General features: G+C 40.1%; 9 protein-coding genes across 9 annotated transcripts; 6 read left to right on the top strand and 3 right to left on the bottom strand.

The window, feature by feature from the left end:
* Positions 1–3,221: 3,221 nt before the first annotated feature.
* On the top strand, positions 3,222–6,614 carry K441DRAFT_699486 (uncharacterized protein; the record flags this gene model as incomplete). The annotated part of the gene is made up of 6 exons (XM_067653163.1): positions 3,222–3,378; positions 3,430–4,527; positions 4,576–5,359; positions 5,752–5,894; positions 5,956–6,510; positions 6,572–6,614. The coding sequence occupies exons 1-6, from the start codon at positions 3,269–3,271 to the stop codon at positions 6,612–6,614; spliced, it is 2,733 nt and encodes a 910-aa protein (XP_067499537.1). The 5' UTR covers positions 3,222–3,268.
* A 34,690-nt stretch (positions 6,615–41,304) lies between these two features.
* K441DRAFT_666947 (uncharacterized protein) lies at positions 41,305–42,806 on the top strand. Its single transcript, XM_067649738.1, has one exon. The coding sequence runs from the start codon at positions 41,368–41,370 to the stop codon at positions 42,685–42,687; it is 1,320 nt and encodes a 439-aa protein (XP_067499536.1). The 5' UTR covers positions 41,305–41,367; the 3' UTR covers positions 42,688–42,806.
* A 2,567-nt stretch (positions 42,807–45,373) lies between these two features.
* On the top strand, positions 45,374–46,958 carry K441DRAFT_680727 (uncharacterized protein; the record flags this gene model as incomplete). The annotated part of the gene is made up of 4 exons (XM_067651396.1): positions 45,374–45,553; positions 45,685–46,123; positions 46,174–46,577; positions 46,629–46,958. 4 exons carry the CDS (start codon positions 45,374–45,376, stop codon positions 46,956–46,958), a joined length of 1,353 nt encoding a protein of 450 aa, XP_067499535.1.
* A 3,616-nt stretch (positions 46,959–50,574) lies between these two features.
* K441DRAFT_666945 (nascent polypeptide-associated complex subunit beta) lies at positions 50,575–51,621 on the top strand. Its single transcript, XM_067649737.1, has 3 exons — positions 50,575–50,656; positions 50,915–51,088; positions 51,286–51,621. The coding sequence occupies exons 1-3, from the start codon at positions 50,611–50,613 to the stop codon at positions 51,537–51,539; spliced, it is 474 nt and encodes a 157-aa protein (XP_067499534.1). The 5' UTR covers positions 50,575–50,610; the 3' UTR covers positions 51,540–51,621.
* Positions 51,622–52,463: 842 nt separating this feature from the next.
* Positions 52,464–53,672, bottom strand: K441DRAFT_689729 (FAD/NAD(P)-binding domain-containing protein; the record flags this gene model as incomplete). The annotated part of the gene is made up of 1 exon (XM_067652327.1): positions 52,464–53,672. The coding sequence occupies one exon, from the start codon at positions 53,670–53,672 to the stop codon at positions 52,464–52,466; it is 1,209 nt and encodes a 402-aa protein (XP_067499533.1).
* Positions 53,673–54,632: 960 nt separating this feature from the next.
* On the bottom strand, positions 54,633–56,825 carry K441DRAFT_680724 (ferric-chelate reductase; the record flags this gene model as incomplete). Its single annotated transcript, XM_067651395.1, has 2 exons — positions 54,633–56,610; positions 56,671–56,825. The coding sequence occupies 2 exons, from the start codon at positions 56,823–56,825 to the stop codon at positions 54,633–54,635; spliced, it is 2,133 nt and encodes a 710-aa protein (XP_067499532.1).
* Positions 56,826–57,604: 779 nt separating this feature from the next.
* Positions 57,605–58,849, top strand: K441DRAFT_666939 (low affinity copper transporter). Its single transcript, XM_067649736.1, has 2 exons — positions 57,605–58,216; positions 58,266–58,849. Exons 1-2 carry the CDS (start codon positions 57,798–57,800, stop codon positions 58,372–58,374), a joined length of 528 nt encoding a protein of 175 aa, XP_067499531.1. The 5' UTR covers positions 57,605–57,797; the 3' UTR covers positions 58,375–58,849.
* A 393-nt stretch (positions 58,850–59,242) lies between these two features.
* On the top strand, positions 59,243–60,038 carry K441DRAFT_466908 (uncharacterized protein; the record flags this gene model as incomplete). Its single annotated transcript, XM_067641822.1, has 2 exons — positions 59,243–59,629; positions 59,778–60,038. Coding segments are annotated over 2 exons (648 nt in total), but the record flags the coding sequence as incomplete, so codon positions are not given.
* Positions 60,039–60,561: 523 nt separating this feature from the next.
* On the bottom strand, positions 60,562–61,195 carry K441DRAFT_581605 (uncharacterized protein; the record flags this gene model as incomplete). Its single annotated transcript, XM_067644422.1, has 3 exons — positions 60,562–60,642; positions 60,757–60,881; positions 61,159–61,195. The coding sequence occupies 3 exons, from the start codon at positions 61,193–61,195 to the stop codon at positions 60,562–60,564; spliced, it is 243 nt and encodes an 80-aa protein (XP_067499529.1).
* Between the last annotated feature and the right edge of the window lie 10,111 nt (positions 61,196–71,306).

The following is a 71,306-nucleotide window of genomic DNA, read 5'->3' as shown; positions in this document are numbered from 1 at the left end:
TATGTAGCTATAAAGAAAGGCTAGGGATATCGGATAATATACTAAACTAATAAACTAGAAGGATAACTTATGGAAAATGGAATATAAGCTAAAGAAGACTATAAACCCTATACCGCAAAATATAGCCTAATAAATATTTATAAAGAAGCCCACGGACCTTCTACTAGTTAATATCTACTATATTAGCGCTATAGGATTCTACTAGAACCTAGTTTAGCCTAATACTGTTACCTTTATAACTAGCTTATACAAAATTAATTAAATAATTAAAGAGAAAGAAGCTCTAGCCTAAGAGAAAGACGAGCTAATAGATAAGGAGCTAGTAGAATAGAAACTGCCCTATTAATACTAGAAATTTAAAGATATTTTCTCTAAAGCAGTATCTAATATACTCCTGCCTTACTAACTATATAACTATAAGATTAAAATTAAGCCGGATAAGGTGGTTACCCTTAGCTATAGCCCCCTTCGATAGTAATTTACTGCTAAATTATAGGCTATAAAGTAGTATCTTATTAATAACCTAAATAAGGGCTTTATTAAGCCTAGTTAAGCCCCTTTTAACTTACCTATTCTCTTTACTAAAAAGCTAAATAGAGGACTTTGTTTCTATATCGACTACTATAAGCTTAATAATTTAACCCTTAAAGACCGCTATCTACTGCCTTTACTTAATAAGACTTTAACCTAAATAAGTAGAGCTAAGATCTTTATAAAGCTTAATATCCGCTAGGCTTTTTACCAAATTAAGATGGACCCTAAATTAAAAAACCTTACTATATTTCGGACCTATTACGGAACGTATAAATATAAAGTACTACCTTTTAGACTAACTAACGGACTAGCTATATACCAACGATATATAAATAATGTACTATTTAACTACCTTAACGACTTCTATATAGTATACTTAAATAATATTATAATCTACTTTAAAAATAAACTAGAATATAAAGAGTATATTTATAAAGTCCTATAACGGCTTTAAAAAGCTAGCCTCTAAGCTAATATTAAGAAGTTAGAATTTAGCGCTAAGCGTATAAAGTACCTAGGGTTTATTATTAGTATAAATGGAATTAAGGCAGACCTAAAAAAACGGCTGTAATTAACTAATAGGTACCCCTAAGGACTGTAAAGGGGGTGTAGTTATTCTTAGAGTTCTGTAACTTCTACTAACGCTTTATTAAGAACTATAGTAGGATTACCCAGCTACTAAGCCTACTTACCTATAAGGACTAGCCCTTTTACTTTAATACCGCATATAGGCAGGCCTTTAACGAGCTTAAGAAACGACTGGTCTCTGCTTCCTTACTTACCTACTTTAACCTAAAATGGCCCTTAATGCTAGAAACTAATGCCTTAGATAGTGTTATAGCTAGCGTTTACTCCTAAAAGCAGATAGATAGAGAATAGTACCCTATTGCTTACTATTTAAAGACTATAGTAGATGCTAAGCTAAACTACCCGATTTACGATAAAGAAATACTAGCTATTATCTCTAGCTTTTAGCACTGGTAAGCCTAACTAGAAGGCACCCCTAAGTCTATCTAGGTAGTTTTTAATTATAAGGTTTTAGAATATTTTATAATAATAAAGGCCCTTACGGCCCGATAGGCGCGCTAGGCGGATACCCTATCTTAATTTAACTTCCTAATTATATATAGGCTAGGCGCTACTAACCATACGGACGCTCTTATAAGGTGTAAACAGGATATAAATAACTAGATAGCCGTAAAGATCTTATTATAGACCTAAGCGCTACTATAACTAGAGTACTTTAACTCCTAAATACGGGTAGAACTAAATATGGACTCTTTAGATGCCGAGATATGCCCTATTAACTCTATAGAACTGGACCTTATTAATAAACTACTATAGGTAAATTGTACGGCCCCTTCTCTATAGGAGTACCGCGAAAAGGCAAAGAACGTTTCTAGCCTATATAACGAGGCTGCTAATAGCAACCTAAAATTAGAACTAACAACGCATCCTAGGTAGGAGCGGCCGTATAATCTAGTAAGATATCTAGCTAAAAACAAGTATAAAAGCACTAGCCAATTAACACCGGCACGCTAGACGAGCCGAGGCGGCTTAAGGACCCTTTATATCATCCCTTTACGAAATTATTTATATAGCACCAATTAAAATATCTAATGGTTTATGCTAATGCGGAGCGGTCCCCGTGTAAACTAAAGGACGGTATAGGTCTAAGTTAAGTTTAGGTTGCTTAAAAAGAGTGCTTATAAATAGAAGAAGTCGTTTAGGTAGTCCAGAGACCAAATTTAAGAGTAAATAGCTACCAATGCGCGGAAGTATTGTCTTTAGGCGAAAAGCCTAGAGGCAGAGGCAGTATAAAAGCGCCTATTGGATATCGGAGGATTAAGCCATAAGTATAACATTCGGAGAGGCCGAAGCACGCTTGCTCTGCACTATTATTAGTATAAGGCGCGGGATATTAGGAATACGAGGGCAGTATAGCACTTGTATTAACGCCAAGTTGGTAAAAAATGCCTTGCGGTTGGGATTATAATCCAATAGAGAGGTAGCACGGCGTTAAGAGGTTTAAGAGAAGAAGGAGGGTTAAAAGATAAAATACAGAGAGCGGGCCCTTTTATGGTTAAGGTCGGCACATAGGTTTGGCTTAGCGAAAGCTAATAAGCGAGGCGCTTTGCCCTCAAAGGGGAACCTCCATTTCCTAATGGGGTTTTGCCACCAGGCGGTTTATATTATAAAATTTCAGCGTATTCTTAGATAAAAACTATAACCCTTATAAAATAAGGTTAAAAGTTACTTCTTATTATGTATACTTTAATTTAGGCCTTTTAATTTTTATATTTACTCTTCTAATATAACTTATTAAATTCTACTTTTTAATTTTCTTAATTTTCTCGCTTATTTATAATATTTCACAAATGTGCTCTAGAATATCGAGTTTTATACCTATAAGAAGTATAAAAAGTAAAACTCCAAGTAAGTAGAGAGGAATATTTAGTAAATCTTACTTAAATCCTAAAATCTAAAGTAAATCTAAGAACGTTGTTCGGTCAAAACTGTCTAGGGATATAAGGGCATTTTGGTGTAAAACAGCCCAATCGCGCAGACTTGTGGCCACCCACTGTAAGTCTGCCTGCGAACGCAAGATTCAGCCTCGTGAGGCTAAGTGCAGACGACGTGTCTACGAAGCCAGCAAGGCATTCTTCTTTCATTCTCTACTTTCCCTCAACCTACTCTCTAGTGTGCTAATGGCAGAGCTGTGCTTGATATCACGATGAGCTTCGGTTTCAGTGTAGTCGATTTTATCACGGCAATCGAGCTTGCCAACAAGATCCGAAAGAAATTCGTCGGTGCTCCGAAGCAGTTCAAGGACATCTCTGATGAGTATGCTCCCCAAGCATATGACTCACCGCCGCTAACTTCTTGATTTGACAGAGTCCGAAGCCTCTCCATTATCCTCCAAGATGTCGATGTCGTCTTATCCGAACGCGAGCTCAACGACCAACAGAAGAAAGGCCTCAAGGATATTGTTGACGCCTGTCAAAATGTTCTTGACGAGCTAGAAAAGACTCTGGACAAGTATAGCGAGTTGGAGCCGAGGCAGAGAAACATCAGCAAAAGGGTAAAAAGGGCGTGGAAGCGACTAACGTGGGAGCCTGACGACATCCGCGAACTTCGGGGTCGTATTACGTTGAACGTCACACTTTTGAATTCGTTTAACGAGCGATTTACCAGAGACAATGTCGTTAAGTTAGTGCGACGTCAAGATGATCGAGAGCGTCGAGCCATACTCGACTGGCTCACCCCAATCGACTATGCCAACCAGCAGAACGACTTCATTAATCGGCGGCAGGAAGGCACAGGCCAATGGCTTCTGGACTTAGTAGAGTACCAAGCTTGGCTGAAGACTAACAAGCAGACGCTGTTTTGTCCAGGTATTCCCGGAGCTGGAAAGACGATTCTCACATCCATTGTGGTCCGTGATCTTCATGNACGATTCCGAGGCGATGGCACCATCGGTATTGCGTATATATACTGCAATTTCCGGCGTCAAGACGAGCAGAAGGCTGACAGGTTACTCGCAAGTCTATTGAGGCAACTCAGCCAGGAACGACCTCTCCTAGCGGACATTGTAAAGACTCTCTATGACTGCCATAAAGATAAACGGACGCGACCATCACTTGACGAAATCTTGGGAGTCCTCCAATCCGTGGCGGCGACATATTCGAGGGTCTTTATTATCGTTGATGCACTTGATGAATGCCAAATTTCCGATGGCTGTCGACAAAGATTCCTGTCAGGCCTCTTCAACCTCCAAGCAAAATGCGGGGCAAATCTCTTTGCAACTTCACGGCCTATATCAAGCATCGAAAAAGAGTTTGAGGGAAATACAATGCTAGAGATCCGTGCCAGTGAAGAAGACGTGCGAAGATATCTGGAAGGTGATATGTTCCGGCTTCCAGCATTTGTAGTTCGGAGTCTTGAACTGCAAGAGGAAATCAAGACTAGAATCATCAAGGCTGTGGATGGGATGTATGTGGTTTATTTCGAGCACTGACCGAATCATGCTAACTCTGCTAGGTTTCTGCTTGCACAGCTCCATCTCGAATCCTTAATCGGGAAGAGAGCGCCAAAGGCTGTCCGAACCGCTTTGAAGACTTTGGCCATAGGATCTGGAGCATATGATCACGCATATGAAGATGCCATGGAACAAATCAATGGCCAAGTCAAAGACCAGGAAGAGCTTGCCAAGCAGGTTTTGTGGTGGATCACCTGCGCCAAGAGGCCGCTCACTACTTCAGAACTTCAGCACGCGCTTGCCGTGGAGATTGGCGAGTCTCAACTTGACGAAGACAACCTTCCACAGGTCGAAGACATGATATCGGTGTGTGCTGGATTGGCCACAGTTGATGAAGAAAGTAATATTATCCGCTTAGTCCACTACACGACGCAAGAATACTTCGAGCGAACGCAGTCACGTTGGTTTCCTAATGCGAATGGGGATATTGCGAGGATTTGCTTAACCTATCCTTCATTTGACACTTTTAACTCCGGATTCTGTTCAACAGATGTGGAGTTTGAGGAACGACTGCGGTCTAACGCTCTTTATAACTATTCCGCACTATATTGGGGATACCATTTTCGTTCAGCTTCGTTAAAACCCGAAGAGCTAGCTTTAGGCTTCCTTCAGAGCCAAGAAAAGCTGTCCGCTGCCAGCCAGGCGATGAGAGTCATTAAACTATCCTCTAACGACGCTTGCTATAGTCAACAAGTGCCAAAACAAGTATCAGGGGTGCATCTGGCGGCATACTTCGGACTGAAGCAAGCGATTTTAACATTAGTCGAGTTGCTACATGACCCAAATGTCAGGGACACCGACGGACAGACACCACTGTGGTGGGCTGCTGTGAATGGGAATGAAGAGGAGGTCAAATTGCTGCTCGACATCGGTGTCGCTCACCTATCCTCTAAAGATTGCTGCGATAGAACACCCCTGACCTTAGCCGCAATGAATGGGCACGAAAAAGTTGTGAAGTTACTGCTCGCAACGGATCGCGTCGGCCTCGAAGCAAAGGACAGTTACGGAAGAACGCCATTGTGGTGGGCTGCAGCAAATGGACACGAAGGGGTTGTAAAGTTACTGCTCGCGACGGGCCGCGTTGAACCCCAACCAAAGGACGGTCATGGAAGGGCGCCATCTTGGTTAACCCTGAGCAGGAGAACTCAGTCCGGTTCTTTGTTAACCGCTGCGAACAGACGCGAAGAGACGGCAAAGGACATTTACAGAAAAAGGCCATCGTCGTACGCCGTAGAATCATGGGCTTTGTTGAGCACGGCTGCGAGATGGAGGGATGCGAGACAGAGTCAGGATGCATATATTTCTTGGGATGCGAGGCAGAGTCAGGATGCATATATTTCTTGGGTTCCGAGTTCGTGGAGAGCTAAAGTTATGTGGCGTAGCTCGGAACTGTACATGCCAGTGAAGAACCCCGTCGACTCGAACTTAGTATCGAGAACTTCTTCTCCTAAGACATGGATCCGGTCGGCCGTAAATCTGGAGCACGACGCCGTAATCAAGCTACTGCTGGCTCGGAGCGGTATCAGCATTAAATCGAAGGATAATTACGGCCGGGTCCCTTTGCTGTTGGCGACCGTGGGAAGCCAAAAAGTCGTCATGAGACTATTGCTGGTCCGTAGTAACGTTGACGTTAACTCAGACAGCGACGGACTGACACCGCTGTGGTTGGTGGCGGTGGGAAAGGATAAGACCGTTGCCAAACTGCTACGGATCTGGAATGATATCAACCTCAAGTCAAAGGACAACTTCGGTCGGACACCGATGTGGTTTGGAGCGGTGTTAAGCCAGAAAGTCGTGGGGAATCTGCTGCTCTCGGAGGGCCACCATGTCTCGAATGATGACGGCACCGTCGCAAATTGGGTTGACTCTCAACTTTCCTATGCCTTCCTGATGAACTTTCACCCTAGACGACTTCGACTCTCTCTCTCACATATATCGTAAGACATATGCTAAGTCTTTCATTATTATCTAGCTTGAACCTCTGAACCCTCGCTCTAGAACGTCGCGTTACAATATGATATTCGAAATTGAAACCAATTGACCTCCTGCTGTCGCCTACAGCCGTTTCAATATTATCGGTAAAAATCGCCATTGTAACGGAACCTTGTAGCAAGTACTACGATGGGCTCGTTATTGGGCTAGGTGTGTAGGTGATGCAAATTAAAGTCAACAACGTAATAACAACTGGTGGAGTGGTTGCCCAATAGATTAACTCCAATTATATTCTAAGAATTACTATAAGGAAGGAACTATCTAGGTAGGGACTAAGGGTCCTTAAATACACAACCGTGCTCCTATGAAATCCTCCTTATATGTGGTGTACGTGTGCTCTGTCTGCTCCGTTATAGATCACACAGATTACACAGATTACACAGATCACGTTATGTGACCTTTAGTTACCATTCCTCGTCACATAGCTCTATCGGCTCTATCTTGGACTGTGCTTAAATTAACTAACTAGCTTCTTCCGACTCCTCTCCTAGTAGTCGTAACATCGTACTTAAAGCGTCCGTAACACCATCTCCCTCCTTTTTATCTTTGCCCTTAAAGATCTAAAATATCTTTAAGTTGTTTACTAGAGGTATAATATCCGTCTAGTTAATTTAGTTAATATTATTACTTATTATGCCTAAAGTATTTTCTTCCTTAGCCGCTTATCGTTTTCGCACTATTGCTGCAATATTGTCTCTTAGTAAGATTATACCGTCCCTATATTCTCGCTGTTTAAAAGAGGGGTTAGTTTATATTGCGTTAGTGAACCCTTCTTCGCGATAACCGTTTTTTTACTTAGAGTGCACTAAAGCAAATATTTATTTGTCCTACGATATTTACTCTATCTCTAATACTAAATATACGCGGCCTATTACCCTTAATAGTTGTCTAGTTCCTTAATTAATTTGTTTTAGGGTTTTATATTTAATCTACTGCTACGCGGCTAAATAATAATATCCGTATCACTTCTGGTGATACGTATTGCTATTGCAATAGTTTTAGGTAGTAACTGATTTTGATTAATGCTTATTGATTCCCCTATTCTACAGGTGGAATTTAGTGGATTTCGTGAGCTCGCTTAGCTCACGTAACTAACCCAATTAGTTACAGACAACCTCGTTCAGACACTAGGAGTATTTAGTTTTTAATAGTGCTTAAGAACGCCTCCTGCCAAATTCTGCCAAGTTCTACCAGGTCCCATTAAGTTCTGCCAAATTCTGCCATATTCCACCAAATTCCATTAAGTTCTACCAAATTCTGCCATATTCCACTTAGATTCTGCCGAATTCTACCATATGGTTAAAGTGACCAATTACGATTTTCCATGCCCGGCATAGAAAATCGCCATTAGCTCGCTTACCACTAGCGCCTTAGCTGCTAGCTCGACATCTTTACGTTCTCTATTCCTACTTTAACGTCTTCTCTCTCTACCTACTTGGTAACCTATAGCTTAATTATATTCGTATTAATTAGGTCCTTTAACGCCTAGTAAGGCTTTAATTTTGTTATAGCGTCTATAGGGTTACTGCCTCTATCAATCTATTTAATTTCTGCTATTTCTCTTCTCTCGTACAATTGTTGTAAACATATTAGGTCAACTATAAGTCGTTTCTCTTATATTATCCCAAGTTTGACTAGGCAGTTATATAAAGATTTTAAGTCGGTATAGAGGATAAGCGGCAGTCGTTTAAGTTATAGAATCTTCTTAATAGTTGCTTTAATCGCAGCTCCGGTATCAAATCCGTAGGCTATTCTATATAGTTTAGATGCCAAGACACTTTATATAACTCGCTTGCATTTAATAGATAACTAATAGAGGATATTGGCCCTATTGTCCTTATCCGCGAGTATAATAACGAAGCCGATCTAAGAAGAGAGGTTATAGTTATTAGTAAAGGACGAGTCCGTAAATATCATTAGTTTAAAAGTGCTTATATTAAGTCATACGAAGCAAAGTCCTTAGGAGGGATTATTAATTTACCATTACAGCCGCTTATTAAGCTACTTCGCATATTCTTCCTTTAGGTTAACGACTTGTGCTATAAAGGAGAGGTTAAAGGCAGCTTTTGGTTGACAGACTATGGCGATATAGGCTTCTTTTGCTCTTTAGGCAACGTACTGGTCCTTTAGTATAACTGCCTTACGGACTTCCCCTCTAGAGCTGGTTAGGTCTATAGCCTTTATAGTAACTAACTTTAGGTTTTAGTATTAACGTTCCTAGATAAGGACTATTAAGTCCTTTTCTTACCTAATATAGCCTCCGTTAAACTTAATTAGGGTATTTAATATAAGCTTCTCTCTCTCCTTTGCTAGAAACTTTACTTCCTAAAGCCTAGCTTCTTTAGCCTTCGCGAAGGTTTTATTAGTAAGAAATAGTGTATTATTAGTCTATAGTCCTATAATTCTAAAGCCGTTGCTATTTGTATATAATAAGTAGGGGTCATATATTGACTAGTTTATCTATAGCTTATTAAGGTAGTGGCGGTAGTATATATTAAACTAATAGTTGCTAGCTTCTAGAATACTATAGAGTAGTTTAATAACTCTTAGAATTAATCTATTCTTTAGTTCGAGTTCTAGTAATAGGCGTACGAAGAAGTCTCTATTTAGGTAAGTACTGGACTATATATAAGCTTATAAGATGTCGCGTAGGTATAAAAAGGCTAGTCTTCTTTTGTTTCCTTATAGGGTTGCTATAAGTGCTAGGATAATTCTCTGGCTAACATATTAAATGGTTGGTAATTATATTAAGACCAGATCTTTGCTATAGTCGTTATAGGCTTATATAACTAGTCTAGACTTCTTAAAGGCCTTATCTATTCTAGCGTTTTTAATCTTATTAATAAACCGGGAGTTAAAGATTCTGACTTCTTTTAGGACGTCTACTATATTAATAAACTTAAAGACGCCTTTCTTAAGTAAACCGTTTATCTCCTTACGTTAAGACTCTATAAATAACGGTAAGGTATACTCGAGGGTTATAGTATTAGGTTTTATTAGGCTATTGTTAATAAATATTAATACGTCCGCGATGTTTTGCTAGGACTTTATTGGCAATCGTCATGTCCGTTTTAATCTTCGGAGGGGTATAGTAGTTATTAGTTCCTTAGTTAATTCCTTAGTTAGTTCCTTGGTTGGTTCCTTAGTCGGTTTTTTAAATAGCTCCTCCTCCGGTTCCTTATTAGGTTCTTCTAGTTTAGGTTATAGGTACGGCTTTACTATTATAGTCCTAAAGTTAGTAGGTCTACTAGGGAGTTATACCTTATATATTTCTCTATTAATTCCAAGTAACTTAAATAGGCCAGTCTATCTGCCGCTTTATCTAGTATTACCTTTACGCTATATAAGCACGTCTAAGTTAAGGGGGAGGTTATAGATTATAGTAACGGATAGACCATTTTGTTGGTTTAGTGTATTATTAACTTACTTCTTTACCTTAATCCTTACAATCTCCTCTATTGCCTTCTTTATAGCTACTGCTTGCTATATAATAGAGGGTGCTAATAGGTTAAGTTCGCTTATTTAAGGGTAGGCACTAAAAACGAGAAGTGTTAGGACTAAGCCATCTAGGCCAGCTATATTATTAGTGGCCTTTACCGCCATTTATAAGGCTAGTTCTTTAGTTATTCCTAAGTTCTATAGCTCCTCCGTAATTATCTAGTATACTTAGCGTAGTATTAGATAAGCTCTTTCTACCATTCTAATAGACTAGTAAGCTTTTACTAGGACGCTCTTAGTTAATATAGCTATTACTATAGCGTGCTATTAAAACTCCTTACTTACAAAGTTCTTTTTGGCGTTATAGGTAATATAGTTAGGTGGTCCGATATAGGTATCAATCTAATATAGTCGTAGGATGTCCCAGGTATGTTTTGCGGAGATATTGCGTAGCTATCTCACAGCTTAAAATCTGGTAGCTTTATTAATTACGTAGAGAATAGGACTCCCATCAATATACATAATGTTAATAAAAATAGAATAGTTAAAATCAGAATCTTGGTCTTTTTGTAGTATAAATTTAAACCATCTAGGAGACTTACCGTGTTTCTAGCAGTAGAAATAGTACTTAGTAAGGTAGTTAATGGCCTGCTTATTAATATTATTGTAGCCAGAGCGTTTTAGTACCTTATATAGCTTATCTACCGATAGGTATCTAAAGCGACGGTAAAGTTGGCGGAGTTTAGCGGTGGTTAGGTAGTAAGGGTTTTAATTAAATAAATAGGTTATAAATAACTGTAGTAACTCTTCCTATAATAGGAAGGGGTAACTAAATCGGCGAACCACTGGCACTAATTTTATTGGGGTGACTAGGACGTTCTTAAGGTTATTGTAATAGACCTTTAGTATATTTATATCTGCGAGGTATAGTAGGAAGGGTATGTCGGCCTTTATAATATAAAACTTAACGTTGCTAACTAGTGTATTAACTGTGACGGAGCTAATAGAAGAGGTAGAACTGATACCGAACTAGACGTTAATAGCGCCAGCCTTTAAGGTATCGATAACGGTATTATAGGTCTTTCTATATATAAGGTATTATCTATAACCTACTATTAATCTCTTTAAAGCTCTAGTATTAATTATTACTCTATAGAACTTATTAAATATATACTGGCTGGTAGTAACGTAGGCAAATAGGTCTAGGTTATTGTGGTAAGCAATTAAATTAGTGCCGGTAATTATATAGGTAAAGGATTGGTTTACTAAGTTAGTTATAGTATTAATAGCTCCTTTGTACTATATCGTTCTAAAAAAGGTAAGGAACAGTTTAGTCTATTCTTAGGTTAGAGATACTATTGGTAACTTAATATTAATTATAAGAGCTTCTATTGCCTCGTTAATAGATTTTAAGTTAAGTTTATTACTATTATTATCTATTCCCTTATACTTAGTAATGTACTATTAGGCATATCTATTAAAGCGGCGGTTAAATCTATCCTTAAACTTCTTCTTTAATTTATTATATTTTTCTCTGGAGTATTTAGATAACTAATAGCCTTCTTTATTATAGATAAAGCAGCGCTTCTTTAGTAATGCATATCGGCCGGATAAGGATAATTATGTTCTGTAAAGTAATTAAGGATATTATCTATAGTAGCGGCGGTTAGTAAAGAAGGCTTAGGGGTTCTTACTATTTAACTTTTTGAATATTGTAATAGAGGATTATAAGTTATTAATTAGGCCAGTTAAGCTATTAGAAGGTTTAAAGTAGGTATATTAATACGCTAGTAACTCCTGGTAGGCGTTAATAAGCTTATTATAAAGGAACTTGTCTATATATAAATCTAGGTTAAGACTATACTAGAGGTATCTTAGTTCTTTAATAAGTAGCTATAGGCAGTCTAAGGTTAATTTTCTAGTATTCTCGCTCTTGCCTATTATAGACTTTAGAGTTATTAAGTTCTATTGTCCTAATATGCCGCGTCTATATTTAGGTCCCTTAAAGTAATTGCGTATAACGTTACAGATTTGGTTAAACAAAAGGGTTAGGGTAACGTTTTTAAGGTTAGTGTAGTAGTAGTTAAGTACTAGACCGCGTAGCATTATAGGGTAGGCTTTAACCTTGGCTTTTTAGGGTATGTTGGCTCTGCTACAGAGGTTATAAAAGATGGTGAGTTTAAAGTCGAAGTTGTCATCTTCTCTACTATACTTGTTGTCTTCCGTGTATATCTTTATAAGGTTTATTAACTCCTTGCCAAAACCCTAGTTTTAACTCTATCCCCTAGGTAGTTCTAATTATAGGGTTAAGTTAATATAATTAGGTTCCTGTTATAGGGGTAGTATAGGGGTAGGTTGGGGTATAGTGGGTAGTATTGTAAGTAGGGTAGGGTTTGTGGCTGGTGAGATTAAGATTGGGGTTTCGATGGTACTAGTGCTGGCGAAGTTATTCTTAAGGAGGTAGTTAATTTATCCTAAGGTAAACTTTCCTCTAGTTGCTATATACTCCTTAATCTTAGGCTTAGTCTATTTTATAGGGTCTTCTTTTTATAAGGTGTTAAATAGTAATTTAGGGACTATAGCATTCCTATACTTCCTTATCTATACGCCATTGGTCCGTAGGAACGTTCGGAGCTTTTAGATACCAATTTAGTTATAATCCTTAAAGATTTATATTATAAAGTTTTAGAAATCTTCCTTATAGACCTCCTATAGTTTATTATCCTTAAAGTTATACGCTTCGTATTTTAGGATCTTAAACTTTATAAATTCATTAATATCCTTTATAGTGGTTTTGTCGGACTATAAGTTAATGCCTTTAGGCCATTTCTCCTATCCTGCGTTAACTTGTGCCCTAATGTCTAATATGTTAATTCTTATCTCGTGATTCTTATTAAGTTTAATTTTAGGTTCTAAACGCGTAATAGACGCGAGCTAATTAAAATGCATAATGGACGCGAACTAAGGGCCTATTAGATAGGGGTTAGTTCTTTAAGTACCTAAGGGCTGTATATAAAGAATCAAGAGCCTATTAGATAGGGGTTAACTTTTTAAGTATACGTTAACTAATACTCCTTAACGTGATCTGGGTAGTATAAAATACGTGATAGACGCGAACCGAGGGCCTATTAAAAGGGGTCGGTTCCTTGAACACCTAAGGGCCGTATATAAAAAATCAAGGGCCTATTAGATAGGGGTTAACTTTTTGAATACACGTTAACTAATGCTCCTTAGCAAACGAGATCGGTAGAGGCCTTTAGCAGGGACTGATCGAGCTCGTCTTTCTTCATAGGTGGTACGTCTCCTAATCTGTAATCACTAATTAGTGTCCGTATCACTTCCGGTGATACGTATTACTATTGCAATAGTTTTAGGTAGTAACTGATTTTAATTAATGCTTATTAATTCCCCTATTCTACAGGTGGAATTTAGTGGATTTCGTGAGCTCGCTTAGCTTACGTAACTAACCTAATTAGTTACAGATAACCTCGTTTAGACAAATAAACTATCTATTACTCTAGCGGAACTATACCATTCTTAGGACGCTAAATAGGAGGCTACTAATACTTAGCAACAGGCCCTTAAGTCTTATCTTACGGTGTCCGCTTAGTTAATCCGTCTTAAGAAGGTTTATAAGAAGGTCCGTTTTAAGGAGTAAAACTTATAAAATAAGGTCTATAGGAACTTAGTAATAAAAAAACGGATTCTCCTCTATTTAAGAAGGAAATAGGTCTAAGTAGCTTAACAACTGCTCTTTTTAGGTCCCCCTTAGGTGACTTATTCTTTAGCAATCCTTTTTTTATTAATACTGCCTAACCTAATCTCTTTTAATACTTCTATACCTTTTCTATAGCATTTCTTAAATTCTCTAATAGCTTCTAAGTAGTCTTAGTATAGCCTATCCACTTAACCTTATACTATATTTTATTGTTAACGTCCTTATAACTAATAATCCTCAAAACTTACTATTTGTCTTCCTCCTATCCTCTATATATATCTACTTTATAAACTAGTGGCTTAATATTCCTATATACTAGCTCTAGTATTATAATATACTATATAGGGTAGATCTTTATCTTAGCTAGTAGGTTTAATTTAAATATAACTAGTAAAATCCTTTATATAGTCTAACGTAGTCTATCTTCTTACTTAATCGTTAACTCTTAAAATTTTTATATAGTAGCCATACTGTCGGGAATGAGGCATGCAGTCGTTACGTAACGCTACAGCACTAGCGTGGCAAAGAGTCTTAAGCTCCTCGCCCTTCCTTATTCCAATTAATAAGCTTTATTAACCAACATCACTATAACCTACTCAAGTAGTTGTTATTGGTGAGTTACCCTATATAACTAACACTAATTAGTAGTTGAATATACAGTTAACTATAGAGCAGCTAGGTTTTTAAATAGAAGAGATAGTCTCGTATAGAGGTGCCATATACGCTTATATAGAATGGATCCCAGCGATACTATACTACCTTAAACTTGCGGAAAACTAGTAATAGAAGTATTACTAAGTACTAGGAGATACGAAGTTGCGTCTATTATATAGAATAACCGCGTTTATAAAGATTTGGTTAAGTACTTTAGGTTAGAAGTGTTACTAAACCTAAGATCCTAAGTTAACGTCTAAAACGCGTTAAACAATATCTTAAATTGCCTACCCCTTAATAGCAAACCTACGAGATCCTATAAAACCAAAAATCCTACCTACCTTTAACGTACGACACCCCGTCAATTTTATACCTACTATAGCGTTAACCTACCCGAAGAAGTATAAGGAAGATATTAACCTAAAGATATAGAATAAAGCTATAATTAACCTTGCAAACGCTAATAAACAAGACTTAAATAGATTTTTATTATACTGTATAGTATATTATAAGGACAGTAAATATAATAATACCGCGCTATAGGAATGTATAAAGGAGGACTTTATTAAATGGATAAAGGAAATATAGGCCCCTATAAATAAGGATATTGTATAGGACTTCCGTAACTTCCTTTAGGAGAATAGAGTATTTATCCNTAAGGANGGGGGTATTNTTAGAGATAATATTTAGGAGCAGGTTATTAACGTAAAAGAAGAGCACAAATAGACTCTATAAGAGATTAAGCACTAACTACGCACTATAAGGAAGCTTAACTTATAATAAAACCTAAGTAATATACCTCTAGAGACGAACCTACCTCTACCTTTAACTTCTCTATATCTAATTTAACCCGTAACCTTAACGTTAGATACTATACCCTAACGAGAGCAGGTACAGGATCCCATTACTTCGCGATTTAATAACCTTTAGACTCCACCGACTAGACCTACGTCCCTACTATAGCCTATAATACAACCCCTACCTCCTCTATTTTAATCTTAAATTAGAGGTAGTTTAAAATTGCTTATAAAGCTTGCGAAGCTCTATTTGGATTAGGAGAAGAAGTTTAGCAGGGAATTATATAATATTCTTAATTCAAAACTACGTATCTTCTATAATTATTACTAGAAGGTAGGAATAGAGTCTAATTAATACTATAACGCCTATTCCGTTATACTTAAGGGCCAAGCTAGTACCTTCTATTATAATTATTTAGTAGAAAAAGGATATAATTTTAACCGCATAATATATAAGTTAAGATACCACTTTAAAATAAAAGAGAATAAGTAGCAGTATATATTAGAATAGAGAGAGACTACCTTTTTAAGGATTATTGCTACAAACCTAGGTGTCTCTTAGCTTAATTATCTTTAAAAGCTCTTTAATTAACTTTAGATAATTTAGCGTGGTTTATCCGAATTATATTAAGAGGACTTTAGCCTATATAATTAAGTTATTAACGTATACTAAGGTATTAAAGAATGTAACCTTACTCTCTTTAATCCTGCAAATACTTATAAAGGAGTGTGTACTTAATTAAGATCTTTTATTAGCACCACTCTACGCTTTTAAAAAGTACAGCAATTTAACGCCTAACTCTAACCTACTTTAATTAACCTACCTAACTAATACGATTATAATTAAACTAATTAAATATATAGTGGCCGGGGTAAGCAATATAGTAGAGGGTATAATTAACAACTATAAGGTAAAGGTAGAGGTCCTTATAGAGGTTTATTTTAAAATAATTGCTAAAAGAAGTGCTATATTTATAAGAAACCGAATTACTAGTTAACTAGGCATTCTTTTAATAAGCGAAAGGAGGTATATAATAAGTTTCGCTAGAGTATAAGAAATGTTGGAAATTGCAAGGTTACTACGGCCTACTTTTAAAGCTTCCTAGTTTAATATAAAGGCGTAAAAGATCTTAAGGGTGAGGTTAATAAGGCTAAATAGCTCCTTATAGATATGGAAATTAAGAAGTACTTACCCGACTAATACTTTACTAAGTATAGTAAGGTAGATAGCATATAAACCGTTATTATTCTTAATAACTAATCTACGCTCCATTTTACTATAAAGTTAGATATCTTTAACGAGCTAAGGGAGAGTTCTGCGTTTTCCTTTAATAACAGATACTTAGCGAACGTCTTCTATAGTATTATGCTAGATACTAGAGCCGCAGGAGTATCTATAGTAGGAGAACCTTAAGTTCGAGCCCTTTAGCAGCTTAATAGCTCTATTTAGATTAACTATTTAACGGTAGGCTAACACACGATTCGTTTTAGCAAGGGTACTATAATCTCTCTTAGTATAATTAGGGTCTAAACCCCCTTAGGGTATATTACCTTTTACGTCGTTCCTATAAACACTCCGTTTCTATTTTGCATTAGAGATATAAATAAATTAGGCGTTAAGCTTAATAACCTTAAGGATGTACTTATTTAGGGAGATAATTGGGTGCCCGTTATACGCAAGTAGGGTTACCCCTAGTTACTTCTTTATTAACTAGAAAAGAGTATTACTTAAAGCTACTTAACTAAGTTAAAGTTACGCCAACTATACCGTCGTTTTAGCCACCTATCCGTTTATTAATTACTTAGGGTTCTTTAGCAAGTAGGCTATAAAGTTAAGGTTAAGGCAATTAAACATCTTATAAAGTACTGCTATTACTACTATGGTGGTGTGATTTGGCCCCCTAGATTTAATATTTAGATTAGGCGTAGCTTCGGGAGAGCTTAGGCCTTCTATAGTTATATAGGTCAGTCTAGAGCCCTTAGAGTTTTTAATAACTTAGGCGAGACTAACAGATATACAATTTTCCTTTAATACACTCTTTTCTTTCTCTTCTTACTGCTTAATTCCAATTAATAGTGACTAACTAACAGACTAACCAACTAACTAACAGATAGCACTAAGACTTTCCTATCTTAGAGAGGTTGTACCCTCCTATATATTTTATAGCATTCCATATAGAGACAACGGCAAGCTCTTTAGATTAGAAGTCTGGTGCTCTATATATAGGAGATGTATAGGAACAATCTAGAACTATAATAGAACAACTAAGATAAAGAAGTACGGGCATATTAGCGACCTATACGTAGTTACCGCTATAAAGAATAAACTAATAATACTTACCGAGCTCTTTATACGGGAATAGTAGTTAGTAAGTAGCAATAAGAAGGCGAGTACGTAGTATAGTAAGACGAAGGATAAAAGGAAGGACTATGGTACACTAGGAGCAGCAGAGAAAAGTCTTTTACATTTTATTTACTATATTTATAACGGTCTATACTATTATTCTCGCATTTATTAGAGCTACCTTTAAATTTATAATAATAGCGATAGTACCAGCAAAAGGATTATTAGGAATATTAGGCCCATTCCATAATAACGGTAAGGGTACTAGAAAGGGAGAGGAAAGTAAGTAGCCTATTAAACCGCGAAGCTCTCCTAAACTAGAGCATGCGATACTAACCTTAACTCCTATAATATTAGAGACTAATAACCCTTAATAGATAGAGGATAAGGGTTATAAGGTCCACCTACCTATCCCTAGAGAAACTATAGGTCTACTATTTCCTACTAGACTACTAATAGAACGAGATAAGGTGTATATTATGGCCTAGCCTATACCGGCTCTGGGAACCCTTAGGACCCCTTACTTTATAGGACAAAATATATTGTAATTTATTGAACAGTATAAGCGGTTATATATCCAGCACCGTATTACGGACAATAAGAAGTATTAAGGACTTCTAAAGTATTGCGACTATTAAATAAGGATATAGATCTAAAGTCTGCCTAAGTTTGCTATTAGTAACTAAATGGAACTTATAGGAAAGCTTAAGACAGACTACTAAGGAAGTAACTACTTTTAATAAGTTAAAACGGTAGAATTTTTAGAAGCTTATATACTGCAGTATAGGAATAATCTACCTAGTAGTATACGCGAATACTATAGGCAGTTCACGTTAATCTCCTAAAAGGTTATTAAGGCTAGCAATTTAGAAAACCGCAAACGAGGGTACTGGTTCGTAAGAGGACTCCTATTTAAATATTAAAGATATATAATAACTAAAACAAAAGCCAACCCTAATAGGCAAGAGTCTTTTAACTTCTACCTGCTAAAGAGAGCTATAGAAAACAGGCTTAATTTGCATAAAGGCGCCGATTAGTTATTAATAACAAATCCTAAGGAATAAGGCCTTTGTTAGCTAGTTAGATAATTTTATAATTAGTAACTAGCTATAACAAACTAAAGAGATACTGCCCTTTAACCACCTATAGTCTCTTAGCCAATTAAGTCGGCAAATACCCGTTAAACGACTTAAGAAATAAACCCTAAACTAAAGAAACTTACTAATTAACTCTAGAAGCTTAATCTTAGGACAGTTAAATTAGCAGGCGTTATATCTTTAATGCCGTTCCTAGATAAGATTTGCTAAGATCTAATATAGTATATATAGCTCCTAAATAGGGCGTTAATACGTTAAAAATAAATAGATCCGTAATTGGCACTAGGTAATAATAAACCGCAGCCGCCCTATAAGGGAGCGCTATAAAAATAATATAAGCCAGGCCTAGAAAGGTATAGAGGGCTAAAAAACTTTAGCGTATACTAGATATAAAATTAGATATATTATAGATGCGGGGGTACCTACTATTTTATTAATTAGTGTCTAGAGCTTAAAGAGTTAGTTTATTATAGTTTTCTATATATAAATAAAAATAACTAAATATACGCTAGAATACGTAAGCGCCTAGGAAATACAATTCTATATTTACTAAGCGACAATTAGATCTAGTTCTTTAAAGACTAGCTAAGGTAAAACGCGAATATTAATCCTAATATGCTAGCGATAGGTATCTAACTAAAGGCAGCTTCTGTGGAGCTTATAAAGGGTAGTAACGCTAAAAGTAAAGAGGAACTTAGTAAGTCCTAAGAAGATATATACCAAGTAAAGTTAATATATATTAATTTAGTAGGGGCCGTAACCTAGTTATAGCCTACGCCACGGGTATATAATCTTAGGAGGCCGTAAGGGGAAGTAAGGGTAATAAAACAGCCTCTAAAACTATCTAGTTTATAACTAGCAACGGTTTAAAATATATAACTAGGAGGATATATCTAAATTATACTACGGCCCTAGTAGCTGGCTCCTCTACTACCGTTAAGCAGTAATAGGGGTAATGAAATAAAATTATACTAAATAGCTAAGATAGACGGAGTAAATAGCGGATATAATAATAATAGTTAAAGCATTACGACTAAAGCTAGTTAGGATAATAGATATACTAAAAGGAAATATTCTAAGCCTAACTATAATAGCGGACAAGATCTTGTTAAAAACTATTAAAGTTACTATTAGTAACTACCTTATATATATACCTAAAGTTATAAGGCTATTCTTTAAGCCTCTCCTATTACCCCTTATAGAGCCTTATTAACAGAAGTAAGAGGACGTTAAGGTATTTATATTATTAGTACACCTAACGTTCTATGCTAATTAAGCCGGCCTAACAACTACCGAAGTGGACTAGATTAAACGAGAAGTAGGATTTATCCGGTTTTAAAGGCGGTGCCTAAAGGTAAAAGCGTAGATAGGAGATAAAAGGGCTAAATACTTAATTAACTCTAAAGCTAAGCTTAACCTTATTAAGGAAAGCGTAGCCCTATAACACGGCCTACTAATATTAAGTCTACCTTTATAGTTATAAAGCGCGCGTCTAACGTCTATAAATAGAACTTAGTTTAAGTTTATTAAGCTAGTATATACGGTCCCTATAGTAATAGGTAATGTCTTAATATCTATAACATTTATTGCTATAGGGGAAATGTTATATAAGGTAATACTTAGTAAGCTATAGTTAGTAAGGGCTAAATTAGTAACAAAACGAACCGTAATAGGTTAGGTATCTTATATTATTTAATTAAAAGATAGTAGAGTTAAAATAAGGTTCTTAACGTCCTATAAGGATATAATATTTTTTAAACTAAATAAAGGTATTAATATAGAAAATAGTTTAGGAAATATATAGCTAGTATAACCGCTAAAATTATATCCGGGGTTACTTATAACCTAGTATATTAGGATAAAGAGGATATTAAGAATAAAGAGGAGGGAAATAAGGTGCGGCTCCAATACAGATATATACTATTTTAGATATTTACTAAATGAAGCTATTAATAGAGAGAGGAGTATAATATTAGATAGAGAGAGCTTAATAGCAAAACGTTAAAGAAAGTCCTAAAGAAATACTTAAGGAAGAATTAAAAGCTAGTATTTAAAGTAAAAGCTGAGTCCCTTATATATTAAATGTTAAAGATAATAGATCTATTTATAATGTAAATAGAAAGCTACTAGAGTAAGGCCTAACTAAACGCTATAAATATAGCAACTATATATAAACGGAAGGCAGATAAAGTCCACCTAGTTAATTTATTGGCACTAGATGGAATAGTTATAGGAGGCATAGTGGGATAGCAAGAGGTAGCCTTATGTTAACAGAAGGCGTCTATCTAAGGATTGCCTCTTAGGCCGTATAATTATTTTCTTAAGCCGCGATATACTAAGCTGGCCCGTAGTATACGACTAAAGCTAGAATAATTAGAGCGTATAATTATAGGAGATATTTAGCCAAGAGAATAAGAGATCCTTAAGGCTATACTATTTAATTAAAAAGAGGCTCTAGTATAAGAGTTCTCTAAGATAGGTCGCGTTAGCAAAGATATAACTCTACTACTAAAGATTAAAACCGTGCCGTATAAGGTATAGTAAGTACTAAACTTTTTAGTACCTAGGGCCCTATAAGGAGAAGTAATAAATATATTACAAGAACAACTAGTTTAAAGGACTCTAGAATATTGCGAAAGCCTATATAGGAATCTATAGTTTTTTATAAGTAAGAAGGAACGTAATAAGTACTAACTAATTAACGCGGCAATAAATATTAACTAAGTAACTATTAGGGACGCAAATCTACCGCTATATACTAATGAATTTTCTAAGGAGTTTGCGGGGTATAAGGTTATATCTCTAGTGAACTTTTTCTCTAGCTATAATTAATTAGAGCTAGATATAGAAAGCCGGAACTTAATAGCTTTTATAATACCTCTGGGACTTTTATAATAAATAACGGTGCCTATAAAAGGTATAAATTTCGTAGCCTAGTTTATGCGGATAATTACTAAGATCTTAGAATGGTATATCCTATACTATACCCTACTATTTCTAGATAACATTATAGTAAAAGGCCTATAGATAGTATATAATAGGGAGGAGAGCCTTCTAGGCGTATATAGATATATTCTAGAATATATTATATGGCTAGACGGAGTACTTACTAATTTAGAACAAGCTAGGTGTATAATCTTAGGCGTAAAGTCTCATTTCTATAAAGACGAGATTATAGTAGTTGGCTACTATTATAATAGAAAAGGGCGATATCTGAAAGAGTTAAAGGTCGCAAAGATCATTTACTAGAAAGATTGCGAAGATATTATATTAGCCTAAGCGTTCCTAGAAGTTGTTATATATTACTAAATATAGGTAAAAGACTTCGCAATTAAGGCAGAGCTAATCTTCCGACTGCTATAAGTAAACGTTCCATTTATATAGGGTATAGAGCAGATAGCCGCTATAAAGACTCTAAAGTATACAGTTACTACTACACCCGTATTAGTTTAGCTAGATTATAGTAAAGGGGCTAGGCTAATTATTCTCGCCGTTAATAGATATAAGAATGGGTAGAGGTGCGGCCTTATATAACTAGATACATAAGGTTATTATTACCTATATTAATATAAAAGCGGTATCTAGTCTTAGGCGGAGCAGAAATATAACTTAGGAAAGCTTAAATATTAGGCGTTACTATATGCGTTAAAGAAGTGTCGTATATACCTATACGGCGTTCGCTTTATAGTGGAGACGGATATAAATACCCTAGTTATATAGCTAAATCGTGCCGTTACTAATTTACCTAGAGCCTTAATAATAAGATAGCTAGCATAGATCTAGCTATAGGACTTTAATATTAGATATATGCTAGGGAAGAAAAATAGCCTAGCTAATAAACTTTTATAATAGCTACCTAATAGCAAACAACCTAATAAGCCAACTAAGGATATTAAGGAGTTTATTAACTATAAGCTAAGTGCCTTAGAATATATAGCCAGCCCTCTTAAAATAGAAGCGGATCTGCTATTAGAAGACTTATATTTAGAGGAATCTTAGAAGATTATAAAGTGGCTAGTAACCTTATAACGGCCAAAAGAGATAAATACTAAGAAATTTAAAAGGTTTAAGTGGTATACGCTAAGGTTTCTAATGCGTAATTAATAGCTTTTCCGTTAACAGTCTAAGAGTGTACTAATATATAAGGTAGTTAATAACGAGACTACTTGGCAAGAGATTATTAAAAGCCTTTATAATTAGAGTAGACATTATAGACGGGAGGGAACGTACTAAAGGGTCTTAAATTAATACTAGTGGCCAGGACTATAGGATTAGATATTATAGCATATTAAGTTATGCCTATAGTGCTAGGAATAACAGCTAGAATAAGAAGAAGAAGTAATATACCCTACGTAGGAGTTTACCTTATAGTAATAAGTAGCGGTAGATATTATATATATACTACTAAACCGTCTAGGATTCTGGTACCTAGCTATTGCTTAAAAATATATATTTAGATAAATAGAGGCTTAGGCCCTTTAAAAGAAAGATATAAAAAGTATAGCGAAGTTCCTCTATAAAGACGTTATCTACTAATAGGGAGTATTTAAACAGCTCTCTATAGACGGTAGAGGAGAGAATGCTAATATTACTACTACGCTTATAGAGCTCTATAATATAAAAAGGGTTATAGCTTTCGTATATTACCTATAGGGGTAAGGCTTTATAGAATAAGGTCACAAATCTATAATAGACGCTTTAGTAAAGATAGATGGCTTATAGCTAGACAATCTTTATACCGTCTTATAGGCTAATAAAATAACTATTAAGCGGTCTACGGGAATGACGCTAGTAAGAGTTATATGCGGGTATAAGTATATCCTTTTTATTAAGCTCTATATACCCACCTAGTAAATACTACCTTAGTAAACGGTCCGGACTACTATAGAGCTGCTAGCACTTCGCGTAAAATAGTTTAACTAAAGAGACGCGGATATATAAGAGGCTGTAGCGCGTATAAGACGACTAAGGGTAGTAAATAAGGAGTATTTTAACAACACTTATTACATTCGCTAGGACGGATTTAAGGTTAGAGATATAGTTATACTCTATAACATATAGCTTAAGTAAGATTATTCTAGTAGTTATAAGTTAGATCTAAAATAGCTGGGCCCGTTCTATATACGTAAGAGTTACCCTTATAAAGGATAGTACTTAATTAAGGATCTTAACGGCACGCCGTTCCGCGACTAAACTTTAGGGAATAGATTAAAGAAGTTTTATTAATAAGAGATATCTAAAGTCCGCTAAAAGGACCAGCTTAACTAGTTAGGTAGAACTATACTATAAGAAATAACAGCAAAGCTAAAGCCTAAGGAAGACACGTAAAATCCACTAGTATTACAACGCTGCGTATTTTAAGAAGTGCGCGTTTTAGAAAGATTATTTAATAGAACTAAATATAAAATATTTAACTAGGGGATAGTTAAGTTTTAAGGTAGGGGAAGGGATATAGATAACAGCCGTGCAATCCGTCCGTTTATTTGCCGTATTTCCTAAAGCTCTTTCTATTACGCTTTCTTATTTGCTTTTTTAGTTATAGGAATTTAATACGTATTAATAGTAAGGTAAGGATAGAGGAATGTTTATATATAGCTATCTAGTATTATTTACTGCAAAGATATTAGTTCCGCTTACCGCCTTTATTAAGCTAATAGCGATTTTCTATACCGGGTATAGAAAATTATAATTAGTCTATTTAACGATTAGAGCCAGCAGAACTCTATACTACTACCTAAATTTAGTAGACTATTTAAATTAGGAAACCCTATTTAGAACTTTACCTTTTCGCCCTTAATAAACCTTAGAGATAGTTATAATTAACTAAAGTAGAAACTAGGTAGAATTAAGAATAATAATATACTTATTATATCTTTATCTAGCAAACCACTAGTCCTCTATAAAGGAGCTAAGTAATAGATTAGTAACGTCCTAGCAGAAGTTAGAGGCTTCGCGGTTAATTAGCATTAAGTAGTGCTTATCTAAATCTATAACAAGATTTTGCTCTTATAAGAAAACTACGCAGATACTGCTAATATAGTAGTTAATTTTATTAACTAAGATAACAGGCTATAAGTATCTTTAGGAAAGAACGCATTTATATTAATCTTTAAGGATATCTCTAATGTTAGTAAAATGGCTAAAGATTAGAGAAACTAATATAATAAAGCTAGAGAAACCATCTAAAAGGCTTAGGGATAAGATATTCTTAACGGACCACTAAAATACGCAGTTTTCTATAACTTCCTCTCCGCTATCTAAAAGCTCGTAATCTACCCACTTTCTAAAGTTATAGCAAGAGTTAATAAAGCTCTAATTAATAGGCTTAAACATCTAGGACGTGGCATTAAGAATACTACTTAACTATAGCCAACCGATTTTGCGCTTACGTCTAAGATATTAGGAAGGGCAATATTAGACTAGGTAGTAAATAAGTATGGTTTAGGAAGACACTTAACTAGCTTCCTTATTCTAAATAAGGACCTACCGCTAAGAAGTAAAAGACTAACTACTATAGGACTAAAGGTTACTAATGTTAAAATCAGATAAGTAGGAGAGAGCTTAGCTCTTACACTGCAAATATATTTACGGCATGCTTTTAATATAATAAATCCCTTAGCCTTTTAGCCATTAACACCTATTTAAGGAGGAGGTATTAGTATTATGCCAAGTCCGTCCTAATAAGGATTACCTATATTAGTTAACTTACCTTTATTATCTATAAACGAGAGTATTCTTGTAGCTAGAACGCCTATTAGCTTGCCCTCACAGCTACTAGTATCTTTATTAAAAAGAAATCTAAAAAGGGGACTAATAATTGCTTACCTAAAAGTAGGAGGGCTAGGAGTAGAATTAATATTTAATAAGAACGTTATTAAGCTAGGAGATAATAAGGAGTATATTAAGGAGGCCGTAAATACTATAGCGACACTATGCGTAAAACGAGGATGTAACTATAAGGATGATATACCTATTTATCTTAAGGCGTCCTTAAACTAAACTACTAAAATTAAACTAACTAAGGTTATAAAGCTCTTACGCAGTTAGTATAGGGCAGCTAGTTTTAATCTAGAGATATATAAGGTCTGCTAGATATATATATAAGCTATAAGAGGACGTATAGGTTTAGCAATAAAGGGTTTAAACTATACTACACTATACTATAGACTCCATTTAATATATTACGCTTATTACTACCTTAACACTATAAAGACCAATCCTACTACGTACTCTTAGTTTAGAAAGGCTTATAGACCTTTAATTCCATCTAATTCTTTAAAACTATATAAGTTTATTTATAACTTAGCGCTAAGGTTTTTATACAATAGAGAGGCTTTATTTAATTGGATAATATTACTAAAAGACTAAGAAGTGTAGTAGCGAGAAGGATCTGTAATTTTAAACGTGTTTAGTTAGTGGTGGGATTCTAGTATCTTAGCAATAATTAATAAGGAAATACGTATATACCGCCACTATTAGCGTCTAATTAATGGGCGGCTAAATTATAGCTAGTTAAGAACGATGGTTTATGGTCTTTACTAATAGCTAATAAGATAAAACCCTTAGTATTATTATCTCTATTGCGCTCTTAGACCTAATAGCTAGTAGTAACTTATTTCCTACCCTTATTATATAAAATTCGCGGTTAAAGGAGACTCTACAGCTTTCCGCTATATTAACGTTAATATTCCCTTACTCCTTAAAAGTAAACGCGGTGCTAATATAATCTAAGGGAGCGTTTCTCTAGATAATTATTCTACCCAGTATATATTACTACCTAAAATTATAGTAGAATAATCTTAAGGTATAAGGTTTAATTAAGGGCGACGGATTTATTTATAAGATCTTTAACTAAGACTAGACTACTAAAGACGTAGAAAAGTATGCAACTAACTAGGTAGCTTAGCTATATAAAAAAGGAGATATACGTATAACTATGCCTTACCTTCCTTATAGAGTAAAAGAACCTTTAACTAGAACCTAACAAACAATACTACTATAATTTATTAGTATTTAGGACGATTATAATAACCTTAAGGTCACTAAAGGAGGCACTTAGGTAGAGTTGGTAGATACGTACTAAGACTTAAGAGCGCCGCCCTATACGCTGTCTGGACATACTAATCTCTACAGCGCAATTCTATATTGCTTCCCTGTAGTAGTTAAGCTTATAGCTGCCAGCGTTCTATCTAACACCCTTCTTAGTAAATAACAATAGGATTCTCTAGTAGTAATCTAAGACTATAATTTTTTTTTTTACCGGTAATGGGAATAAAGTCGCGAAATAGATGCATTTCTATCGTCTAAAGGCCGTTAAGAACTATAAGGATGCGTTTTAGCTTATATATATAACTAAAATAGGGCGCTTTAATAGCCGCTTATACTTCTACTGCGTTAACAATAGAATTAATCCTTTAACTATTACGGTAGACCTAAGTAGAGTACCCCTAATTATTGCAGAAGGATAGAGTTATATAAAGTTGCCTAAAGAATTATAGAATAGAACCGAGCAAGTAGAAGGACGCGAAAGAGCTATATTATCTAAGAGCCGCCAGTCTAATATATCTTATACTACTTAGCCAGGCGGATAAGAACGGTCTCGTTTAACTAGAACGGAGTCTCCTTATTTACTATCTTGGGTTTATAGTAAGGGCAAGGAATATATATAATCACCTACCGCGCCTTTATTTTAAAGATAAGGAGTTTTAGAGTTTTAGGAATCGTTAGGGGACAACAACTTAGGTAGGGGAGGTATATAGTGGTGTAATTTGGCCCCTTAAATTTAATATCTAGATTAGGCGTAGCTTTGGGAGAGCCTAGGCCTTTTATAGTTATATAGGTCGGTCTAAAGCCCTTAGAGTCTTCAATAACTTAGGCGAGACCAATAGATATACAATTTTCCTTTAATACACTCTTTTCTTTCTCTTCTTACTGCTTAATTCTAACTAATAGTAACCGACTAACAGACTGACTGACTAACTAATAGATAGCACTAAGACTTTCCTATCTTAGAGAGGTTATACCTTCCTACACTACTAAATAAACCAGAAGTCCCCTAGCCGATTTAAGTTTACCCTTAAAGATAACTACGACTTTAACTTCTATATTATTATTAACGTTATATATTTTAGCGGCAAGCTAGTACTCTAAGTTATTGACTTCTTAACCTCCTTCTAAGCCGCATAATTCTTAAAGGATATATTAGCTAGGAACGTATAGGATACCCTTTAATTATACTAGATTAATATCTACCTAGGACCCCCTAATTAAATCGTCTATAATATAGGAAAGAACTTCTTATCTATAGAGTTTTAATAATAAATAAAAGTAATAGCAATTAAGGTTAAGGAAGTCCCTATTAAGGCACATAACAGTATTAGAAAAGTAGAGCAATATTATACGCTATTATACCGCGTATATAAGATTATCTCTTTAAAACTAGAGGACGCTAGCGAAGAACTTACCTTATAAATAGCTATTAAAGCTATTAATAATTTAGCTGGCCTAGATAGACTTATACCTATATTACTAGTCTTTAGCGCCTACCCTTAAATAACTAATAATTCTTTACTATCTCCCTCTATTATATAATGAGCTAAGGCTATTCGCAAGGCAATAAAGGAGGTGCGACGTCTTTACGCTATACGCTAGGTTAACAACGTACTAGGAATAAGAAATAGCCTAAATACCTTAACTACGCTTAATTTGCCACTCTAGTCTAAGGTACGTGTATAATGTAAAAAGGGAGGATAGTTAGGCCTATATTAACTTATTATAATTAATAGTTAAACTTATACTATTTAGATGCCTTATAGACCCACTTAATTCTATTTAACCGTTATTAAGCCTTACTATAAAGATAATAGTTTTAAGCCTTTATAGGATACCCTAAAAGATACCCTAAAGGAGAACCACGATTAATATGCTCTAAAAGACGACTATAATCCTAATATAATTATAGTAGATATGCCGCAACTATAACGCAGTAAAGGTTGCCTAAAGGGATTATAAAATTACTAACATCTTATTAATTTTAAAGAGTAATTTATTGCCGCTATTAAGAATAGAGTTAAGCTATTAATGGCCTTTATAATAGCTAAGGAGAAGGCTAACTTTAAACTTGTAAAACAGCTCTAAAAGGAAGGTTGTATTATAACNTTAGGAGCTCCTTTTTAAGCATCTAATAAGTAGGAGATCGATGGTCTTATTATAAGAGGAGTCTTTAAATTTAAGAAGTATAACCCTATTAAATTCGATGGAGTCCGTATCTTTAAGTTAAGGATAGTTAACGAGATTAAGGGCAAAGCTACTAATACCCTATTTAAGAAATTAAGGCTCGTTATCTAAGGCTATAACGACAATGGTAAGGAGGTAATTCTTATATAATCTCCTATAATTTAACGAGCTAGTTAGCAAGTTATTGTTACGCTAGCTCCCTCCTTAATAAAGAATAGAATGGCGGTTTATTTGCGAGATATTACTTAAGCCTATACCTAATTAGAGACGCACCTTTAGCGCTTAATATTAGTATACCTTTTGGAGCAAATTCGCCACTAGTATCCTAAAGATACGATTATAGTTATACTTAAGCCATTATATAGAATTGCAGAGGTAGGAACTTACTAGTGGGCTACCTATAGTAAGTACCATAAAGAGAAGCTTTTAATAACTACTTCTATATTTAATCCCTGCTTCCTTATTATAACCATAGGAACTCTATTTAGAATTGTCGGTATATAAACTAATAATATAATTATCTTAGAAGATAACTAATTTTTAGCTCTTAAAGAAAATAAGCTAGTAAAGGTAAATCTTATAGTAAAGCTAAAAGAAAAGCTTAATTTAATAATACTATTACTCTTTAATAGATGCACCCTCTCCCTAAATAAGGATTCTATTGCTTTGTGCCAGAAGGGTTAAGGTAAGAAGATTAACGTTATTAATGTTAATTCCCTAAAGTAAGGATATATGGAGTAACGCGCTTATAAAGCTTATGTTGCTTCTATCTGTTAACCTAAGGCTTTATTTAATCTCTTTATTACCGCCTAATACTAGAAACTAACTAAGGATAACATTCTTACCCTAAATAAACGTTTTTTTTAATAAATAAACTATCTTAACCGGGGACTACTTTACGTGCCTATTAATCTTCCTACTACTAAGCTCTTTGTATTTGTTAATAAATCGTTTATAAATAATAAAGATTTTAGCTCCTAGTTAGGATATAAAATTATTATCGCGAACGAATTTACTAGAGAGAATAATTTTATAATCTATAATAATCTTATCTATTAGAGCTTAACTAAGAGCAAGCGCGTTACCTAAAGTATTTTAGCGTTAGAGATATATAGAATAGTTAGCGGAGTTAATATAGTAATTACAATTGGAACTACCCTAAAGATAATTATAGATTAACTCGAACTTCCTATTATCTCTATAATTATATACACTGACTTATATTCCCTCTATAAGTGTTTAGTTAAGCTTAATACCATAAAGGAGAAGCGCCTTATAATTAATATTATAGCACTTTAGTAATCCTATAAGCGTTAAGAACTCTTTAAGATTTAATAGATTAACGGCTAAAATAACCTAATAGATATAATAACAAAGGCGAACCCAAATAAGGCACTAGAGACGTTTATTAATATAAATACTCTATATATACGAGTTAAAGGTTAGGTTAAAAGGGAGTCCCTAGAAATTTCTTAGTTATATAAGGTCTTAAGATATTTAGGAACTTTAACCGGCGGTTAAAGTTGTCTAATTAGTCAGATTCTCTTACTAAGACTTTTTTAGCATAATATTCTACAGACCCTAACTTAACCCAGCTAATTAGGATTTTTTATCCCCAGGATAGAAAATTGCTATTAGCTTGCTTACGGCTAGCGCCTTAGCGGCCCTAGTATAATATCCTTCTACGACTCTAAGTAAGAAAGCACCACGTGCTAAAAGGCAACTTTTAGGATAGCGAGACTTATATTACAATAGCAATAGTAAGTAAGGAGGATTAATATTTATTACACTAGTTAAGCAGTATTTGTATATAGATGGTAACTATAAAAGGAGAGTTGCTAGTGTCGGGAATAAGGTATACGGTCGTTACGTAACGCCGCGGCACTAGCGTGGCGAGGAGTTTTAAGCTCCTCGCCCTTCCTTATTTTAATTAATAAGCTTTATTAACTAACATCACTGTAACCTACTTAAGTAGTCGTTATTGGTAAGTCACCCTGTGTGACCAATATATACTTTATCTCCTTCGTTAAGATCTAGTCCCTTAGATCTCTTAGTATTATAGTACCTTTTTATTTTTTCTTATACTGCTTCTACTAATTCTATAAGGTTTGTATAAAGATTTATTAATATCTTTATTCTTTTTTTAGCTATACTACTTATCTTCTTTACTTACTATAGTAATGGCGATATTCTTAGCTTATATCCGTAATTTACCTTAAATAGTAATATACCTATTCCTTCTTATAGTGTTGTATTATACGTAAATTATATAACTAGTAATAATAATACCCAATTATTCTATACGTAATTTATATAATATCTTAGGTACTATTCTAGTGTCTAATTTAATCTTTTTATTTAACCGTCTGTCTGCGGATAATATATAGTAAAAGTTGCTGCTCTAACTCCTTACTCCGCTAAGAATACCTCCTAGAATGCTACTATAAATCTTAAATCTTTATCTAATATAATCTTGCTTAGTACTCTATGTTTTATAAACACTTTTTTTATATAGATTCTAGCGATATCTTCTGCTAATATTTCTTCTATATATGCTATAAAGTATCCCCACTTTATAAGCTTATCCACTATTACTAAAATTGCGTTATAATCTTATCCGGTAATAGGATCTCTTAACCTTAGTAACTTAATAATAAAGTCCCACAATATGACTTCCTATAGTCTCTTTAGTATTTTAATGGATTGTAGCCCTCTATACGGCTTGTGCCTTATTAGTTTATTCCTTTAGCAATTTAGATACTCCTTTATTACTTTTCTAGCTATACCCTAAATTTTGTTAATAATATACTCTTCTTAAAGTCTTAACACTAAGCCCATGGCTCTATTATATCCTTAAGTCCTCCACAAAATACTCTGCTATGCTTTTTAGGATATACTTTATTTCTCAATTCTCGTATATATCTACCTATAGATCCTCTAGTTGTGCCTCTAGAATTCTTTATGCCTAAAAGCTTTTTAGTGACTTATAAACTCTGTCTAGTTCTTCTTAAGTTGCTATAATTTTTAGATAATTAAACCTAATTAGTCCGTCTATATCTTTTCGCAGTAAAGCCCTTAATGGCTTTTTATCGTTTTATAGTTTAGCTTTTTAACTTAGAGCATTTGCTCGTATACTATTATAGCTAATTAGAAGTTAAGTATTAAGTAAAGAATATTAAAGTTAACTAAATTTACGTTATTATTGCATAAGTCGGTGTATAAGGAGAAGGCCAATTTAAGCTTAAAAGTAGGCTAAGGTAAGAAAGAAGACATTAAGACTATCTAATACTAGTAATAATTATAAGAGTATAATAAAACTATAGATAGTTCTAAACACTATATATAGCCGCTATATAGTAAAACCTATTATAATTATATAGTGGCGTATATATAAGTTAAGGGATATATCTTCTAGTAACTTATAGGTAGTAGCATAGCGTATATAGTAAACTTAGTTAACCAAAATATTTCTAGTATTATTATTTCTAAGAGAGTATTAAGTTATAGCTTATAGCACTTTTATTATTAAGGCAGCGTTTAGCCGCAAATTGTAGTATTATTATTAGTGGTGTAGTATATAGCCGCAAAATGCAACTAAATACGGCTAAATGCTAAAATTGCTTAATTAGCATAACCCTAATTTAAGATACTAGTAAATTTTTCTGTAATACCACCCTGCCCCCTATACTTACTAATATTAATAAAATATATATAAAATATAAAATATATTATTTTTATTAATAATATTAAATTTATAAAAATTATACTTTTTTATATAATTAGTAATATTAATAAAGCGTATATAAAATATTAAATTTATAAAAATTATACATTTGTATATACTTAGTAATATTAATAAAGTATATATAAAATATTAAAATTATAAAAATTATACTTTCATATATGCTTAGTAATCTTATAGTTAGCACTTAGTAGCTAAATACTAACACTTAATTATAAATGCCGCATTTAGCAGCTAAATACTAACACTTAATTATAAATGCCGCATTTAGCAGCTAAATACTAACACTTAATTCTAAATACCGCATTTAGCAGCTAAATGCTAGGAAATGCTAGAAATGCTAGAAAATGCTAAAATAGTAGAAAGGTAAAATTAAATTCTAGTAAATTTTTTCCTAACGTAGCTAAATGCCGCATTTATAACTAAGTACTAGTATTTAGCTACTAAATGCTATATCTAGTAGCTAAATACCGCATTTATAATTAAGTATTAGCATTTAGCTACTAAATACTAGAAAATGCTAAAATAGCAGAAAAGTAAAATTAGATACTAGTAAATTTTTTCCCTAATATAGAGGCTCCGTATAAAATTCTATATAAAGTTCCATATAAAGTTCCGTATAAAGCTTTACGTGAAGCTTTATATAAAGCTCTATATAAAGCTCTATATAAGGCTCTATATAAGGCATTATATAAAGCTCTATATATAGAGGCTTTGCATAAGACTCTACGCAAAGCTCTACGTATAGAAGTTTTATATAAAGCTTTACGTACAGAGGCTCTATATAAAGCTCCGTATTAGGTCCCCGCTATATTCCTAATAGCCTTTATATATACCTCTGCCAAGTATACCCCCTATATATACCTAAGTAGCCACCTTATTTTTTACCCTTTCTTATATTTTCCCTACTTAGGAAGACACTAGAATAATAGCTAGTAAATAACCATTACTAGAGCTAGACAACTATCGCTAGAGCTAGATAACCGTTAGAGCTAGATAACCGTTATTAGAGCTAGACGACCGTTATTAGAGCTAAACGACCGTCGCTAGAGCCAGATAACTATCGCCAGAGCTAGACAACCGTTATTAGAGCTAGACGGCCGTCGCCAAAGCTAGATAACTGTCGCTAGAGTTAGATAACTGTTAGAGCTAGACGACCGTCATTAGAGCTAGACAACTATTACTAGAGCTAGATAACCGTCGCTAGAGCTAGATAATCGTTATTAGAGCTAAATGGCCATCGCTAAAGCTAGATAACTGTCGCTAGAGCTAGACGACTATTAGAGCTAGACGACTATTATTATCGCTATATAACCGTTGCTAGAGCCATATAATAACCGTTTAAATAACTAGCCAGCGAATATAATAAACAATTAAATTAATTAATCGAATTAAGGTAATATAGATAGGTAGGTATAGATAGGTAGGTATAAATAGGTAGGTATAAACGGATAGATAGATAGATAGATAGGTAGGTAGGCAAGTAGGTAGGTAGGTAGGTAGGTAGGTAGGTAGGTAGGTAGGTAGGTAGGTAGGTAGGTAGGTAGGTAGATAGATAGGTAAGTAGGTAGGTAGGTAGGTAGGTAGGTAAGTAGGTAGGTAGGTAGGTAGATAGGTAGGTAGATAGGTAGGTAGATAGGTAGGTAGGTAGGTAGGTAGGTAGGTAGGTAGGTAGATAGGTAGATAGGTAGGTAAATAAGTAAGTAGGTTAGTAGGTAAGCAGGTAAAAGAGAACCGTTACTATATTATATTAAATTATCTAAAATAATATATTTTATTTTATACTAATTATATAGGAAAAGTAAATATATAAGGAGGGTATTATATATAGAATGTATAAGGAGGGCATTATATATAGAATGTGTAAGGAGGGCATTATATACAGAATACGCGAGGAGGGCATTATATATTAATTGCGCATTAAGTATAAAATGCGTAATTAGCTGTACTGTATTATTAAATATAGCAGTATATAGTAGTATACCGCACTATATTATTAAATATAGTAGTATGCCGTACTGTATTATTAAATACAGTAGTATACCGCACCTTAGTTAATATTATACGCTATATATTATAGTGCGCGGAATACGTATTTAGCCGCTAAATTCTGCCAAATGCTATAAAAATGCTGGTAAATTTTTTCCTGACAAAGGCTACTAAAGGATAATTATAAATAGATTAATTACTTAATAAAGGCCGCCGTTTTTACTATTAGCGCCTAGCTACGCTCCTTATTTATAACCGCTTTACTTTATAGCCCTATTGTGGAGCTAGTTACTTTATAGGACCGCTTTAAATAGTCTATTTATAATAATCTGCCTTACTTTTTAGCCTACTAACCTAATACTCCTCCTATAGTTACCGAGGATAATAACACCTATTTTAATTATAGCCTATACCTTATTTATTAAATACTTATAAATTAGTAAAAGACACTTATAGACTATAGCCTACCCTAGTTCCAGCACTAGTAGGGCGTTATTATAGAGGGAAGTAACCTGCTTCTTATAGCGGAGATATTATAATATAACTATATAGTAGAAGAACGCTAGTTTACTAAGCTACGCTAGTAGCTAAATACGGATTAGGCAGCGTGCTTTAATACTATTATTACCGCTATAAATACAGATTTATAAATAGCTCGCTTCTTTCTCTAGGGCCCTATAAGTACTAGTAAAACGTTTCTTTATCGCTGCCTTTATTACTACTACTACTTATATAATAAGATTGTTCTTTATATAGCTTCTTTTAATATTACGGCCCTTTTATTACCTAGCGGCCGTACTACCTACTCCTATTTTTAAATACCTATTAATCTATATTAAGAGTCTACTTATAATATCTCTAAAAGGTTAAATCTTGCTAAGCTTCTATACCGTCCTTTTTTACTTATTTAGGATAAGGTGCTAATATAGTACCACTACTACTTTAAAGCCGTATACTATATACTTATGGATATTCGTTTTAACGACTCTACCTTTAGCGGACTCCCTACTATCTTAGGTAGTAACTTTACTTAGATACTACCTATCGTTCTATAGGGGAACTACGTAGCTATTATAAGTGCTTACCTATATTAGCGACTTAGTCAATTAAGGCACGAGTACGGTATAAGGGACGCGCAAGCCTATACGATTGGATTGTCTATAAACGAGGATCTAAAGCTAGGGAAAGGAAAGGAGAAGAAGAGCAGCGCCACTCGATATTTTATAAGATCTTCGCGTCACGTAACCACAATATACGGCAATCTATAGCAACTTGCCAGTATGGAGGACTGCAAAGTTCTGCCAAGTTCTGCCATTTTCTGCCAGTGCCGTAATAACCTATAGCGGTCGTTCCTTTAGTCTACCTTCTATATACTGTCCCTACAGTTAAATATATATATTCGCTAAGGTAAGATAAATTAGTAGTTTATAGCTTAGGTATAAGGCTTATTTTATAATCTAGCCCTATCTAGTATAGCCCTATTCGAGTTCTAGAAACCCTTTTATTGGTATATATACCCTTTATAACTACTTACTTAGGTATATACTACTTCTAATACCTTCTATAATTACGCTATCCTAACTATTTATAATAATACTATAGCTAAGATTAACGAGGCTATCCTTACGCGGCTTTATAGCTCCCTAAGTACCTTTTATTTTATAGACTCCGTAAAGTAAAATAGAGAAGAAAATTATATAAAACTGCTGCTAGCAGAGCTGTTATAGATATTTAACCCTAATAGCCTACCTCCATTAAAGCTTTCCCTAAAAGTAGGTACGGCTATAATCCTTTTATAGAACCTCTACCCTAAGGAAGGCCTGTATAACGGTACCTATATAGTTATTACGCGTCTAGGCCGCTGCTGTATTAAAGCTTAAATACTTAGTAGTAGCTTTTATAGGCAGCTACGGCTAATCCCTTATATTAAGCTTACCTCTATAAAGGGAGAACTGTCATTTATTATTAGTAGAAGGCAGTTTCTAATTCGGCTATACTTTACTACAACCGTAAATAAGTTATAGGGTTAGTCCTTTAACTTTATAGGCGTTAATTTACAGATGCCGGTTTTTACCTATAGTTAGCTCTATATTGCCCTATCTTAGGTTATATTACAGGACTCCCCCATAACACCTTATACACATCCATCTATTTCCACCAACTTAGCAACCAGAGACTGACTATAAGACGGCAATTTGCGGTAATCTAACGGCAATCTGCCATATTCTGCCATATTCCGTCAAGTCCTACTAAATCCTATCAAGTTCTGCCAGGACCACTGCGCGAATCTTATTCTGCTCCGTGCACGTATTGACTAAGCAACCAAGCTAACAATATATACCCTTTCTTCCCGTTTTCTTACCTTCTTTCCTTATACAACGTCTTGACTTTATTAAACAGTTTATGTACGTAGCTTAATAATATCTACTTCGTTATATATTATCGTCGCTTGTACTCACTCCGTGACAGGTTACTACTATAAATAGTATTTTAGTATTGCTTCCCCTAAATTAAATAGAAATAGATAATATTATCTATCTAGAAGTTTTACTTTTATAATAAGGTATATTATTTTATTATATAACTACTTCTATAACTGCCCTATAGGGTTAGTAAAACTTTTTTAAGTGCCCCGTAGGGCCTAGTAAACCCCCCCTTTATTCCCCCTATCCTATTCCTTATTCTTATCCTCTAACTTCTCCTTAAGCACAGCCACCAAATAGTGGAGTAGCCCCGTAATCTACCCACGCCGCCTAAGATAGGGGCGGACGCGGGTAGGCGGGGCCTTCTCTTCCTCCTTATTATTATCATCGTCGTTATTATCGTCGTCGTTGTCGTTATTATTGGTGGCGGTAGCGGGAGGTGTAGGGGCGCGTAAGTAGGAGCGGGAGCGGGAGCGGGAGCGGGCTGTAGTGGGGGCTGCGGCAGCAGCAGGCGCTATTATCTCTATTAGTTATACCTTTTACAACTTACGTTCCTAACTTACAGGCCTAGAAGGAGCAGCGCGCCCCTTTGCTGCCATAATAGCAGTTAGCATAGCTACTACGCAGCTAGCCTGCGACTAGCACACACTCCGTAAATAGGCCACCGCCCCATACACACGACGTATACGGCTGCGGGGCTACCGTACTCCGGCTTTACGCTAGGGCTGCCTCCGCATTTGGGGCCCTGGCCTTTAGGCGGACCCCCTAGTAGACCCTAGGAGCTCTACCCGGGCCAGGAACCCACCGCAGAGACACACCTTAGACACGCGGCAGGGGACGTAGCGCCCACATTATGGCCGTATTGGCGGCGGCGGCTTCGGCGGTAGCGGCGAGCGCGGCAGGGGGAGGATTTTAAGGGGGGAGGGCGGCGGCGGGCTAATTAATGGCCATGAAGCCAGCTGAGCCGGGCACTACAAGAGCAGCGCTGGCAGTAGCAGTGGCGGCGACGGGGGAGGCAGCGGGGAGGGGGGAGGCAGTAGGGAGGGGCCTAATCGCAGCAGGAGCCGTAGCAGCTATTTATAGGTCAGTATATTCTTGCAGTTCTCTTAACGGTGCTAATGCTCACCAGCACGCTTATCTACTGGGACCGAAGTCCCACGCAGAGGCGGCGCAGCCCTACGCGGGGGGGGGGGGCACAGAGGAGTGGCGGCGGCCGGGCGCGGACATGGCGGCGGCAGCGGCGGCGGCGGTGGTAATGGTGGTGGTGGTGGTGGTGGTGGTGGAGGAGGAGCAGGAGCAGGAGCAGACGATCTAGCAGCAGCAGTAGTGGTGGTAGTGGTGATGGTGGTGCTGTTGCTTGAGGAAGAAGACGACGATGACAACGACGTGAATAGCTATTGTTAATATACGTCACGTAATCAATTATGTGAATCCATATCACGCGATTATCACATAAATGCAGCCTTACGTTACTACCACGAGGTAGCTGTATAAATTCTATAGTAGTACGGTAGTAGTACGGTAGTAGTGCGGCAGTAGTAGGGCAGTAGCAGGGCAGTAGCAGGGCAGTAGTAGAGCAGTAGTAGGCAGTAGAGGGCAGTAATAGGCAGTAGAGGGCAGTTAAACTTAGTTTAAAAAGGTAAAAGCCCACCGTAGGCGCGAGAAATATGTAAATTTTCCAAGGACCAAATCGCGGGCTGAAAGTCCGCAATTTGGAATTTTCCTTGGAAAATTTGCTTATTTCTCGTGTCCCTCAGACCACATTTTCGATTTTACGTGGAGCGGATATAAAATTATTCCGAATATGTGGTCTGAGCTTGCTGAGGTAAGGTTTCTTAGTCTGGGCATGCTGAGACAAGTTCTGCCATCTTCTGCATAGCTGTTAGAAAGTGGCAGAAAGTGTGTTGGATCTTGCCGCAGGAGCATCCAAGGCCCTTGGCTCCTTTCCGGGTCCCAATCGTTACAAATAGCGTCTTATTTTAGAGCTTAGAACTAAATCTTTAAAATATAGCCTCATTTATATAATATAGAGTTGTATTTTAAAAAGTTATTGGGGGTATTTCAAAAATCCAAAGTTTTGGTGGGTCTAGCACCATAAAGATCCACAAACATTAAATCACGAAAGCTACGCGGTTTTAGCATCAAGAAGTTCAACTTTCTCACACACACACACGCCCACTTTCCATAGCGAGTTGTTGGATATTCCATCCTACCATTTTCTGCCTTTCCGCGTCAGAAGTCTCCGCAAGTTGCCATCGTATTCGTTCAAGATAAATCGTGTTGGGGTTAGCGATGGTGTCCGCAATAACCCCCGCGATGCTATGCTAATTCAGGCTAGCTTAATCACGTCGCGCTTCGCTAAACGAAATCTTTCTCGTGACTGCTTACCACGTCAAGCTCTCGACCAGTAGAATTTTCCAGCGGTCCACGAATCTGAATTAACCAGCAGCTATGGCGTCGGAGGAAGACTTCGAAATGCTTGAGAAAGATCGGGCTGGCCGCCGACAAGCGGACCGTCTGGACCAAGAGTTTGAGCCAACGGATCTTAAACACAAGTCGGCCGAGGAAGAGCTCCGGGAAACAAAGGAAGCGCTTAAGAAGGAACGGGAAGCGCGAATGAAATTAGAGGGGGAACTTCAATCTCTGTTAGCGAAACACAAAGGACCAGTTACACCTACGAAGAAAGGGACTTCCGGTTCTGACGGTAAGCTTTCGACTGCCAGCCGTGTATTCCGAGATCAGCTAATTGACATCTTCTAGACTCTCCCCCGACTAAACTCAAGAAGGATAAAATACTCGCTGCACTGTCTGGAGACTGGAAAAGGCCGTTCCACGGACGCGCTATTAATCTTCTGAGAGAATTACTTCTGAATGAAGAAGAGGCATTTGAAAAGGATAAGTTCTATGCAAAATCGATAACAATCATCCAAAGTAGTGGCACCGGCAAATCACGACTTGTTGATGAGTTGGGCAAGGAGTTCCTAACCATTTCCTTTGCTTTGCGGCATCGTAGCGATGACACCACATGGCCTCCTGGTGATCACGAAATCACCAACTTTCTCACTCGCTCAACTTGTTATAAAGAGCTCACTGCTAGTGCTGTAGCTTTACTCAGCGGCACTCTGACCCAATGTAATGAGTTCCCAGTGATAAGAAATAATAATTGCTGTGATAGGCTAACAGTTTACATTCCAGTGACAGAATGGTACGGTCGAGGGACACAATCCGATCAAATGAAGGAGATGGCAAAAACATTCCACGACGAGATGGCTCCAATAGATCCGAAGAGCACCGAATCAACTTCGCAGACTGAATTGCGATCCGCATTTCGGACCATGTTTATCAAAGATGCAGTCGAAGCTGCAAACGAGCTTTATCAGAAGCTCATCAATGATTCCACCTGGACGAACGATCATAGGGATTCTGTTACGATGGCTAACCATAAACTCGTCCACAATCACCTAATACAGCCAGCCCGTGAGCTCACCGACCGTCTTAACGAGCGGTATCAAGTGTCCGGAGACACCGAGGCCAGCGCAACAACCTTCATCTTCAGTGATGAAAGCCAGGCAGCGACAAAGGCTGCTAAACCGTTACTGTTATTTGTGTTCGACGAGGCGGCAAACCTCTGGGTTAGTACCGACCAAGGGAGAAATGGGGATCCATTTTATGCTTTGCGCAGGGTGCTAGGCCTTCTCAAGGATTTTCCTATCTGGAGCTTTCTACTTTCTACGCAGTCCACTACAGGATCGCTCTTGCCGCCGAGGGATATAGATCGCTCTGCCCGAATGCGCGTTGGAGAGTTAAGTACACTCGAACCTTTCCTGGGTCTTCAGCTCGATGTAGCTGCCGAGGAGGCTGTAACCACCGAAGAAGGGTTGAGCAAGGAACGGAAAAAGCCCATGTCGCAGTTCGCGACTGTCGAACATATGACAATGTTCGGTAGACCCCTGTGGCGGGCATATTGCAACGTGGCTCCACTCATTCTCCGCCGCTTCGCTTTGGCGAAGTTAATTCACAATACTGAATATGATGTTGGGAACAAAAACCATGTTTTTGCGGCTCTCGCTTCCAGGCTATGTCTCGATGTTTGTATGGAAGAGGCAGAGGCAATAGCTTTAGCACATGAGGCTGTTAATTCCTACTTACGGATTGTCATCAGCATCGACACTACTGGGAAGGGCAAGGATTCGAGCGGCGATTATGCGGGTCGCAGTACAGCTAAAGATATGGATAGGAGTGATTCGGGTCTTAAGGAGAAGATTGATTCAGGCGAGCAACAGTCTAATTCCAGTAATGGTGGGAAATCGGTCAAATTCGAGCTGAGCAAGACTGGCCACCAGAGTCGAAGGTCTCTTCAACGCATGGAAACAGTAACACCGTCGGAACCTATTATTGCTGAGGCAGTTGCCGAGCTGCTCTGCAAAGACCAAAATTGGAGTTCGAGCATTAACACACTAGCAAAACATCTACTCAGCAGGGGTTTAGTTGAAAAAGGTCTGAAGGGAGAGCTATTTGCGCGCTTGTTATGTATCCTTGCACGCGACTTTCACCTCAGAGGACTTAAAACCACAAACGTTTCATTCCCATATGCAGAAACGTTCTCGGTCAACGACTTTCTCCAATCTCTCTTTGGTAATGAGCGGTTTCAGGAAATCAAGGAGTTCAAACCACAAATACCAAACACTCGGTCTTCGGAAAGTTCAGAAACCGCGACATTCTCCAACGTTTTCGAGAAAGGCAGCATGAACTTTACGCACTTCGTAAATTCGGACGTACACCTACGAGACGAAAACATGTCTGACGTCTTACATCTATTGCTACGGCAGCAGCAAGCCCTCCAACTTGAATCCATCGATCCTGATTTTGATATTCTCATTCCCATTTATTTCGGCAACGTAGGGGAGGGGTTTGACCCTGCACGCGCTTCTGCAGTAGTCATATCGGTTAAAAATCAAGTTGCAGCTTCCCAGCTTTCATTAGGAAACTATATGTACAAGTTGTTCTCTCATACAAACGATCCAATTCTTTGTATTCTTGTGGATCTAGGGATAAAAGGAAAACCTAGAGTTGATGTGCAGGGTCTGCCTAAGAAGGGTTCTAAGCAGTACCTCTTTGGCATACATGCAGAGGGTGCAGGTGTGGACACTTACGGTTGTCTCCGAGGTCATGAGTTGGAAGACGCCACGAGAGCCTTACTCCAGCAAGTCCTGCAAACACGCGACCCTCGTGGTGTTCGTGATGAGCATGACAAGTTCTGCCACCGCAATATTAGAGGTGATTATTGTAACAGTTGGGAAGAGTATTACCCAAAAATCAAAGAATTTGAACCTGAAGAAGAAGAACGGGACGTAGGACAACCGGATGCATTGGAGCAGAATGCAGAGGAAGAGTTTTACAAAGAATTGGAACCTGAAGAAGAACGGGACGTAGAACAACCAGATGCATTGGGGCAGAATGCAGAGGAAGAGGATACTGAAGAACAGGATATACCGGAGCAGGGTCCAGAGAGAGGACCTAGAGGAAGAGGAAGCCGAGGAGCTGGGAGCAGGGGAACGGGTAGCACAGGAAGAAGTCGACAAACTGGGAGCAGGGGAACGGTTAACACAGTAAGGAGAAGTCCACGAACTGTGAGCAGGAGAACGGAAAGCAAAGGAAGGGATGCTTCAAGGAGGCAGACATAGGCGATGAATGTTAATGGTGCAGATATCAGCGCGACTGTCAGATGGCAGAAGTTGGCAGAAGTTAGCAGAGAGGAATAGTGCACTGCAGGCGTCGCTCTGACATGAATGTGAATAATGCAGATATTAGCGCGACCGTCAGATGGCAGAAGTTGGCAGAAGTTAGCAGAAAGGAATAGTGCACTGCAGGCGTCGCTCTGACATGAATGTGAATAGTGCAGATATTAGCGCGACCGTCAGATAGCAGAAATTGACAGAAGTTAGCAGAAAGGAGTGGAGCACTGCAGGCGTCTCTCTAACATGAATGTGAATAGTACAGATATTAGCGCGACTGTCAGATGGCAGAAGTCGGCAGAAGTTGGCAGAAAGGAATAGAGCACCGCAGGCGTTTCTCTAATATGAATGTTAGTAGTACAGATATTAGCGCTGATCATCCGCATTACGAGAAAAGATGGCCACTGTGGGACAATAATTATGCGTGACAGACGCATACGGAAAGTGGCGGTCATGTTTAAACGGTGGCACAACGGACCTCGATTGGCTTTTCGAAAGTCTGAATTTGCGATAAGCACACGGGCTGACGACTCTACTGCGGTAAAACTTTCCAGGCCGCCTCTTCTTTGACGGCCCGTTCACAGAGTCCAGATCAAGTTTAGATCGAAGATGCTCTTTTCTAGATAAATTTCCTATCACCTTCCTATCTGCTGGCACACGGCAAAAAGCATTCGCGACAGCGGAGTAAACCCTTTGAGGAGATGACACAGTATCCAAGGCGTTTTCTTAGACGAGTGGCGCTGTTTGGCAGCCATTCAACGTCTCCACTCAGCGATTCGAGATCTCTCGAAGCAGAAGCTTGATCCCCGGGTGTGCCGTGCCCCTGAGCTCCACTCTCGGAATTGGCTAGTGGGCGTCCGGAGCTTTCTCGAAACGTGAGATAACGGGCAGGGATCCGCGCGGAGTAGTCAACGGGCTGCCGAGAGATATGGCGGTCGCTAGTTTTTTTGGGATGTGGCCTTCGCCATTGCTTCAGCTCGACCACCGTTCATGGCGGCTGGGTACGAAGTGGAGGAAGCGGTCTGGCCTGCGGTGCTCTTGGTAAGCTGCCAGCAAAGCGGAATCCCGCATACATCGGAGCGGAGTGTGGAGAGAGGTGGACAGCTAAACGTGCAGTTCTGCCAAAGCGTCCTGTGGTTAGGTTATGCTGCGCATTGTCGTAATCGACAAAGATCGACTCTGTGCGCAAGGAAAAGCTGGGGTTCCGAGGCTCTTGGCTGAAATAGAATCAATTGTCGAGGTTGGGGCTTTTCTATCATTTGGCAGGCTGCCTTAAAAGGCGCTATACGAAGAAGCTCATTCGTCAACAAGTGCCATAGCAAGAGGCCAGTTCGGGAGGAATTGAGCTAACGATCGCTTCCACCCAGGCGCAAGCCGCGTCTCTGGGATTCTGGGCACAACGGTACCCAGGCAACCAAAAGCAATATGCGCTACTGTTCGGCGAGCTCGCGCTGTGGGGTTTCCTCATGGTGACTGGCTCTGGCTGGCTCTGCCAATTGCAGAGAGGGATGCATCCAACCATGTCGCGTTGTGGCTGACTGAAAGGACGTCATATTACTGGGCATCCTCGAGCGGATCAGGGAAGATTGGCGGCAGAGCCCCTGCAACTCACTTTCAAGTACTAAATTTCCGCCATGATTGATTTTCACAGACGCGTAACTTTCGAGAAAAGAATGGCGGTTTCAGTTCGCACGCCGTTCTGTCAGATGAACCGTTTTATGCCGCTCCTTGCATGGCGAGTGGATGCGGCAAGCGAGAGCAAAATAGCCTTGTCCCGCTTCTACCTCCAACTCAGTCCTACCCTGGCTGGGTTCGATATCTTTATTCGACCGCAAGGCCCAGCCACCACGGAACCCCTCTACATTTTCGTGACGCAGACGAGCTTGTCGGCACCCCCAGATGTTCCTGGCCTGCAACTCCCGCACTTTAATTATGAGGCAAACTGTGACGAGCTGCATTTGTCTTGCAGGAGGCGAACGGAATGATATGCGCGCCATTGTTTGGGGAATGCCATATCAATGATTATTGACTGACCCAACCAGGGTCATTCCATGTTTTGATTGAACAGGGACCAAGAGAAGCACCGTCGCCGCTGCCTCTCAAGCACTAGGAAGCTGAGAACCTAGGTCCTAAGTAGTTGATCTCTGATCCCCCCAGTCAGAGCTCATCCATAAAAAGCCTTAATAACCTAGCAGGGGCTCGTGAACGCTCCTCGTCTACACAAGTGCGCATAAAGAGAGCGGGACGGCATCTTCTGAGCCCAACAAAGCCTTTTCATCCTTACTGTTCCCGTATTTCTTACCAGCGTTACCTGTCCTTAGGTCAGTTTGCCCCCGTTTCGGACAACTATCCTGCAGCCGCCGTCTCTCGTGGCTGGCCTGCACTAAATTAAGCGATCCGCTATCCTGTCTATTATCCGCTATCTCTGCGCCATCAATTCCCGCTTGTGTGCAATCCCAAGTGTCTGTTCATACTTAATATACCACCCTCTCCTCTTCTCAGCCTTACACGACCTCCGTTACTTCTAAGGAAAGAAAATTGTCTGTGTTCTGGGTTGTGAAAGGCCTTTGCTCTTCCTTCTTCATATAGTTAGGTTTAAGCACCTTCACTCATTTAGTTGAACACGAGCATCACCATGGTTTACTCACTCACCTACCGCCGGCCCTCAATGGTGTCTTCTCCTCGTAACTCCATGTCCGGAGAGGAGAGGCAGAGATCCATCGATGAGTCGGTCACATCTGGAAGCTCTGGGATGTCTCATGGCATTCCGGAGGCACTGTCGTTTGACCGAATCATCGCTGGTGGTGTTTGCCCTGTAAGTTACATTCTGCATTTTAAGTTGCATACATCTACACCACCTACTATTGCTTCTGCCATGGTACACTAGAACCCGGGCGACTTCCTCTGTGCGTTATAAGAAAACCACTGACTTTTGTATCTTTTTAGCCGTGCACAGTCAGAGACTTCATGAACTACCTGAAGTACATCGAGCTGTCTGCTGAAAATCTTCAATTCTTTCTTTGGTATCGCGATTACGTCAACCGCTTCGACGGGCTTCCTGCCAACGAGAAGGCATTGTCTCCGGAATGGACTGTGGAAAAAGCCGAGGCCGAGGCCATGGCTGCCCAGGTTCATGTTCGACAGAAAGTTGTACCTCCAGAAGCCGCTGCTGCTTTCAAGGGCACCGACTTCGCTAATGAGCCAAGGGTCACTGAGGCAGAGAAGGTCAATCCCTTCTACACGCCACCTGGAACTCCTGGAGAAGGCAAGAGAGATGTATCTTCCGTGGAAGCTTCAGAATATGAAAGCATTGCGGGCAGTAAAGTAGATCACCAAGGGAGGGCCGAAGGTGCTTTTGAGAATGCAGGATTGAAGTGGAAACCACGTAAGACCTACTTTACACCGTTTATCATTGATTTTTACTGACTGTACTAGTTACTGTCCAGCCGTACCGTGAAGAAATTTCGAGAATCATCTCCATTTATATTGCGGATGGAGGTGCTCGCCAGCTTAATCTCTCGTCGAGGGAGAGAACTACTCTTCTCCATGCTCTTCAACACACGACTCACCCATCCGCGTTTAGGGATGTCATCACGACTGTTGAGTGGTCCCTGAGATGCCAAGCGCACCCCAATTTCATTCGATGGACGATTTGCAACGGCAATCGCCCACGTGTGATCTTCGCTCGCGGTCTTGGTGTTGGCGGTATTGTTGGCGGCATCATCGCAGCAATCCTGATAACCCTCAGCAACGCTGGACGTGCGTGGAGAGTGCTGTCGTTCATTGGATTCTTCATTGGCATTGCAACTCTTATTGCTGCGTGGAAAGGCATGTGTGTTGTGAGTACTGAGTTTTTCCATGAGTACTGAACCATTTCGCTAACTGGTTAGGTCCTCCACGGTATGCATCACCGTCACCTCCGACCATGGGAGTTGTTTGGTTCCGATGATGAACCTAGTGGTTTCGATGCGAAGACCGACTCGCTCACCAGTCTTGCTTCTGGAAATTCGGGCAATAGTTGGGAGGATGAACCTTGGGTCGCAAAATACGAGAAACGCAATATCGTCCGCAAAGTATTCGATCGCGAAGTGTGGATCCAGGAACCTGCTCTTCGCCAGATCCAGGACACCATTTTCCTACAAGCAATTCTCGGCGCCTTTATCATTTCAGCCGTTTCGGTTGGAATCTTTTGTGCATTCCCTAAGGGTAACTTCTTCTAATCTACTCGATACCTTTCCATCTTCGTCTGACCACCGGCCCGGTGGTGACAAAATCCAGATTCGCTGGCTCGCATGGGATTTTCTTTGGTAAATTTTTAGGTCGCTATATACCCTGCTCTTGTTTACACTGGTTAATTTGCTGTGTCCCAAGAATGTTTGGGCAATGATCACCAGAATCGCTCCTATGAGGAGAGCCGTAACTTTCATTTTCGTTCAATTCAGACATCAGCTATGCTACGGTCTTGCAGGCAAACGAACTGGGAAGATGGAAGCTTTTGGGGAAATTTTTTATAAATGTCAGGATATTGGGCAGTGCATGCTATGTGGAACGACTGGGAAAGGGATGAATAGGATTGGAAGATTGCTTTAGTGGGCATAATTGTATTACAGCTTGTAGCTGTAACGGTAACGGTAGCTATAGCTCCCAAGACTTTATTAGCATAATGTTTTGTAAAGAACGAAACTCGAATCGCACAGCCATGTCTTCCTTCCAGGGCTGACCCAGCGCCGATCTCCCGCAGAAATGCAGGCATCATGAATCCTCCAGATCTCAGCCGCCGATCGTCAACATGTGACTTTCATAATCTCCCATCAATCTTTCACAACAATGCCCCAGCACCCTCACCATCCTCACCACCCTAGGCATACTCACCACCCACGACTTGCGCATCCGCATTCCAGCGTCCCTGGTGCCTGGTTACACGGGGCACTGACTTCGTGCTAGCACGGCACCTGCTCCAAAACACCCACGCGCCCATAGTTGCAACCGCACGGACAGAGCCTCAAGCATCGACGAGCAGATTGCACGTGCTGAGGCTCGATGTTCAAGGTGCGAAACCTCCAGAGAGGGCTCCGAGTCGAAGCTCCAGTAGCGCCAAGCCCCGCCTCACTTATTCCACCAGCCTTCCAATGCTTCCACTACTTGCCCCAGAGACTGTTTGCAACTGTATTGAAACCCATCCACACGCGCCATGTATCACTGCGCCCTCGCTCTGTTTCAGCACCCGCTCTGGCACTTTAATTGTCGTATTTTCTAAAACACTGTTCATGGCTCACGCCGCATTCTAGATGAAGCCTCCATTGCCGATGCGGCCGCTGCGCGCGCGGATGTCTTCCCGACACCGCCCCATCATCTCCACCTCGCCTTCGTCCTCCCAGGCGTGCTATTCCCGGAGAAGTCGCCCGCCCAGATCGACGCCGACAACGCCCTGCTGACCCTCCGCACCAACGCGCTCGGCCCCCTGTGCTCAAGCACTTCGCGCCCTTCCTCCGCGGAAGCGCTCCCGCATGCCCCTGCCTTCTTCCTTTTATTCTTCTCCCTCTCCTCGTCCGCGGGCGAGCGTGTGGCGGACGGGCTAATGCGTTGCACGGTCTTCCGGCTGTCGCGACGACGGCGCTCATGTCGGCGCGCGTCGGCAGCATCGCCGATAACCGCCTCGGCGGCTAGTACAGCTACCGGGCGTCCAAGGCTGCTGTGAACCGGGTTGTCAGGACTTTCGACAACTGCGGGACGCGGCGGGTGGGAATGCGGTCGCGGTAGGGTTGCACCTTAGAACGGTGAGGGCGGGGTTAAGTAAGGAGTTATGGGGGAGTGAGGAAAGGGAAGTTGTTTGAGAGGGAGTGGGTTGCTGAGAGGCTGGTGCAGGCTGTGAAGGAGACAGGGGTGGAGGGGAGGAGAGGTGCTGAGACTGGGAGGGTAAGGAGGTGCCACCGTGAGAGGGGGCAAGAGAAGGAATGGGATCAGGAGGTGGGATGAGCGTGTTTCTTTTAAGTCTAGGAAACTGCAAGTGTAGTTGAAGTGCTAGGTTTTCACGATCACTGATGTCAAGAAAGACATTAATAGATTGCCAAAGCATCTATCTTCTATTTTATTTTCACTCTATCGTTCAACATCAACAGGTATTCCTCACGATTCTAATAAACTCCCATCCCATCATCTCCAGCAAATAATCCGTAACCGCAGCTCCACACCCAAGAAGCGCTTCTCACGCACCCTCACTCTCCAGCCAACACAAACCATACACCCATCTCTAAACCTAGAATGCCTCGCTCGAAAGTTTCCTCAGACCCCCTCCTCACGCTCCAAACCGAGCTGACCCAGCTCCGCACCTCCTCTCCCCCACCCCAATATGCTCAAAAGCCCTCGTCCAACTGGCCCAGCAAACACCGACACGCCTCACCTCCCGGCCTGGCATGCGCTGCAACTAGAAATCGCGTCCTGGCATCTATCTCTAGTTCTCGAATCCACCGATTTGGGGGACGAGGATATAGTCCCGTCGGAGGAAGCCACGCGCCAGCTCACCACGCCGTCACACGTCACCTGAGCCTGAACCTGAGCTCGAGCCTGCGCCTAAGCGTCCAGTCCTCCTCCCCTTCGCTACTAGGAGCCTTAAGCAGGCTCCTCGGTGCGGAGATCTGGACTCAGAGGCTCGGGAGCGGGCACCGCCGCTGGGTACGGCACTAGCGGAGCAGTATACAGCGGTTCTGCGTGGTTAGATTCGGGTAAGGAATAGGTGCGTTCTCCCAGCTTGAGGGTACTCGAATTAGCACGCTGGAGAAGTAAGGTGATATGGCTTTCGGGATGCTGCAAGTATTCATAGCAGGTCAGGAGGTCAGTCCTAACTGGGATCTCCTTTCACCCATATTGCTCACGTTCTTGGCTTGCTTAATCCCTGGTTTCATTCTCTACCGTACTGGCGGGTTTTCGTGGAGAGGATATTACATCTAGAGGCTGTCAAGTCAGACTGGTTTCAGCTTTTGTATCCGAGATTCTTTTCGAAGTCTTTTCCGAAGTGAGATAGGAAGCTTCAAGGTTATGCATGGGGGCAGAAAGAAGGCGGTGGTAATTCCTTGCGTTTGGTATTGGGCTACGTAAAGATGGACAAAAAGAGCCTATGCGTTAGAGAATGAATATTTTGTAATTTATCATGAATTTAGGAATAAGCACATCGTCATAAATCAATACAACGAGCCACCTTGTCCTGTCTTCTGGTTTACTGCTGTTTACGAGCTGTATTCCAGTCGTGATGAATATCAGAGAGCACTTAACTAGCACCATTCCACTAAGATGTCACCACTATGGTCCTTCTCAACTACAGTCTTCTCCCAGAAATAATTGTTATAGTCTTCATATTAAGGCCGAAATAATCATGGGTACGTCACTGCTCCGTCAAGTAAGACTGCTAAAGATCTGATATAGAGGCATGGCTATGTGTTGTCTCGAAACAGCTTTGTATTCGTTCGACGCAAGGAGATGAGCGGATTGTGAAGAAATGACTACAATACGAATTCTATCAAGAAAAATCTCGGAAGCCCACTGCAAAAAATCAAAACATTTACATCTTCGATAGTATTCTCCTCACATTCCAGTTACTTCGCAGTTCCATCTCAATTTTCGGCCAAAATTTTTAGCGAGGCCACACAGATCGAACATTGGACACTGCGCCGAGGAAGCCGAGCCCATCACCATCAAGACAACTTCACCTCACATAGCTACCTACACATCACCAAAGGTACTGCCTCCGCCCCCATCTCCTACACTATACCAACCTAATCCCGCCCCCAAGATAAAGCTCGAGTCCAAGACTAACAGCAGCCGCATGACCAGGTCTTAATCCCGTAGCTTTTTCACCTTTCTCTCCACACCGCAAATATGGATCAGGCGAAGCTGGCGCGGATGCAGGCATCGGTGCGTATTGGTGAGTTCTGCAATGCTTTACCCCGTTCCATTGGGTTTTCTTCCGGCCTTTGAACAGAGCTATGACCAGGGATAGGTTGCTAACAGGATCTTTTGTGCACAGGGTAAGCAATTCCTCTATTTCTAGCATTTCCAGCCCCACCAACCCCAGAAAAAACCCTTCCCAGTAGATTGGAGTTGTATGGAGATACCATTGAGGGGAATATGTGGAAATAGGGTTTGTTATGGACTGTGAGGCTGACTGGGCATCGTGATTGTAGCGGCAAAGGAACCCCGCGCCGGAAAGTCAAGAAGGTGCACAAGAGCGCCGGCACCGACGATAAGAAGCTGCAGACGTCGCTGAAGAAGCTAAACGTCCAGCCTATCCAGGCCATTGAGGAGGTCAACATGTTCAAGAGTGATGGGAACGTCATTCATTTCTCAGCGCCGAAGGGTGAGTTTTCTCTTCCATCTCATCACACTTGTTTCTCTGCCACATCCACGCAGAATTCGAACTCCCACTGCGAAATTTGTACTTTTCTTGGGGCTAGGAGTGTGTGGATGGCCATGACATAACTCCGCTTTGCTCGACATTTGCATCCTTACCTCAATCTCTTCTAAACTACCCACTAACCGCTATCTCACCTACAGTCCACGCCTCGGTTCCCGCAAACACCTTCGCCATCTACGGCGCGGGTGAAGACAAAGAGCTGACAGAGCTCGTCCCTGGCATCCTGAACCAGCTCGGGCCGGACTCGCTCGCCTCGCTCCGCAAGCTAGCCGAGAGCTACCAAAGTATGCAGAAGGAGAAGGGTGAGGATGACAAGAAGGAGGATGAAGATGATGACGACATCCCTGACCTAGTTGCTGGCGAGAACTTTGAGTCGAAGGGTGATGTCGAGTAAAGCATCGTCAGATTTAAGAGAAGGGAGGCAGCGGCGGCAGCAGCTTTTATATGCCCGCTACATGCGTTGATGGTTAGGCAGGGGTTGCAGCATTATGGGGCGGAGTGCTCGCGGTCTTGTTGTACCTATTCTTTTCGGTTGGTAGCGAAGGATTTGTCTGTACTCGGAATTGCAATAAGGAATCGGACGGGCGTTCGAGACAAGTTCGATTGTCTGTGGCCTTGCTTGACTGCTCCTGTATCTGCTGTGTTCAACATCCCGCATCCAGCCTCGTGACATTGATGGTCGTTATTGCTCTTGGCTCGTTCTTGGCCTGCTCAGCGATACTTGCTTACACTTCCATGCATGTTGGCTTGCACCTTCACGGTAAACGTTCTACTAGAGGACCGGGGAAATCTCAAGATCCTCATCTCACGGCAGAGCCATGCTACGACAACAATCATCTGTCTTGCGAGCATGGTGGAATCAACCTGCTGCTGTTTTTGGTTCTCACAAATGTAAACCAGTCATTCTAATCTCCTTCTCCATCAAACCTCAAAATCAGGAATAGCATCTATTTTCTACCACGCTTCTAACATCTACACCACACTCCCGCCATGCATAATCAGCTGCATAGTCAAAAGTCCAATGCAAAAAGAAAAGACAGGATCGAGAAACGTGAGACTAGCTAAACGAAAGAAAAAGAGAAAGGAGGGAATTAAAAGCCTGAGAAGAGGCTAGGGTATGGCCTTCCAGTCTCCGTACGCTCACCGCTGGGTATAGCATCCACATCCAGACATATCTCCGACACTAACACCACCAACTCTCCCATATCTTAACATTACTCCCATACCCACCAACTCCTCTAGCTCTTTCCCCAGATCTACTCTTATTGTAGACTCCTTACTTCCCCCCTTGAACTCCCGTCTTCTCCTGAACCCCCTTCTACTTGCTCTCCTTAGCCCACTTCTTCCCACTCACAATATCCGGCGCCATACTAGACAAATAATCGCGCCCCTTAATCATCCACACAAACCAACTCGGGACCCGCCACCCGCCAAACGCACCAACGCCCTTGCCCCTGCCCACAGGAACAATCTGCTGCTCCGAATTATTCGGCGTATAGGTCCGATCCGGCCCACTCCCGCCCGTCAAATCCTTCTTCAAATTCGTCATAACAACCGGCAGCGCATTATCCAGATCCATAACGCCACCGCGGGTGTACGACCCGGCATCCCCGACGACATAGACGCGGGGGCCAGCAGCATCGACGCGCAACGTCGCAGGATCACACACCACGAACCCGCGCTCGTTGACGAGGTCGCTAGACAAAAACGCGGTATTCGGCCGCACGCCCGTCGCATCGACATACAGATCGGCGCTGCGCACGGAGCCGTCCGCGAGCGTGACGGCCGTCTGCCCGGCCTTCGCCTCTGCTGCCGCCGACGTGACGCGCACGTCGTAGACGACGTCGACGCCGACGCGCGCGAGGTACTTCTCCGCCGTCAGCGCGATCGCGGGGCGCAGCACCGGGAGGAGCTTCTTGTCGCCGGATATGAGCGTTACTTTGGCCTTTGGGTGCGCGGGCTTGGTGCCGAAGAAGCCGGGGGTCCCGTTCAGGAACTCGCCGATCTCGCCGGCGGTCTCGACGCCGACGGGGCCGCCGCCTGCTACGATGACGCTGGTCGCTTTGGGGAGCGCGGCCTGGAAGTCGTCGAGGGCGGCCGTGAGGGCGGCCGTGGTGGTGTGCTGCGAGAGCTGAGGCGCGGGGGTGTTGGTGCCGGTGGCGATGATAAGCGCGTGGTAGGGGATGCTGGTGGTGCTGCCGTCGGCGAGGGTGATGGTGGCGGTGCGGGAGGAGGTGGAGAGCGCCGTCGCCGTGCCTTGGATGAAGGTGAAGCTGTCTTTCGGATAGGAGGCGAAGCCGGGCGCGATCGGGTACAGGTATTTGGCCGGCGGCATGAGCGCTTTGGACACGGTGGCCCGGGGGCCCGCGATGCGCCAGTAGAAGTCGGTGGAGGGGTTGACGAGCGTTACGGTGTAGGTTGTGTCGCCGGATTTGGGCAGCGCGGGGAGGATGTGTTTAAGGATGTAGTGGGCGGCGCCCAGGCCAGCGAAGGAGGCGCCGAGGATGAGGATGGTTTCCTGAGGCATTGTGGTTGTGGTGGGAGGGGGTTAGACGGACGGTTGGAAGGTGAAGTTGGATAGAGGGAGGGAGGCTGAGGTCGAGGTCGAGGATTTGGGAAGCGGTGTTGGGAGGATGTAAGGATTTAAGGACGAGTAAGAAGGATGTAATGAGACGGGATAGGGTGGTGTTGTACAACTGGGTCCTGCTCAATATTGGAATCAGAATTTCAGGCGTGCCTTGACCCTAGTTGCAGATCCTGCTTTCTGTGTGCTTTCTGTGCCTTCTGTGTGCTTTCTGTGTGCCTGCTGTGTGCCTTCCGTGTGCCTTCTGTGTGCCCTCTGTGTCCCTTCTCGTCTTATATCCTTGCCGTCGAGGCAGAATCTCAGTGGCTTATAATCCAACGCCTTCCCAATTTCTAAGCACAAGTTGCTGATGGGATGATCGTGGATGGTTAGATGAAGCCACCAGGGCGTGGGAGCTATGGCCAACGGAAGGGGCCAAGAGTGCTAATGGCGTCCGGATGCCCCCCATCCCGTGCCTCCGGCTGCTGACAAAACCTCTCGGTCGCTCAACGCTGTACTTACCGACCTGACATATAACGCTGCAGGCAGCTTCGCGTGCCTTGTGCCATTTGTGAAGCTCTGTAATAATTGTTCAGGTTGTGTATAAGCATCGCGGGATACTTGCGTGCCAAGAGTTGCTGTGGCGGGATTGTTCCGGGTTGTGCCGCTCGTGATCAACACCTGAAAATCTCGCTAATACCCAATATCATACAATTAAAAGTAAGCCCCGCAAAAAGTGCCTGACAAAATTTTAAAAATATCAAGCTCATTTCTAGGAGCCACGAAGACTATCCCGCATCCCTAAAAACGACGTTACAACCCCCTCCCAGCTCCATCCGAGCATCCATTATTCGCTCAAAACGCCCTGCAATGCATCCTTCCATCCTAAAATCCAACGCCTCCCAAAGACCTATCCAAATCTGATTAATACCCAAAAGTCTCAGTATGGAGATACAGCCCCTGCGCGCCCGTTCCCTTATGGATCGCCCGCTCATCGCTCAGCGCAACCACGGCCTGCTTGATATCGCTGACCAGCCCCTGCGGCCCGCACACCACCACCGCGCTCTCGCCCAGAGCCTGCTCCAGCGACTTGCGAATGATGCTGCGGCACTGCGGGCGGCCGCTGATCACCGTAATCCGCGGATGCAGCATCGGCTTCACGGCGGCGGACGTGCTGGACGACAGCGTGGACTGCGGCCGAGCGGTGGAGGAGGGACCGCAGGCGCAGGCGCAGGCGGCCGCGACGTCATCTTCGCTCTCGACCGTCGTCTTGCAGCAGCATTCGCCGTCCGGGCCGTATGCGCTTGGCTGCGGCGGCTTCGTGGGAGAGGCCGAGACTGAGTCGAACTCGTGGATCGAGTATTTTTCTGAGAGCTTCTTGAGTCCGGATTTCTCGTCTAGCGTCGATGCCTCGCTGTTCATCTCCACGGCGCCGCGGTGTTGGGGCTGTGTGGGTGCCGGCGTGGGCGCGGTCACGGATGAGAGGAGTGATTTGTGCTCCTCTGTGAAGGAGCTGTCGCATGTCACGTAGATGCTCATGTCTATTTCTACTTGGCGCTCCTGGGATTGGAGGTTTTGGATGTCTCCGAAAATACTAGAGAGCTGGGCGGCGAACCAGCCTAGTTGACCCCTGGATTTGACTACCCATACGAAGCGGACATGCCGCGTTACTGCGCCTTTTGGCGTGCTGAAGATTCCAGGATTCTGAGAGGGAGGTGCTCGCCAGCGTTGAACGATGTCTCGGAGTAAGGGGACGGTAAAGGTTGCTCCAGTACTGCCAGCAAGAAAAACAACACTCTCAAACTGTTGTAATGGGCGGATACAGCCGTATGGCCCTTCAATGGCAACAGTTTTTATACGAGGCTGGGTGCTATCAGATGAGGTCGGTAGTCCATGCTGTTTCTCTGCGTGTCTAAAAAAGCGCCTAGTACCGCCCTTTTCTGCTTTTACAAGGAATTCCATCTTCCCATCCTCCGGGATCGAAGCAACAGTAAACGGATGGCTTTGTAACGGAACAATTGAATGACATGAGAGGAAAACATGTTGGCCAGGGGTCCAGCCGATTGGTGGGTTCTTGATGGTGATTCTAGTCGTGTTGTGCGGAAGAGGCGTGAATTCGGCCTTGCATGCCCAGAACCCGGACATCTGCCCTGCCTTCCGCTGCTTGGGGTGGAAAATGGCCAGATTCGCATACAAAACCCGCAATGCTCGCACCACGCGGTCGAAGAAAAACAGTCCAACCGGAATCCAGATATAGATATGCACCTCGACCGGCGTATGGATGTAAACAAACCCGATGAAAACAGCAAAAGAAACGAGATGTTGCAAGACGAATAGCTCGTAGCACCACCCTCGGATTGGTGTCGTGGAGCTGATGACAATCCAGAGTAGCACAGCCCATGCCATCACTCCTCTTTTCGTGAGGGTGTCTGTCCTAATCTGCGTTGCGATGTAGTTATAAGGTGCCCAGTCCGCGAACCAATAACCCATGTGAATGGTTGTAGTAAGGAAGAGACACCGAGCGCACCAGCGATGCAGCCAGTTTAGCCGCTCGTGGCTGATTCCGGTCAAATATCCAATTATATTGTTCTTTCCCGCCAGCAGGAAGATCAGAGGAAGTTGTGTCATGTTGACAAATCCAGTCCTGTATCCAATGTTCTCCCTGGACCACCTATCATTGGGATCGAGCTTATAGAAGCACAGGACGACGAGCACAATGACGTTTGCTACCACCAAACTAGTACGGCCCACAGTTGGTAGCCGAATTGTGTGACGTTTGATCGGGATTCTAATTGAAGCATTTGAAGCTTCGCGGAAAATGGCAGTAATTGTCGCATTTACCCTGAACAAGAGAGACTTTGGTTTGGCTGGCTTCGGTAATCCTTTGCTTGACGCTGAAAGCCTGGTGATTTGAGAGTCAACGGAGTCCTAACCTCGGTACGCACCTGAGAGAATGTTTTACCTTTGTCTGAAGATAACGTAGTTGAGGACATTGACCAATGTTGCGATACCAATAACTGTGCCGACAACTGCCCAGTACATTCTTTGAAAGGCAAATAGTGAGGGAATGCCATTACCAGCGGACGTAGAGCCCATGGGCATATCCCCCATATCCATCTTGGCGAGTTTTTGTCTCTAATAATCCTGGATATGGAGTTGTATTGAACGGAATCACTCGAGGACGGAGCGGAGTTGCCGTAGGAAACCCGTGTCCAAGGAATGGAAGATGAACAGGAAAATGAAATCCACCTCAGCGATCTTACATTTGTATTGCGTCTTTCTGAAGGTATGTATATTGTCGTCGTCAAAGCGACAACCTCTGTCGCACGTAACTCTAGAAGAAAGTGGGAAATGGAGTCGAAGACGATCTCACAGAGCCAGCCACGAAAATATGTGCCGCAAAATCCGCCCCGTGAGATAAGCTCAGAGAAGTGCAGCGACTTCCCATATTGAGCAATGGTTTATCGAGCACAGCGGAGCTTTGTCCATGACCTTAAGGCTGATCATGGGTCAAGGAGCCCTCGTCAATGCTTCGATGCACCTTATCGGGATGGCACATCAGACCTGGCCAATGGAAACGTGCTCAAACGCCCGCAGACCAACTTCTTCTACACCACCACCTAAGACCACTAATAGTCAAGACAGCGCTAAGGAGAAGTTCCATCTTCGAGCTGCTAAAAGAAGTGACTACCACATAGAACTACTCCAAGCGCAAGATAAGCACCCGGCCCGCAAGCCGCAACCTCCCGCATTATCCATCGTAACAGCTCACGCTTCATCTCTTTCAATCAACCTTTCCTATCCATATCACTATTGTTCTCAACCCCTCTCTCAAGCCCTCAAACCTTCGCAGGCTACGAATCAGTACACGTGAGTTCATGCTGAACTCCAGTGAACCCCGCGTCTCAAAAAAACTCAAAACTGTGTGTCGTGCACGTACAAGAGTAGATTTTCCTACTCAGACCCTCGATTCTTAATTCATCCAATCTTATATCCTCATATTTACGCCTTGACGCTTTGACGCCTTGACGCCTTGACGCCTTGAAGTCTTCAAGCTTTGACGAGTCTACCAAATCACACGCAGTCACGATGGATATGACCATGGATGCCTCCCAAATGAGCATGACCTTCTTCTCGAACACCATAACTCCTCTCTTCTCCTCAAAATGGACACCCAAGTCAGCCGGAGCCTACGCGGGAACATGTATCTTCCTCATTGTTCTCGCAGTTATATACCGGGGCAGCTTTACGTTAAAACACTACCTGGAATATAAATGGCTCGAGAAAACCATGCAACGACGATACGTTGTCGTCGCAGACAAGACTCCGGTTTCTGAGCGGATTTCCTCGGACGCGGACTCCAAGACGGCGGTTCTGAGTGTGAATGGTGTGGAAGAGAATGTCAAAGTCGTACACAGTCCCATCCGACATGTGCAACCGTGGCGCTTCAGCGTGGATGTCCCAAGGGCGCTGTTAGTCATGATAATGGGCGGTGTGGGTTACCTCCTGTAAGTGCTAATGCTGCATTCCTCCGAATGCCCCGCTGATGGTGGGTAGGATGCTGGCCGTCATGACTTTCAACGTAGGGTACTTCATGTCGGTAGTTGCAGGCATTTTTATCGGGGAACTAGTGTTCGGGAGATTCTATCCAGTCGAGAGCCATTAACTCTTTTCGGCCGGGGTCGGGGTTCATTAGGGCTATTTCTCATCGCATACGGGCAAGGCGTAATATGGTATTTGCTATAATGGAAAGGGTCCTCTAGCGAGTATTTAGAAAGCTGCTGGGTTCGGGGTTCAAGGCAGGGGGTATTGATAGCGGTAGAGCGGATTTATTGCTCTCCAAGACGCAGAAATGTCTTCTGCAGGACAAATCATGTCAATCACAAATTTGTTTCTTGATATCGCGCGGACGCACGATGCAATTCGAGCTTCAAGATGGAACCGAACCACAGGAGCCCAGACTGCTCAGGGGTGCGAAAACAAAGTCGTCCTGGGCGCCTCGTGGTGGGGGTTCACCATCTGCAGCAGCAGGGAAGGCCCCTCGGGAGACCAAGCCACCCCCAGCCGCGGGCTTTGGAAACTTGCTCATTTCCTCTCAAAGGCTTCAAACCCCACCAAACACGCCCTCACTAAATCACTGCGTTAAGGAACATCTGCTCCAATTCGTCTCATCTCCGGCTTAGCCAAGCGTAACAAGCTCAAAATGGCTTCTCCTAAAGGCGCTACGCGACGCCTCTTGCAATCGGGTACTCACACTAACCCATCGCCTGGAATGAGAATACCCCGTAGCCAACTATGAGTCGAGCTCCTTCTTAAAGGTAAAAGGCACCAGGTACCGTGTTGCGTGCTTTCTAAACCCACTCACCAGCTCTCCTTGCTTCCATTGCGGGAATAATACTCTCACCTTAAAGCTCACCTCATCCCTCTAATCCTCTAATCCTCTACCCTCAACATCTTGACATAATCCCAATTGGTCGCCCGGCACCCCACCTCCCTCCAAAAACACAGCAACCATGCATAGCGCCCTCGCCCTTCTCTCCCTTCTGCCTCTCACCTCCGCCCACTTCCTTCTCAGCTGGCCACCAGCCCGCGGCTTCGACGAATCCACCGCGCCCAACTTCCCCTGCGGTGGCTTCGACACCGTTCTCTCGAACCGGACAACATGGCCGGCGACGGGCGGGCCCATCCAGCTTGATATGCACCACACGCAAACAGTCATTGAGGTGCTGATCGCGCTTGGCAGCGACCCGGGCGTCAACTACAACATCGTCATGCGCCCAACCTTTCTGCAACAGGGTCCAAACGATTTCTGCATAGGCATGGTCAGCGTGCCAAGCAGCGTGAACATCACCGAGGGCATGCCGGCGACGATCCAGGTTGTGTCGAACGGCGACGACGCCGGGTCTGGGGGGCTATATCAGGTTCGTCTCTTACCCAGACATTCCCGAGGAACTCCCAACAATGTCAATCTCAATGTCAATGTCAATCCCAATCCCGCAACCTCTCCTTTTCCAGTTCCTCTAGAATGGCTGAGACCTGTACCGATCCATTGCTGACTCTGTCTCACAGTGCGCCGACGTGACTTTAACCATGACGCCTCTCTCCTCGTCGGACTACTCTTCCCACTGTGCCAACAGCACGGGTATCACGACGCAGTCTATCTCCGACCCCAGCGTCAACGCCAACGAAACGTCCCCCACCGCCGCGGGCTCTGCGAGCGCGTCCGGAACTGCCGCAGCAGCCACATCGAAAGCCCTTGCGCCGCAGAACACGCTGGCAGCGTGGGCAATTGGCGCGGTTGGCGTCGTCGGGGGTTTGATGGCGTTGTAGAGCAGTTAGGGGAGGTGGAAACAGGATTAAGGATTGGGGATTAGGATAAAAGAGCAAAAAAAAAAAAGGGGTGAATTAGGAGAGGGGTAGATTGCGGTTGCTCAGTCGGCTATGATTGATTGGTTAATCCGAGGCTGGGAATAAAACCGCGTTGCCATTAGATTTAGCTGCATGGCGTGTATAACAGACTAAATAGCGGCGTGAAACCCCGCGTCAGGGATAAAACCCCCGGTCTCTTTCCTGGGCTTGATATTCGGAATGAATAAGCACCACGGGTACACCGCTTCTCTCTTCACGCATCTTATGCTGCATCATACACGCCAGTACTACCTCTGCATCTCATTATGCGGGAAGACAAGCAGTTAGCTTCATTGGAACTAATAGTGTTACAAGCGTTTTATCTTTTTTGTGATTTTTGCAGTCATGCAAAAGCATCCCTTCGCAAAATGCCAGATGATGGTCTGTCCACATGCAACAGCGGAAATCCTTTCCCCGCCTATACATCAGAGCCCTTCACGCAGGCCTATTTGTTTAGCTCCTCTGCTCGCGCTTTTAGCGCCTCTTTGCTCTCCGGCTTGCCGATGTTCTCGGCCATCACGGGACCCTGCAGTCATTTTCGTCAGTGCGGGCAATGTGGTGGGTAACAAAGTGGTAAAAAAGGACACAACAGCGGAGAGGAGTGGGGACGGAGGGGAGTGATCTTGCGGGGATTGCATACCGGGTTTGCTTTATGCGCCATGGCGCCTAGACTGCCGCTGGATGTCGCGCCCGTGTCTTCTTGGTGGCGTGGGTGCGTGCTGGCGGTCGAGTCGTTCGAGTCTTTGGCTACTTGGTCCGTGATGTCTGTACGCAGGCGGTCAGGGATGATATACTAGAGATACGGTGATAAGGAATAAGGGGTTGAGTCTATAAGCGGAGCATTGGGGGGGTGGGAGGGTCAGGTGGGATAGACGATGGGATAGATGATGGGAGATGGGAGTAGTATGATAGTTTCTTATGCTAAAAAAACTTAAGGCAAAACGATTAGACTTAGCACCTTCTCCAGCTAGGAAAGCATGAGATTGCTGAAGCAAAGATGACATTACAAAATGGTTGAATATAAAATTAAACTTAAACTCACTTCCTCCCACATACTCTTCAGCTGGATGGGCAGGCATTTTCTCTTTCCTCTTGAATCCCTTTCTATAGTCCTCTAAAGTCTTCGTTCCAAACACCTCAGGATGCAATTCGAGGTCCTTAAGCGCGTCTTCTAAGCTCTTCTCTACAAAAACCCCTTCTTTCTCTTTTTCCTTTTCTGTTTCTTTTTCGTGTTCTGGCTCTTCGTCGCTCTCTGATTCTGAGTCTGAGGAGGCTAGGTCAGCAAAATTGGGTTTTTGTGCGTAATAAGCGTCGACAAAGTCAGGAAGCGTTGAAGGGGAGGAGGAGGTTATGAGGGCCATTTTATAGAGCGTGCTGGGCAGGGTGGACGGATGTGACGTCGTGGGGCATGCGATGCGAGGCGGGGTGTGCCAAGAGTGGCTGGTGCAAGGGAGGGGATGATGACGGAGTGGCTTTGGGGCAAAACAGGGTAGTAGTTTATACTTACTAGGGATCTGATAGTATATTTAGGGTTTATATCATTGAATCGATGTTAGACATAATTTTTATTTCGGGATTTCAGAAAAGAATGCATGGTGGTGATGCTTGTGGTTTTGATATTCTTAACAGGACCGACGTTTACATGTGCTTTAACACTACGAAGACGTAGCAAAAAGATATTTCCATTTCCTTTTTGGGAATAGTGGCTACCCCCAATTAAGGCTGCCCCCGAAGTCGTGGTTAGAATACTGCTCTTCGCTGGGTGGATTAACCACCAAGTGAAGAAAATAGGTGACAGTCGATAATAAGCAAGCTAAACTGGCTTGGGACCATGTGCAAAGCCGTGCAAGTGGTAAAAGTTCAAGTACAAGGTCATTAATATGGTCTGTGGTCCCGACCTGTGCACGGGTTTGCGCACGGCCTTCTGTGAATCTTGCAAGCTGGCGAATCGTGGGGGCTCGGGTGTCGCGAATGCTAAAGGCCGACGGAAGGCTCACAAAAAGGTCTGTGCCAAAAACGCCGCTGACTCAACCCCAATAACCCCAGTCCCTCTATATCTCGGTCCCAGACGATCAGCCAATCATAAGCTGCTTACATAACAGATTGATCATCTTATGTTGTTGTCGTCTGGTACACGGTTCGGAAATTTATTAATCCCTTGCGCCAATTTATATATAATTCTTATATAAACTCGCGCGCTATACTAAATTTTTAGCCATTAATTAATAATAAACTAACACCTTTATAAATAATCGGCTAATATTATATTCTAGAACTTTATAAGGCAATTCTAATGCTGCTAAAATTATTATAAACGGCCTGGTAGTTACTACTACATTTTACCTTAAATAAGCGGGTTTTCCCTTTAAAGCTCCGCCTAAAACCCTACTGCTATTAATTAATAATAAACTAACGCCTTTATAGATAATCGGCTAACGTTATATTCTAGAGCTTTATAAGGCGATTTTAACGCTACTAAAATTATTATAAACGGCCTGGTGGTTACCACTACGTTTTATCTTAAATATTATCGCCATAAATAGTAAATATTTAGCCAGAGCCATTAACCATCACCAATCCTTAACGTTTAACCTCCTATATTAATATTTATAGTAGATAAACACCTAAATAGCTAATATATTATATCTAGATTAATTCTATGCCTTATTACCTACTTTATTACTCCCCCGCTACCTATACTACCCAAATATTAACCTATAAACCCCCTACCGACTTTATATTTACCAATAAGCTATATACCGCCGTTTAGTATAAAGAAACGCTTAAAGGCCTTAATAAGAAAGCTAAAAGTTAGATATACGCCCAGTATAGTATATAACTGTCCTTATACTACTAACGAGGTAGTGGATAATACTATTAGTGTAGTAAATGTCTTTAAAAAGCAACGCACTAATAATAAGGCGTCTTAGTTACTAGCAGCAAATAATAAAGCTTCTTAGTTACTGCGGATAGATCTATAAACATTTTAACTCTTTACTAGCTTGGCTAGCCAGGATATACCTTAACTCTCTACTAGCTTGGCCTGTTAGGATATACTAAAGATGCAAGTAGCTAGAGCTTAGAGAAAAATCTAAGATAAGAAGAAGCCTAATATAACAACTTAAGCACGAGATAACGCAATTTAGGGTACTATATTACTGCTATATGGCGATAAATTCCATATAAAAAATAAGTAGGTAACCTATATTCGGAGGCTAATCTATAATCGCATTAATGTTATCCTTATTATATAAACTGGCTTTAGTAAAAGCCTTATTATATAAGTAATTTCAATCCTTTATAAAAATACTATATCGCTAATATTTCTTCCTCTAAACGAGATTGCAAAAGAGCAAGTTTAAAAGGTTAATTAGATTAGTAGTAATGCGCTACTCCTTAACGCCAACGTTAAGGATATAGATAAAGCGCTTAAGAATGCAAGAGCCGGCCTATATACTTATATCTTCATTAGTCCTAAGCTTACTAGTATACCATCTTTCTAAGATCTACTTAAAGACCCTAAGTTTAAAAAGTAATTAGTCTTAGTTACTATTAATAAAGCTTATCTTATTATATAATAGGGTAAGAAGTTTCGCCCTAAGTATACGTAGCTACGCTATATACGCAATCTAATTAGAAGCTCGGTTCCGTAGTTTACCTATTCTATAACTTTTAATCTAGAAACGTTAGAAACGGTAAAGAAGTCTTTAGGCTTTAACAATACTAATATACACTTTAAGCAGACTTCTATTTCCCATAAAGAGCTTATTTTTTATCTTAGCTAGATACTAAAGGATACAATTACTAAATACACCTCGCTCCACTTCCTTCTTAATAAGGCTGTTAATCCTCTAACTATTAAAACATATATTAATCCTACCGTCTTTTAGGGAGGGAGCCGTTTAGCTACTCCGCATAAGATTCTAAAGACTATTATATTCTTTAATACTAGAGTCTAAGCTATAGAGGCGCATAGAAGCATATCTAAGTACCTACAATAGCTATATCCAGCTTAATATACTAAGAATATTACCCGCTTAATTATGGCCGTATTCTATTAAACAACCTTATTATTTAGCAAAAAGTTAATACTAGATAAGTTTAGGAAACTAGCAGAATCTTCTAAAATTTAAATTATTTTTGCTATAGAGGCTATTAGGATTAGTATTAATCTTCCGGACATCTATAGAGTGGTTATATATATAATACCGGCGCCTAAATAATATTTCTCTTTTCTTTTATAGCGTGGTAGTTAAGCTAGTCGCGATAGTAGAAGGGCTAAAGTAATCTTTTTATTTAAACACTAGTACTTTAGCGAACGAGACCTACTCCTATAGCTAAAGCCGAAGGTAGTATACCGTTTAAATTCTCGCCGACAGTAACAGTCTTGCGCACTATTATCCCACCCCTTTTTTACCTTTTAGCTATTACCATTACGCAGATCCCAATTATTATTAGTTAATTCTATAAACTTAGATAACTTATTAGCTAGTAATACTATCTAGTTAAAGCAGGGAGGTAAAAAGGAAGACAAGTAGAAGCATATAGAGATAAAAGATAAGTTTTTCTAGCTATATAATGATTACGAGTATATTAAGAAAACACTATATAAGTATTTCGCCGAGCCTAACGCTTTAATTGCTACTAATACTAATAAAAGCTCCTGCTATAGTCACTACAATAACTCCCTTTAGTTAAGAACGCCTAAATATAAAATATATAATAAGAAGGGGGCAAATTTAGATGCCAAAAAGAATTATATCCTTAAGAGACTTTAGATATAGGCTTAGATATTAGCAGTACCTATAGCCATTAATAGATCTACTCTATTTCCAACATATTACACTATTACCGTTTTATATACTATACTATATTAAATAGCATGTTAATTCCACCTAATTACTATATATAAATACCTTAACAACTATATAAACAAATAGGAGTACGCAGATCTACTATCTAAAAGTCTATAGCAGGAGCTGCGTGCGGCTAGTCTTAAATATAATTATATACTACACCCTTCTTTATAGGGTATAGATGTGATATTTAGGATTTTTAGTATTAATCCGACGCTGAGCCAGAGTTAAACTTTATTAATTAACTCCCTATTTAATGCTGCTATATCTACCACTACCACCAATTAAGCTATATTAGTTGCTACCGTATCTGCTATACAACCGCGACTCTCTTTAAGCCTACCCCTGCGCCAGTCTCCTCTACGTAATACTTAGATACTATTGCCTGCAAGATATAGCCTATTAAGCTTATAAAGCCTAAATATGCAATATATCTAAAACACACTAGATATAAGGAAGAGAAAAAGGTTTTAGTCATTATCGCGGTTATAAAGGGAAGGTAAGTTATTACTATTCTAATAATATTTTTACACCCTATATATTCCGCTAAGCCCTATTACTAATAAGCTGTTTAATATATATATAGTGGTATATAGGGAGCTTTAGCTTTATAACCGGATTAATATTACTACTATTATAGGCAGTATAGAAGGGCAAAGCCTAATACTAAAAGATAATACTTAATTAAGCATTGTAAATATAAGAACAAAATAACTTAAGTTATACTAGAGAAGTTGTTAATTAATAGAGGGTAGAGGAGAAGTTATATTAAGGTAAAGTAAGGTTAAAACCTAAGCTCCTTTTAAAATATATATAACCCTAAGTCTTATATATATAATAAGAAAACGAACTAAAATAACTAAGGGGCATTTAACACTACTATATTACCTCCCCTACCTAAAACATTATCCCCTAACGTTTCCTTATATCTCCTAAAGTGGGTAATAGATGCCCTAAAAAAGAAGACACCCTAACGCCTAATACTCCTCCAACTTATTAAAAGCTACCTATACTCCCTCTTTAATTATTACCTTTACTTCTTCCATATCATCCTTATCTACTATACCTTCTACTTTAAGTTCTGCACTCCTATTATCCTACGTATTAATATCTCTAGTTTAGAGGTTTAAAAACACTCTTTTTCTAATAGCATACATTTCTGCTTACATTTTCTTCTATAAGGGAGATTATAGAATACTAGAGTTAATTGCCTGCTCTCCTAAAGCAGTACCCCTTTCCGAAATTAGTAAAGGCGTTAGGCGGTATAATACTACTAGTTTATTAGTGTTTTCTAAGGTACTAATAACTTTCGATAATTATTTAGGGGCAGTATCCTAGAGGCTATCTCCCTTAGGCTTACTTAGATCCTTTAGTTTATAGTTAATCTCTATAGGCACTACTTCGTTATTAAAGATATTAGGACTAAGGTTTAGAGCAGTAATCCTAGCGCCTTAAGGCGTAATAGCCCTATCCTCGCCTTTAGTATAGCCTTTAAAACCATACTCAGTTAATAAAAAAGCGCTAGAAGTTATACCCTTATTTTCTAGATCTAAACTTAGGTCTTTAAGGTATTCTAAGTTATCTGCGGGACGCCTATGGCCTTATTCTTTTACTAAAAAGTAAGACCTTACCCTAAATACCTCTCGTTTAAATTCCTTAAGCTCTTTAAAACTGTTATAAACAGCCTTAGCAACACACGCCCTATATCTTTCCTAAAATGCTTCGTATTTATTATTTAAGGTAAAATCTAGGATTACCCGCTATTCTACCCTTACTTAAGGATTATCCTATAAAAGTCTTCCAACTAAAGCATTTAAAAGGGCACTCTTTGCCTGCAGTTATATATAGGCCAGGAATTTATATAGAGGAATACTAGTAACAGGTTCACTAGTAGGAGTTAAAACTAGGGGAAAACCAGTTAAATTTATCTATGTAACCTCCTGCTAGCTCTTAAGCCTAGGGATTTCTAATTTCCTAGTATTTAGTAGGATTGCAATTAAGTCTAGAGTAACAATTAAGCGGCTTAATATTGCTTAAGATACTCCTTATACAACAGTAGCTTTTATTAACCGTACTTCTCTAGTTTTTAACGTAATAGGCATCTAGTTAAGCTTAAACCTCTTAGCATCAACCCTAGTCTAGGCCGTCTCTATATTCTTAATACGCCCCCTACTATTAAGTTCTCCGCGCTCTTAAAGTAAATCTACCCATTCTAGTATGTACTAATGCATTCTAGGTAGGAGTTCTATATAAGACTAACTTCCCTCCTTAACTAAGGAAACACAAGAATAAAGCTAGCTGTCTCTAGAATTTAGCCCTCCTTTACGTACCTAGAGAAGATCAATTTCCAAGTTCTGTTTTTTAGGAAGATAGCTATTAAGAAACCGGAGCGCGTAGCTTAGATATATAATAAAACGAGTAGCATTATTAGTGCGTAAAGCCATAGTGTGTCTATAGTGCTCTAGATCTATATAAACTACCTATTATAGCAAGGAATAACATATAATCCAGAGGATACTATCTTTCTCTTCCCTAGTAGTCTTTCACAAATGGTGTGCGTACATATTAAACTCTTTTTTAAAAATGCCTAAAATTCTAATATCTTCCCACCATTTAAATAAATCGGCGTAGTGGATTCCGAGCAGGTCCTATTTAAGTTCCCCTTTTAAGCCTAATATAAGCTTTCTTAATCCCACGCAGTCTACTAGATAATTGCTAGGCTATATAGCAGAATAAGCGTAAATTCTAAGGTTATCATTTGCATACTCTAGGCAACTATTCTTTTTAAACCAGAAATAGGAGCTTTTAGCCGTCTAGAGAATATTAACAGTATTATAGTTCTTAGAGACTAAGTGGATTCGTAAATATAAATTAGTAAAAGAAACGCTAGTATCTAATCCTAACAACCCTGCCATTTTCTAAAGATGCATCTAGTATAACGCGCGGACTTCTATTCTATTTCCTTACTAGGCCATAATAAATTGGTATAAGATAGAAAAGATACCATCTTCTAGCTCTTTCTTAGAATTAAGGGCCTTAATTAATTTAGCTGGCGTTTTAGAATAACACGAGCATTTTATTTTCCGCTTCGGCCGTACTTTTACAACAATTACCTCTCCTTTAGCAATTATTATTGCTTTTTCCTTCCGCCTATTAGCTCTACCAGAAGCCAGAGACTCCGCAGGTCCTATCTTTAGCTTCTTTTTTAGGGATTTCTTAGAAGCTTTCCCAGCCCTACGTTTCTATAGGGAGCCGGCGATAAGGCCATCCTTTAAAGATATAGATTTATCAGATTTGGAGTCTTCTCCTTACGCTTTAGGTACCTTGCCTCTAAATAGAAATAAGCTACGCAGCATTCTTACGTTTAAGCCTTTAACCTCCTTAAAAGGTAATAATAGAGGTGCTAGAGCAACTAGCTCTAGTATAGATTCCTCTTTAGTTTTAACAGTTAAGGCTAGCACTAAAAGCTTATAGCCTTAACTTAGATAATAAACGAGCTTCTATTTCTTAATTAACTCCTTATTAACTACCAATCTAAATTTATAGGTAGTAAGAAAGTCTAAGGGTATTAGGTATAGGGTCCTTAAGATCCTAGCCTTTAAGAGTTTTAAACGGCTTAGTATTGTATTATTAATTATTTCTAACGCATCTTTCCTAGAGATCTAACTTCTTTTTACCTAATTAATAAAGATACGGATACTTTTTAGTGCGTAATATATATAGAAGAGCTTACAGGGACCTTCTAAAAGTTCCTCTCCCTACTTCTTCTTAATTATATTTCGCACCGCCTTAATCTTATTAATCTTATAGGTAATCTTAGAGAGCTTTCTAATATCTATAAAGGCGTTTTTCCAATCTTTATTTCCCAAATTTCCCTTAAGCTTATTATCCTTCTTAATCTTAACCATCGCATTTTTTATAGCCTTAACTATATTATACTCCTAGTTTATAATAGCCTGTATTAAACTATAATAGATATTTACGCGCTAATTAACTAGGTAGCTTTAGGCGGCCCTAAGGATAACCTCTATTATCTGCGCCTTTCCTTAGTATATAAGGGCTATTAACCGGATAGTAGGAGGCAAAGGCGCGGGAGGTAGAGGCATAGGAGGCAAAGGCGGCGGCTTTTCTTTTAAGCGGAGTTCTATAGTTCTAAATATTTTTATAGTAATATTTCATATGCGCAACAGGCGTATAGGTAGTATTTTAAAACAAGAGTTATAATAGTATCTTCTTAATATAAGAGAAAAGTAAATAGGCGCGTATAACTAAATAAAACGAAATAATAAGAAATTAAAATAAAGGCCTTATAGTATTTTCCAGAAAAGGTAAATTAAAAAGGACTATTATATAAATTATTAACATATTAAGGAACTTTAACCAGCAGTCGAAGTTATTTAATTAGTTAGATTTTCCTTACTAAGACTTTTCCATAATAATAACATTAGTTAGTACTAAAAATTAACTTTAACCTCTAATATACTTAACTAAGGTTTCTTAAAGTAAGTAGCTCTTCTCTTAACTTAAAAGGAAATAAAAATGCTAAATTAAAAATTACAGAGCGTAAAAATGTAAAATACTTATAAGAGATAGTTACTAGTAATAAGAATAAAAGGAAGAAGACTACACATAAAGTTATTCTCTATAAGAGCAGTTATTAAGACTAAGGATTTAGAACTAGCTTTAAAGAAGTAAACTCTTTTCCTAATTGCTTATAGCAGTAAGGTAAAAGTATAATAGAAGACTCTTAGTCTCTAAAAGTGCTAGCCATTATAGTGCCAAGTGTTCCTTAAATAAGCCTTACTTATAGTTACTTTACGTGTTTGTTATATGTAACGGAACCTTATAGTAAGAACTACGATAGGTCCTGTTATTGGGCTAGGTGTGTAGGAAATGCAAGTACAAAAGTCAACAATGTAATAATAACTGGTGGAGTGGTTGCCTAATAGATTAACTCTAATTGTATTCTAAGAATTACTATAAAGAAGGAACTATCTAGGTAGGGATTAAGGGTCCTTAAATATATAACCGGACTCCTATAAAATCCTGTTTATATATAATATATATATGCTTTATCTACTTTATTACGGATTATACGGATCCTATAGATTATATAGATTATATTACGTAACCTTAGTTACTATTCCTCGTCATATAGTTCTATCGGCTCTATCCTAGATTATACTTAAATTAACTAACTAGCTTCTTCCGTCTCTTCTTTAAGTAGTTATAATATTGTACTTAAAGCGTCTATAATACTATCTCCCTCCTCTCTATCTTCGTCCTTAAAGATTCCTAATATCTTTAAGTCGTTTACTAGAGGTATAATATCCCTCTAGTTAATTTGGTTAATATTATTACTTATTATACCTAAAGTAATTTCTTCTTCTTCGACTGCTCGTCGCATTCGTACTATAGCTATAATATTATCTCTTAGTGAGATCATACCGTCTCCATATTCTCGCTATTTAAAAGAGGGGTTAGTCTATATTACGTTGGCAAACCTATCTTTATAATAACTATCCTCTTACTTAAAGTGCACTAAAGCAAATATTTATTCGTCTTATAACGTTTACTCCGTCTCTAATACTAAATATATATAACCTATTACTCTTAATAGTCGTCTAGTTCCCTAATTAATTTATTTTAGGGTTTTATATTTAATCTACTGCTATATAACTAGATAATAAGCTATCTATTACTTTAGCGGAGTTATACCGTTTTTATAATACTAAATAAGAGGCTACTAAAGCTTAGCAACGGGCCCTTAAGTCTTATCTTATGGCGTCCGCTTAGTTAATCCGTCTTAAGAAGGTTTATAAAAAGGTTTGTTTTAAGGAGTAGAAACTTATAGAATAAGGTTTATAGGAACTTAGCAATAAAAGAATAGATTCTCTTTTAATAGAGAAGGAAATAGATCTAAGTAGTTCGGCAACTACTCTTCTTAGGTCCCCCTTAGGTAACTTATTCTTTAGCGATTTTTATTTATTAATACTACCTAACCTAATTTCTTCTAATACTTCTATACCTTTCTTATAGCGTTCTTTAAATTCTCTAATAGCTCCTAGATAGTCTTAGTATAGCCTATCTACTTAACCTTATACTATATTTTATTATTAATGTCCTTATAACTAACAATCTTTAAAACTTACTATTTATCTTCTTCCTACCCTCTATATATGTCTGCTTTATAGACTAGTGGCTTAATATTCTTATATACTGGCTCTAGTATTATAATGTGCTATATAGGGTAGATCTTTATTTTAGCTGGTAAGTTTAACTTAAATATAACCGGTAAAATCCTTTATATAATTTTAAAAGGTCCTAGTCTAAC

The sequence above is a fragment of the Cenococcum geophilum genome (genome assembly GCF_001692895.1).
Source record: "Cenococcum geophilum 1.58 unplaced genomic scaffold K441scaffold_51, whole genome shotgun sequence".
NCBI classification, from domain to species: domain Eukaryota; kingdom Fungi; phylum Ascomycota; class Dothideomycetes; order Gloniales; family Gloniaceae; genus Cenococcum; species Cenococcum geophilum.
Note: the sequence above shows the minus strand (reverse complement) of the source record. Positions and strands in the feature narration are given on the sequence as shown.

Bases quoted from the DNA above. Each gene is read 5' to 3' on its own strand.
- K441DRAFT_666947 (XM_067649738.1), top strand. From the start codon at position 41,368: ATGGAAACAGTAACACCGTCGGAACCTATTATTGCTGAGGCAGTTGCC.
- K441DRAFT_666945 (XM_067649737.1), top strand. From the start codon at position 50,611: ATGGATCAGGCGAAGCTGGCGCGGATGCAGGCATCGGTGCGTATTG. The intron at 50,657-50,914 runs GTGAGTTCTGCA...ATCGTGATTGTA, and splicing joins GCAGGCATCGGTGCGTATTG to GCGGCAAAGGAACCCCGCGC. The intron at 51,089-51,285 runs GTGAGTTTTCTC...TCTCACCTACAG, and splicing joins TCATTTCTCAGCGCCGAAGG to TCCACGCCTCGGTTCCCGCA.
- K441DRAFT_666939 (XM_067649736.1), top strand. From the start codon at position 57,798: ATGGATATGACCATGGATGCCTCCCAAATGAGCATGACCTTCTTCTCG. The intron at 58,217-58,265 runs GTAAGTGCTAAT...GATGGTGGGTAG, and splicing joins GGCGGTGTGGGTTACCTCCT to GATGCTGGCCGTCATGACTT.